The sequence below is a fragment of the Monodelphis domestica genome, chromosome 8 (assembly GCF_027887165.1).
Source record: "Monodelphis domestica isolate mMonDom1 chromosome 8, mMonDom1.pri, whole genome shotgun sequence".
Lineage (NCBI taxonomy): Eukaryota > Metazoa > Chordata > Mammalia > Didelphimorphia > Didelphidae > Monodelphis > Monodelphis domestica.
In genome coordinates, this window is record NC_077234.1 from 9,926,106 (window position 1) to 9,998,194 (window position 72,089).

Genomic DNA, 72,089 nt, shown 5'->3' on the forward strand with positions numbered 1-72,089 from the left:
CCAGTTGACGGTTTGGGCTTTTTTTTTTTAATTTGTGCCCAGAATTATTGGATCCAAGCCTAGAGCTGAAAAGAACGTCAGAGTCCAGCTCCCTCCTTTTACAGACCAGGAAACTGCAGTCCAAGGAAGTTAGATGACTAGTCTAGGGTCACACATATAGTGAGCAACAGAGGTGGTATATGAACCCAGCTCTTCTGGCTCCAAAGGCAGCATTCTTCCCATTACCATAGGCTGCAAGGACTTTCCCTCCTCAGCATTATGATCAAAATGGCAGGGGGCAGCTAGGTGACTCAGACTCAGCCAGAACAACAGATAGGAGGTCTTGGGTTCAAATCTGGCCTCAGATACTTCCTTGCTGTGTGACCCTGGGCAAGTCAGTTAACCCCCATTGCCTAGCCCTTACCTTGAAACAATATTTAATACTGTTTCTTAAAAAAAAAACAACAACTCTTACCTTCTATCTTAGAATCAATACAGTATTGTTGGTTCCAAGGCAGAAGAGCAGTAAGGTCTGAGCAATGGAGGTTAAGTGACTTGCCCAGGGTCACACAGCTGGGAAGAGTCTGAGGTGAGATTTAGACCCAGGACCTCTTCTCTCTAAGCCTAGCTATCTGTTCCATCTACCCACCACCACCCCTTAGTATGGATTCTAAGAGAGAAGGAAGAGGTTAAAAAAAAAGAAGGGGCTCATTAATGTGCTATTTTGGAATTTCTTGGTTTCTTCTTTGTAGTCAAAGACAACTTTGTCTGCTTCTCAGTGAACTTTTCAATACCACCAAGAGGTTGCAAGAGCAGTAAAATCTTTGTGGTCTGCATGTTGGGAAATTGAGGACGCCTAATTAATTCATAAAATGGTATCCAGTGTGGGTGGCCCTGGTGGGTCTCCTCGCTGCTTCTCTGGCAGGGCCTGAAGGGAAATTGCTTTTTTAAAGACCCAGGGGCTGTTATTTACTGCCATCCATGACAAGCCAGTTTCATTACTTGCAGTGCTGGGCTTCATTACGGAAAGTGTCATGTACAGACAGGGAGATGAGGCCCATCCCAGCCAGGCACGAGCTGAACAGAGAAGACTGACCAGACTGAAATGGGAACCTGGACCCGAGGTGTTGTTCAATGCCAGATTTCATTCTGGAGCATGCAGTCACCCTCTCCCAAGATTTTCTCTCATTTCTTCTCCAGTCTATTTGGAGGTTTCCTTCTCCAAAAAAGGAAGAGACATGGGAAATTGTTCACAATAATTCCTGGGCCAGAAGCTTTTAGTTTGTGAAATAAATTACGAGTATAAATAAGAATGGGAATAAAATAGGACCATCCACTAAGTTTACCCTGTTCTATGATCAGGGCATCTCCCACTGGAATAAGACATATTGCCCACCACTCCTGCAACAAGCCACCTGGCCTGGGGATGCAGACCTGGAAGGAGCGAGGTTCAACAATGAAGGCCCTCCATGTTGAGGAACTGACCCCAGTAATGACCACAGTGCTAGATTCCTCCCGCACACCTTCACAACCCCCCTCAGAACACATTGCCAGTGAAAGTCTGGAGAAGCTTCCTTTGACTGTGGTGCAATAAAAAAATGCCCAATTTGAGTCAGCAGGCATGAGTTCAAATCCTGGCTTTCTACTCGGTCCCACTGGGCAAATCACTTAAGTTCTCTGGCTTCAGTTTCCTCATCTGAAGAAGTTATTGGACTAGATGACCTCAAAGTCACCTCAACTCTAGTCTCACTTCTAGGATTCTAGATCTCTTTCTCTCATTTTTGTTGAATATTCTGGTACTCACTGAAACTGAGTCGTCTCCAAAAGACTGTAAAAGAGAGAATTTGCAATGCATGCAAAGGACATCATGTCCATCAAAAGGTAACATTCCATTTGGAATGTTCCCTGGAAAGACAGTTGGAGCCAAGCCAGCAGCTGAACTAGGCTGAAACTTCTGACCTAGGCTGAGAGACCTTTTTGGCTTCTGGAGCTGGGGGAGAGGCTTGTGAACTAAGTTTTATCTGTTTATGGCTGATAGTGAAGACCCTGAAGTTTTTGCTGACTCTCTGATATTGACCTGGCTGCTTTGAAAGAAGAAAGAAGACATTTTGTCCTCCTAAACTCACTGACTGACTCTGTGTCACAGTTGTGACAGAACTGTCATTTCCCCAATATCCTCAAAACCAAGGCTCCTTGTATAGACTGGGGAAAACCCCATCCCTCTTACCTTATCCTCTACCCTTGTCCTGTCTTCCCCAATAAACCTCCTTACCTGATAAATGAAGAGAACAGAGTGTTTCCTCTGAAATCTCATAGTTTACCCTGAGTGACTTGAAGAAGAAGGGGAGGGAGAGGAAGGAAACCAGGAGGTAAAGGGTGGAGGGTAGGTAAAATCTTGATCCATTAGTCATCAGATATTGATCAATAGACACCCTCAGAAGTATCTCTCTATTACAGAGTATCCTCTTTATTACAAGGCTTCATATCTCCTGGCCCTAAAGTTAGATGATGATGATGATGATGATGATGATAGCTACAATTTCTAGAGTGCCTGCTATGTGCCAAGCAGTGTGCTAAACACTTTGATTAGAGGGCAAAGGCCTAAACTCTATTTAAGGAGAAGGAGAAGTCACAAGACAGACCTCTCATTTCCCACCTGGTTGTACTCATTTTGAATATCTTTGAATTCTCCATCACATGCCCTGTACCAGGTACCAACCCCACACCCATTTCAGCTTTCTCTTAGGTGTTGTCTTCCCCCATTAGATTATAAGATCCTTGAGGGCAAGAACCATCTTTGATTTTGTTTAATATTTTTATCCCCAACTTAGCACAGTGCTGGGCATAGTCAGTGCTTAATAAATGTTTATTGAATATTGATTGAGTCCTTCCTGACTCCAGACCCAACACTATCCAATGACTCACCTAACTGTCTCTGTCTCTGTCTCATTCTATCTCTCTTTCTCCACCCTATCTCTCCTTTTCTCTCTCTCCCTCCCCATACCCCTTTCAATGTAGATAGACATATCTATTTATTGTATATTCATATACATATAGGCAGCATTTATACATACAAAATAAGTGCTGGGCATTATTATAGTCCCTTCAACTTCCCCCCTACACTCTTCTCAGTTCCCAGTTTCCCTGTTTCTGTCAAGGGCACCCACTATCCTTCCAGTCCCCCAGGTTCACTTCCTAGAAGTTAGATACAATCATTTATTCTCATTCCCCTCACTTAACTATCAAGGGTCAATCTTATAGGTGCAAAATATCTCTTGCCACTTGAGTCCAGGTCCTCTCATCTATGCCATTGAAATAACTTTCTAATTGGACCTCCTGCATCCAGAATCTCACATCTTCAATCTATTCTCCTAACAGCTACTAAATTCATATTTTCCTAAAGCATAAGTCTTTCTAGACTACCCAACCCTCTAGAAGATTCAATGGCTCCCTCTCTCCTTAAAAAAAAAAACTCTTCTCTTTGGGCCTTTAAAACCTTGTTGCAGCTTCATACTCCTAGGATGATGGCATGATACTATGTCATAATTCCCTTCACGCCCTCTATATTCCAAATTAATTGACCCATTTGTTCCTTTCCATATGTGACATTCCATATCTCACCTACGAGCCTTTGCTGAGTTTGTCTCCCAGACCTGGAAATTTCTTCTTCCTCCTCTCAACATCTTGGAATCACCAACTGCCTTGACCATCATTTCCTTCAGAAAACTCTTCCTGCCCTCCGCTCCTCCCCCATCAATTACTTTGTATTGTATATTCCATTTATTTATATTCCATCTATTTTATATTTGCTTCTCCATGAAGATATTGCACCCTCCCATAGAATGGAAGCACCTCCAGGGCAAGGACTGTTTCACTTGTTACAGTCTTTGTGCTTCTAGCATATATCACAGAGCAAGCACCTGACCCAGAGTCACTCCTTAATAATGCCTGTGGTTTTACTTGGGTTCATAAGCCCAGAGGACCATGGATTGGGGACCAAAAGCCCTTAGATGCTATTCAATGCTCCCTTCACTTTTCCTGTGAGGAAACTGAGGCCCCAAGTTTAAGGGATGCACTTTGCATCACTGACCAGAAGGCTAATGGCAGAGCCAGCATTCAGACTGAGGTGCCAGAAAGAAGAGTCTGTCCCCAAAAGAGCAGCCATTAGCCGCCTCTCCACTAGCATGATTCCTCCCCAGAGGGCTGCTTTTTCGTTTCCATATGGATTCAGAACAAGGGTATCTAATTGGTACTTCCGTGCCCTAATGAGAATTCTCAGAGCTCATCCTCTCCCCAAATCACCCACCCTGGTTCCCCGGTTGGCCAAGGACTCTGCCATCTCCTGTTGCCCATCAAAGATGCTCAGAGGGCCAGGTCGCTGGGGTCCCGACTATGGTGTCAGCTTTGGTATTCAATTGTACATGACAGTTAATTATAGCGTTCATTCAGAAAAAGCCTTGTTGCCATAGAGACCGCTGCCTCCCAGAACAGGTTCAGTATTTCTGAGTTAAGCCCCTTCTCAGCTCAGAGACCAATATCAATTTGTTCTGCATGTCCCAAGGATAATTGAGACAGTGCTTGAAGGAAAAGCCATTGTGCACACTGGAAGAATCTTCCGTGCAATCTCTGTGGCGAGCTCACCTTTACCTTGGATGTCACGACTTCAGTCACAAAATGGGACCCCTCAGTTTTTGCCTTCAGTGAGACCTCCCAAGACACAGGAGGATGCAAATAGATTGGGATTAGCTGGGATCATCCCCGGGTTGAGTCAGACTCTATTGAAGGATGCACTAAGCCCCATGTGTATTCATTCGATCATTACCTCCATGTACCTGACCCAAACACTTTGGGGAAGGGGGAAGGGAAGCCCCAGAAGGAGACATCCATTAATGTAAGAGCAATTTAAAATATTGCAACTGAAAGAGTCTTTGAGACCATCTGGGTGACCCTTTGGCTTGGCGGAAGAAGGCTGAAGAGGAAAGCAATTACTACTCGGGCTTTTTCAAAATGGTATTCGTTGATTTTGGTGTTCCATCACCTTCGTTTCTGAATACAGGACGTCCAAATTCTTCATGCAGGCTTCAGCTATTAAAATTATGGCCGTCTTCCCTCCCTTCAACTGTTAAGACTATGAATAGAAGAGTTGGTCGCAGGAATTCCTCACTGGGATATTTCAACCCCAAAGAAATTAAGAGTCCAGCAAAATCAGCCACCCCCGCCATAATAGCAACTATATTTCTGTCATGCTTTAAGGTACACTGAGGGCTTTTCTTACACTGTTTCAGCTAAGCTTCACAGCTGCCTTGGGAGATAAGAAGCACCAGGACTATTTTCCTCATTTTTCAGATGAGGGAATTGAGGCTCAGGGAGAGCATTGGGACACGCATGATCAGTTGGCAGATGAGAAGAAAAACCAGGACTACAGAGCTGGGCTTTCTCTTTCCTACTAGTGGGCCATCTTTCAATGGCAAGCCCATTTTCTGTGGATGGTGAACTGTTTGTTATGCCGGCAATGTTGCCTCTGCTAGGGTTAGCTGGTTACAAGAGTGTGCGGAAGATCATGCATTTACAAAGTTCTGTTAAGATTGACAGAGAAGGGCTCAGATGGATTCGGCTACTCCTGCCAATCCAGTGTCCAAAGCTGGCTGCCAAGCCAATGTGTTTCCACAGGCATGTTCCATTTTATGAAGGTATTTGGATCATTATCCAGACAGCACCCAATTTTTCCTTGTCCAAAACCAATTATTTTGTGCAACCAGCAATGGGATCGGGAGGAGACCATGGCTCCATTGGAGTATTTGCATATCCCTAGTAACTAATATAATGTCTTACACACAATGAAGGGCTAAATAAATGCTGATCAGTGGTACAGGACTAACCTTCCATGTACTGAGAGCTTCATAAATGATTGGTAGTATACCAGAGACTGACCAATGAAAGCTCAGACATCCTGAATGTGGGCAGTGTCCTTTGCCTTATGTAAGCAGCTGTTTGGGATGTCTGGTGAGTCTGCTTTCAGATGCATAGGACCTTCTTACTCACCTGGAGAGGCTGGGAAGCCAATGAGCTCTTGGCTTCCTAGGCAAGACTGGGTCTGGAATGGGGCCACTTCCTGTTGGTATTTTTTTATTTTTGGTATAGGGCCCTCTGAGAGCTCAACAGTTGGAAGAGGAAGGTTCTAAATGTGTAGAAAAAAGAATGATACTAGCATCTTCGGGCAGTCGAGCCCAGGGAAGCTCTAGAATAGACCAGTGCTGCTGCTGGGACTCTGTACTCTGCAAACAGGGGAGGAACTCACTCATCAATGATGTTTCATTTGGACATGAACTCGGGGCACGGGGGATGATGCTTTGTAATAGCCTCTAAGTCTGAGCCCGCTCTCCCAAGAGCCCAAGGTGGTTGATGAGAGAGAATGGCCCTGGTTCAGCGAGCTGTGTTTGCCATTCTCTTCTTGCTTTATCATCTCATAAACATTTTTTTTGTAACAGCTACTTGATCTTAATGGGCCAAATTGATACTGGCATCAGGCTGATTTGGTAAGAATGATATTGGGAACAAATCTTCTCAATGGACATTGGCAAATGACACTGGAAGAGGAGGCAAACCATGGCAATAGGAGCCTAACCTGAGTCAGTAGTAGTCAAGAAAACTATGTGTACTTCGGAGTTACACCTGAGGAAATTGAGACTAAAATGAGGACCCAGATCACCAATGGGACTAGAAATTGTGAGAGAACCCCTCGAGTCTATGGATCCACTGTATTAGATTCAATGAAACTAAAATAATCTTGTTAGTTTGGAGGGAATGTGACAGCTACCATGTATCGAAGAAGATAAATCAAAGTAGACTACAGCCAGTTTCAACAGTTATTTTGTAGGACCATAAGTTGTATCTAAGCATTTATTTAATTATTCTTTTACTTTAAACCGTGTCCCTCATTTATATTTCAGTTATCTGCTGGATAGTCTTGTACAACAGAATATTTGGCAGCTCTGATCTGTGTTGGGGATTATCCTATAGGATAACAAATCCGTAGAGTCCTTTATGGCCCCTGATGGAATAAAAACAAAATGTGCCAAAGAATAACAGTCTGGTCCAAGTCATACTGAAAGGCTTTGCCAAAGAGCTGGCTGCCCCAAGACAGGATCCCACTCAGGCCTTTGGCCCTCCCCCATGCTTGCCTTCCATTCTGAGTGGCCATAAATCTCTTTTGTTTGACCCTTCACACTCAGGTTGCTTGTTCAGCCAAACCACACTCTTATTCCCTGAAGTCAAGAGAGTTGAGTAAAGAGTGCCTGAAGGAGCTCTTAGCCAAAAGGGCCTACATTTAACTTGAAGATCTCTGGGAGAAGGGAAAATGTCTATAAGCCAAACACAATATTTCTGCTAATGAGTTCCCAGAGGAGAGCATGGTCTGCAAATGCTGGACATCCAGGGGCTCATCTTAGCCAGGGGACTGAACAACTGCGAATTCAAAGTCCATCCGAGACCCCCTAAAACAGGAGGAAATGTCCCTCCTGCCTTAAGTCGGTGAGGACTGGGTCTACTTAGCTCACACTTTAAGGAATGTCAAATGGTCCCCGTTTCAACATTTCAAGGATGTGATTCCACTGATGTGAGTGAGGCAGAGTAGAATCAAGAAATCCACAAGTGGATGCAACTGAAAGAGATAGGGAGGGTCTGGAGGCGGTAAGAGATGTAGTAAAGAGAATGTAGACAATAAGTAGAGTAAAAAATAATCATTTATGGACTGCGTTAAAGTTGACAGAAAAGATTTTACACATTTTGTTTCATTGGAGAACCTTTTCAAGTCCTTCACAACATAACTCGAATCTCCTACCTTTCCAGCTTTCTTACTCCTCTCTCCACCATGAACTTGATGATCCAGTGGCATTGGCCTCCTGACTGTTCCTCACACAAGACACTCCATCTCTCTCCCAGCTGTAAACATTTTCTCTGACTGTTCCTCATGCTTGGGATGTTTTTTCTCTTTGTTTCGATCTCCTGGTTTTCTTCAAGTCCAAACTAAAAGCCAACCTTCTGGAAGAAGCCTTTCCCAGAGAAAGCCTCTTTCATCAGAACATCTAGTGCTGCCCACACCTAAATCTCCACTTCCATATCCCAACCAAATGGCTATCGAAGTTCTTGTTTCTTCTGAGGCAGCCCATTCACAGTTGGGGCAGTCTAGTTGAGGGCATTTTTTTATATTGAACCAAAATAGCTTTCCATGGCCCATCCATTCAATTCTTCTAGTTCTGTTTTTTTAGGACTAAGCAAAAGATCTATTTCTCTTTGATACAGTAGCCAGTCAAGTCAGTAAGCATTGATTAAGTGCCTCCAAAGTTTTAGGCACTGGACAACCAAAGAAAGGGAAAGGACGGTCCCTGCCCTCAAGGTGTCCACAATCCAATGGGGATACAATGTGCAAACAACTATCTATTAAATTGAACCAAGATAAATTGTAAATAATCTCAGAGGGAAGTCAGGCCCTAAGATTAAGGACAGAGAAAGACTTCTTGCTGAACCTACGCTGTGACAACCACTCATATCACTCAAGTTCATCAGGAAATGACCAACTACAAGCTTTCCTTTGAGATACAGGACCACTGGACCTGCTCATCCATCTGCCTCTGAACCTCCAATGTGTGATCTCTTTCCCTATTAGAATGCGAGTTTCTTGAGTGTAGTATTATTTTTCAGTTTGCATTCTCAGAACTTAGCATATTATTTGGCATGTTATAAGAACTAAATAAATGTATTTCATTCATTCATTCATCCATCCAATTCATTCATTCATTAGAAATCCAGTCCATATCTATCACTTCTGACTCAGATCACCATGTCCCCCATTTCTGCCCAGGTTAGGCAAATATCCCTATTTCTTCAACTAATCATTTGACATGATTCTTCATCTCCTCCCCATTCAATCTCTCTCCAATCATTTGCTCCATCCTATGAAGGTCTTTCCTAAAATATGGAATCCAGATTTGAACACAGTTTTCTCTGACCAGACCCTTAGAAAGAGGGATATTCACATCCCTGTTTCTGAAAATCAAACAGGCATCTCTCCTGTAGCCCAAGTGACACTTTTGTGGTGGCCATGATGCACTACCAATTCTCTCTGAGCATAAAATGCTAAAATGCCCACATCTTCATGTGAACTGGGCTCTGTTTACATTCTCCCTATCTGGCACATTTCTCTCTCTCTCCCCATTCTATGTGTTTTCTAATCTTCCTCCCTCCATATCAACCTACTACGGTCTTTTTTGTTCCTGTTTGGCTTAGCCAATGTATCTCATCCCTCCCAACATCACAAGCTATGTATGCATTTGACAAGCTTTGGTCAAGGTCCAGTGACACTGCCAGGACAAGAATTCAGGCTTCCCTCCTCCCCATGCAGAATTTCTCCCTCAGTATCATGAAACATTGAGGCTGGATGACTTGTTCTAAACAAAACCAGCCTGTTCTGTGCCCTTAAGTTCTCCAACTAAGTCATACTCTATAAAGAAAATTTATTAAGTTCTAACTAATATCCCTAAAGGTATGCTTCTTTTCTAACTATTCTGGAGTGGAATGGTTCCAGGTAAGGTCAAGATCCTGCTCTTCCATCCATACCCAGGAGCAGAGAGCATTTGCTAGAAGCTCCATGCAGCTTCTTGCCCTCATATCTATAGTGAAGAGTTTGCATCGTGCATTAATTTTTATATACACAGACTGCAATTCCTCCCCCTTGATACACACACACACACACACACACACACACACACACACACTCATTTACACATCTTCCTGAAAGCACTTATCTCTGGTTACTAAGATACTAGCTTTCACACAATTTGCCTTGAGGATGTAGTCAGGGAAGATCTGAATGTGCGTTGGTGGGAGTGATGGAATTAAGAAAGAGGGCAAATCTGGAAGAGAAAGGAGACAGAAATTTCAAGGGCCTAATACCACCCATTCTGAAGGTAGTAGAGCCCACCTTGGACTGAGGAGTATTTCCCAGTCACCAAAAATAGGACGGAGGCATTAAAGCAAAAATGAAGGTCATGGTCATAACAGAAAACAGAATGGTTATCTCAAGTGATTACTACAAGGCTGTGTCCTCCAGTTAATTCTTGTGTGTTATTATCACTGATTTGAACAAAGTCACCCGGTGCTTGTTTATCACATTTGCCAATGCATTCATGAGCCAAATAAATCTACAGCACAGGTACAGGATAGAAGGGAGGCATGACTAGACAAAAAGTTCATTCAAAAAAAGAAAATAATTCCAAGGGTCTCAGCAGACTCCAAGCTCAGCAGGAGTCTGTAACAGTGTGAAATGATAGACTCAAATACGAATGTCAGCACTAAAAGAACATTGTTCAGGATAAAGGAAATTATAACTTCCTTCTATTTTCTGCCTTGGTCCTACATATTCTGCCTGAACTACACCTGAATTATTGTGTTCAGTTCCATTCAGTAACATTTTAGGATTGATAGTTACAAACCCAAGAGGAGAAAACCCATGTGCCCAAAGCCATACTGTACTCAAGTCAGTTCTTGGGTCAGATATTTAGAACTGGAAAGGGCCTCAAGAAGTCATCTGGTCACATCACTGAGCCTAAACCCTTAATTGTATGTATGAGGAAACTGAGGCACAGAGACAAAGCAACTTGCCCAAAGTCACACAGGCAGAATCTGGATTCTAACTCAGGTTCTTTATCTCAGATTTTTTTTTCATTAAGCAAAATGTAAACCTAACTTCATAAGGGAAAGGGATTGGTTCATTCTTGTCTTTGTCTCTCCAGAGCTTAACACAGTATCTGGAACATATTTGCTTAACAAATGCCTGTTTAATTGGAATTATGATTATTTGGAATTCTTTTGGTTTGAATGGGAAAAGGAGTTGGCTTCCTCTGCTTGGCCACAGAGGGCAGAAGAGGCCTGGCATATAGACAAAGAGGATGGCTTTAGAGTTCTTTTCCTACTCTGAGATTCTCTGAAAGACCAAGAGTTTTAGGAACCACTTATGCCCCTACCCAGTATGGGCCACTATCAACTAGTCAGGGAAAGGCTATCAGTGTCTCCATGAAGAACGAACTGCATTATTCTTTGAATCAACTTTTTTGCACAGATGAATTTCACCAGTAGCTTCCTCAGATATACAAAATGATGATCCCCATTCAATTAAGCCAAGAGCCAACAGTCTGAGATAATTGAACTCTTTGCCCAAAAGTTAGAGAAGCAGGACAAACCTCAGAATTGGCAGCCCCCTAAGAGGTTCAGATTCCAAGAGACTAGAAAGATTCCTCTTTCTGACATCCCTCTCCCATCAATGGGTCAGTATGGGAAGTTTTCTCCTTGGATGTCCATTTATAGAGTTGGCAGTGACTGAGAAGCTGTCTAGTTCAACCTTTGGTCCCATGGAGAGGTCCTTTGGGTGGCATTTCTGAGAAGTCATCACTTAACTTGTGTTTGTGTCTCCAGTGCCTCAATTCTCTTGCTAGTTTCTAAGAGATGGGTTAATGGTTCATGTACTGGGAACACAAAGATGAAAAGAAGGAAAAAAAAACTCCATCCTTGACTATGAGGGACAGTGTAGATAGGGACAATATGTATTCTGTAAAGTATAATAGACAGTAGAGAAGACACTAGGCAAAGAGGATAAGAAGTGAATCAGAAATCAGGTTCTAGGAGAGTTGGCCTTAGAGAAGAATCTTTTCAGTAAAGGGCACTTGAGCTGAGCCCTGAATGAGAACGACTCTCAAAGGTTCAGGTAATGAGGACTATGTCTCATCTGTGCCTCTCTCTGTCATCTTGAAACAAATGGCCATTGATAAAAGTTTGTAAATGAGCATGTCATTGCCTAATGTTAAATAGAGTTCAATGAGATTAAATTTGGGAAGGTCTTACCAAATTAGGAAGTCTCCAAATGCAAGCCCAGTGACAGATTGTAGGTCTCTTTTCTAAGGATTAGCATAGCTAAATTTAGAGATGGTTGTCCCCAGATTGGCCACAAGAGAGACTATTTTATTCACAGAAACTCTTGATGGTCCTCTTCTGAGTTGGAGATGGGTCACAATATGCACTGGGGGAGTGAGCAGCAGTACTGATATAACTACATATCTTTGAGTCAAGTAGAACTGACTTGAATTGCTCCCATCCAAATGGTACCCATATTTTTTTAACGGCCAAATTAGTAATGATGAGCTCAACTCTCTCCTGGGACTCTGGAAACTCAGTCCTGGTTCAAAAAGGAGAAGGAAAGGAAGATCTGGAGGGTGGTGGAAGAAAAAAAGGAAGAAATTTAAAAAGAATATAATAGCAACAACATAAGGATGAATGGAATCAAACATGCATTTGCAAACATCTACCTTTTCCTTTCTCCCTTCTTCTCTCTCTCTCCCTCTTCCTTCTTTCTTTTATCTCTCAACCCTTTCTACCTTCTATTTCTTTCTTTCCTCTATCTCTCCTTCCTTCCTATTCAATTAATGTCATTTCTATATTTCAAATATCTTCACATGTATATAGAACATACATGTGTAAATATCAAATTCTTCAAATCATCTCTACCATTTTTAACAATCTGTATTTCAATAGCAGACTATTTGAAAGTTAAACACAATGAATTAATTGTGGGTATCTTCATAATACTGTATCTGAAGAATGGAAAATCCCACGGCATTTGTGCTGTTGACAAGATAAATCTTACTCCCACTGCCAAACTGATTGATGTTCAGCTCAGGCAAGATAGACTCCAAGGTGATGTTTTGCATGTTTTATCTCAATAGTGACCTTGTGATAAGGTTTAAAAGACTGGGGGAGATTTCTTGTCTAGAGAGGAAATTCTTTGTTTTGAGCCAACTTTGTCTTTCTCAACTAGCCGGAAATTAATCAGCAGGCATTAATCCAGCTCTTAGAAATTGGTTTGATTGTAGCTAGGTGATATTTCCCCATGGGATTAAAAATGCTCACCTTTTGTAAACTTTTGCAATAAAGCCACACAGTAGCCACCATCATCACCACCACTCCCTTCCCCCATCCCATCCACTTTGTCCTTTCCATCTCTCTACCCAACAAAGGCTTGAAGTGAGTAAGACCCTGTAGTAGCACCAAATGATGGAGGCCAAAGGAATGGCCTGTACCAGGGATCTTCTAGTCTTAGAAACTATCCTTAGGAACCAATGTCAAAGCCCTCTGTCCTTGGTCCTAATTTTCATCTGAGGCTACTCCAGAGTTTAATATTAAATAAAAGACTCAGGTTTTAAAGATGTGTTAAATATTGCCTCCCCCCCCCCAATATTATTTTCTGTGTGGGTTTGCTCATTTGGTCTAGAGCTCAGTCTTAAGAAGGTCAATCACAAGGTTGAATCCCAGTCCAGCCAGTTGGTTTTCAATGAAAAAAAGTTCTATCTCCTGGTCAGCCCTTACCAAAGCCCCAGCAGTCACTAGAACATGGATCCTTGATCACAAAATCACCATCATGAGGTGAGAGAAGAGCCGAGATGAGAAACTAATGGATCAGAATAACCATCACTGCCTTGGTGGGGGGAAAAGTTTCAGATGGGCATGAGACAATACAAACTCTCCTGGGCATGAGACAATACAAATAATAATGGGTTACTTGTAGAGTGTTGATGGCTGGGAAGCTGCTTTACATACATACAAAAACAACCCCACTTTATACATAATTAACTCCATTTTACAAATGAGGAAACTGAAGCCTAGAGACTTGCCCAGGGTCACCAAGTTAGCAAGTCTTTGAGGCAGAATTCCAACACCTAATTACTCCCCACCCCAAGTCAAGCATCTCATTTCCTGTATCGCCTAGCTGCCACAGTTTCCCAATTTCATAGAAAGGTTTGGGCTTTGTTTTGATTTTGAGATGGACTTCCAGTTTTATTGATATATAGAAGAGGGGCAACTTCTGGTGATGTAGATCAGTTCCTGCTCTGAGACTTAAAGAGTTATCTGAGAAAATGAATAATATGGAAGTGGGTATCAAGTAATAACATTTCTATAATCCAGTGGAATTGCATGTCAGCTGGGGGGAGGGGGGAGAAAATGAATCATGGAAACATGGAAAATATTTTTAAAATAATTTAAAAAAAGAATTGCCTGAGGAACTGAGAGGTTGTTTTGCCCAAAGCCACACAGCCAGAATAGGTCAGGCTAGACCTGAATTCAACTCTTCCTCACTTCCTGTCTAGTTCTCTGTCTGCTGCTTCTCATACAAAGTAGAACATCCCTAACCATCCTTATGTCTTTTGAGGGAGTTTTTTAAAAAATATTCCATTCATTTTAGAGGAGAAAGTAAGTCAGCCCAGAGAAGAGCTCTTCATACATTCCTGGTTTCAGTGCTCTCACTCATTCTCTCTCAATGAGGACCTACAAAATCCTGATTTATGTAAGGGAAATGTCCCCACCACTCAGTAGATGCTCATCTTTGTGTTTTTGTTGTGGAGTTTGTATGCCCAGTGCCCTAGGGGCGCAATCACTTGCACATGTACACTACCCAAGTTTCTATCTTACTGTTTTGACTAGGGCTCTTGGACAGTACAACTCCAGCCATGGTGCCTGGATGTGGAGAATTGAGGAGGACAACCCTTGGACTAGAGTTAGAAGGAACCTTATTAATCATTTAGTTCAACCCCTTCATTTGACAGCGGAGGAAACAGAAGTCCCAAGAGTCTGTCCCTTGTCCATGATCACCCAGGAAGGAAGTGGCAGCCAGGATTTGAAACTCAGAGTTCTTCACCTGCCTTGGGCAAAGGAAGGATTTCTTCATGTGGGTGTTTTCTATTGAGATGGGGATGGAGGAAAAGGATCTATGTGATGGCTATGGTTTTCTATTTAGGCTCTAACAAGGATAATGAGACCATCATCAGAGTCCATCAGAAGATACAATGATGGGGTTCATTGTTGAAGACTGAGCATCTTTCTCATCTTAAAAGATTTCTTTGGTCCTCATTTAGGATAGATTGGTGAATTCTTGAGACTGAGAAAAGCAAGGTGCATACTTTAATGCCAGGAGAGTGTTACCTGAAGAGAGATGTGACAAACAGCTCAATATTATCTCCATTGGATTTTATTTCTGGGTCCTTAATAATCTGAAGATGGTCCTCCATTTCTCACCATGATTTCAAAGAAAGGATAGGGTTGATGGTTTTTTGTTGGGCTTTTTTTTTTGCTCTAATGATATCTTTTTTTCTTATTGAAGAGTAATATAAAGTTTCCAGTGGGGGATGGAGGTGGGAATCCTTTTTTGGAAGCCAATGACATTGAGTTCTAGCCTAGGCTACATTACTAACTAGGTAACATTGAGTAGGTCATTAGTTTTCCCTGTACCTTAATATCCCTGTTCATAAAATGGGAATGAGTATACCTTCCCCTCTTTGCCTCAGGGAGATGCCACGTTGGTCACAGTCACCACTTTTCTGCCCAAACAAACTGAAGTGAAAGGAGGTGTGGGACAGTGACAAGAGAGAGAGCTAGACTGAACATCAGGAGAAACAGAATGCCAGTACAGACCCTGGTACTCATTACCATGTGACATGGTAGTGTCAGGCAAGTCTCTGAACCTGTAAAATGTCAATAGTCATACTTGCAACACCTGCCTCCCCAGCAGTAAGCAGTAAGTTCCCAAGGTTCCAAACACCATACAAAGACCTGGGAATACAAGTAGTCCCTATCCTCAAGGAGCACACAGTACAGTGACCACCCCTCAGTGAAAGAAAACAAGCAGCACACTACAAGAGCATAATGGATCAGAGAAAGAGAACAGGAAGGGACCCCAGAGGTCACATCTAGTCTAATCTCCAGTTAACAGATGAGGAAATGGAGACCCAGTGAAAGACTTCTCCAAGATCATAACAGCCGAAAACATCAGAGGCAACTGATTTTTGCACCCAGGCCCTCTGACTCAAGAACCAGGGTTCTTTCCATCATCTCACATTGGTTCTTTACAACTTTTGAATACATTAGGATCATCTTATACAATTAATCAACTTCATCCTGACTTAGAAGATTATTGCATAAAGCAAACAGGAGGGCAAATTAAAAGTGATGAGTGAACACTGAAGACTGAATTGAAATCCAGCTTCTCAATGCCCTTCCTGAAAATCCATTATTTTTTACTGTGCCCTTGATCTCCATTCCAATATTTCATATACTTTAAGACCATTAAGGAATGAACCAGACACCTTTCAGCTTCCTGACTGCTTTCTCTGGGACTCTACTTCACCAAAGTTCTTCCTAAAATCTTCTAAGGTAGTCAGCCCTTCTCTCCATTTCCTTTGTAAAGAATGACAAAATAGTTCCTTCACAATAACTCTGGGAAATGAGATATACAAGAATTATTCTCTACTTTCCAAATGGGGAAACTGAGGCACAGAGCAGGATATTTACTTGCTCAGGCAGGGTCAGACAAGGAACCAGTGTCAATCAGGCCCTTCACTATGCTTTAGTTTCCTCCTTGATAAAATAAGGGGGCTGAGCTCAGACATTTACTTGGCTGTGCAACCCTGACCAAGTCTCTTGCCCTCTCAGCCTCAGTTTGTTCATCTTTGAAATGAGGGGTTTGGGTTCCATGGCCTCTTTGCCATTCCTAACTTTAAGTTAGAATGATGACAAGAGCATCGCCATGGACCCATTGAACTTTTCAGTTTCATCATTCTCAAGTTTCTCCCTGGTAACTTGGGCAGATGAAGAAGAAAGGAGCCAGTTATGAGTGGGGGAACATGGGGGATACATTGCTCTTGTTTTGTTGGGTTGTTGGGTTTTTTTCTTGAGCTGGTGCTGCATTGCCTTTGCCAGTATTGACAACAGCAACAAGAAAAGATAAAAATGCTTTTGTTTCATGTTCCATTTGCAAAGGAAATCTCATATTCATTTCTAATCTGGTTTGTTTGCAGCTGGGGTGAGTTAAATAGGGCTGTGGAGAGAAAAGATTCTTGGGAAAACCAGCTCTTTGGGGTTCAGCTCTTTGTCTCCCTTATCTCCCAAGGGTGTAGGGGGAGAGGGAGGAGTAGACAGCAGAGCCTCCAGCCCAGGTACCCTCACACCCTCAGCTCACCCACTAGAAAACTCAGTGCTTATCTTGATCCAGCAGTGTCCCCTTCCCTGGAATTTCTGCAAGTCGGGTGCTCCTTCCCAGATTCCTGAAAGAATTTGCAACCCTGACCAAGTCTCTTGCCCTCTCAGCCTTAGTTTGTTCATCTTTGAAATGAGGGGTTTGGGTTCCATGGCCTCTTTGCCATTCCTAACTTTGAGTTAGAATGATGACAAGAGCATCGCCATGGACCCATTGAACTTTTCAGTTTAATCATTCTCAAGTTTCTCCCTGGTAAATCCCCTATAGAGGGAAAATCTCTTCATAGAAGAATTCTCCTGCCATTAAACTTTCTTTCCCTGTGGCTGAAAACAGAGGAAAACCTTTCAGTTCTTTGGTTCCAGACCTCACTTTGTAAAGTTTTAAACCCTGAAGTATTAATCAGAGAGGGTAATCTGTCTGTGAAGGCTGAAACCATCTGGGTCTCTGTCCAGAACTTGACTCCTACCTAGATGTAAGCACCCCTGGAAGATGTCAGCTAGCAGAGAGAGGGGAAAGGTGGCAGTCAACAGAATGTTAGAAATGGACTGGACAGGCTCAGGCATCCCTTCCAACTCCAAACATTTAATAGGATTCTGGGAAACTCGACTTACCAATGAACCAGAAAAGAGCAGATCTCCTTTAGGATTCTTATTTCCTTCCTTAGTCTCAGCTGCCTTTAAGTACAAATGTTGTCTCTAATAGGACATTCTTCCTTTCACTATCCAACTCAGTCTCTCTCTCTCTCTCTCTCTCTCTCTCTCTCTCTCTCTCTCTCTCTCTCTCTCTCTCTCTCTCTCTCTCTCTCTATCTCTCTCTCTCTCTCTCTCTCTTTCTTTATCTCCTCTTAATCTTTCTTCCTCTCTCCTTTCCTCCCTCCCCTCCTTTCTCTCTCTGTTTCTCTGTTTTTTCTACCTCTTTCTCTGTGTATGTCCCTTTATCTGTCAGTCTCTCTCTGTGTATCTTCCCATTTCTATATTTCTGTCCCTTTTTATTATTATAATGCAGTATCTGTTTCTATATATCTATTTTCCTGTTTCTCTATTCTCTCCATCTTTCTATTGTGTTCTTTATTCCTCTCTATTTCTTTCCATCTCTTTCTCTCTCTGACACTTTATTTCAGTTTTTATAGCCTTCCTTTCTCTTTATCTCCTTTTCTGTTTCTACATTTATCTATCTGTCTCTCTTTTCATTTAGATGTGTTTTCCTCCATCTCTTGGTCTCTATCCTTTCGTCCTTCTATCTCTCTGGCTCTCAGTCTCCTGGAAATTTTTGTCTGTCTCTGACTCTTTCTATCTCTCTGTGTCACACACACTCATAAAGGCATGCTTGAATAGCTGCAGCAAATACAAACATGTGAGGACCTCAATTTGAAGGGAATTCAATTTGGTACCTAATGCACAGCAGGCATGAAGAGCCCATCTCGTGGGTGACAGGCAACAAGGGACTTTGCAAAATCATATGCGATGAGATCTTGCCAATGGGAGGTTTTGCTATCCAAAGCAATCTAATGAGGCTTAAAGAAAATTGATAATCCATTAACATTCCTACAAGCCCCTTTCTCTGCTGCACAGTAATTACTGAGCAGCTACAGTGCCACTCAGAGAGAGAGTGACAAGACAGACTCCACCATCCATCAAACTGCAAGAGCTGTAATCATCTAATGATTGCTAGATGAATCAAACAGTGGAAAATAATAATAATATCTTCTCTTCCTTTGGCTGGCTCCTTTCCTCATGAAGGCTTCCAAAGTCCTCTGTGCATGATTTCTGAAGGAGTCAGCCACCTCTGGGGTGAAAGGAAACTCCACTGATTCTTAGTAGTTCCATAGCCACATTGGTCCACAGGTTCCTAGGCAGAAAGTAAGACCCATGTTTTTCAAGCCTAGATAGAGTGGCTTATTGGATTCTTCAGTCCCAAAAGGAGAGGCTCATGATGGCAAACTTATGGCACATGTACCAGAAAAGGGATATAGAGATCTCTCTGTGGGCACACGTCTATCACCCACCAGAACTGATTACTAGAAAGGCAGAGGGACTTGGGTCAGGCTGCTTCCTTTCCCCCTTTTCCACTAACCTGAGGACATTTTTTTCACTTGACCCATTCCTCTGCCCAACAGCCCAATGGGGCCACTTACTCCATCCCCTGTCTGGGATAAGGTAAGCAGGTCATAGGCAGCAGAGCTGGAGGGGAGTGGAACACTTGGGGCACTTTGCTCCCTAACACTAACTCTAAATTTGTTTCTAACCCCAAATTTCTTTCTAACCCTAACCCTAACCATAATTTCATTTCTAACCCTAACCCTAACCCCGAGGACATTTTTTCACTTCACCCACCCCTTTGTCCAGCAGCCCAATGGGAATACTTTCTCCCTCCCCTCTCTGGGGTAAGGAGCAGGGGCTGGGGTCTCTAAAAGATTCATCATCACTGTCTAGACCTTCTCAGCTTGGAGTTGTTCCAAAATGCCAGGGGGCTCAGGCTCAGTTCAAAGCCTTGCTGAAGATTTATGGAATCTGGATGGCTCTAAGTCAGACCGGCCTTTGGGGGATGAGTGTATGAAATGAGAGTTGCCCATTCACAGGGTCTCCCCAGCTCCTTCCATTCATCTCTGAGGTGTTAAATAGGTTCAAACTCCTTTTTCTTTTCTCAATATAACCAGGTACAATGCCAGGAAACATCATGGTTGGCTCTTATAATATATATATATATATATATATAATAAACACATATCATACTTTATATAATAATATATGTAATATATAATAATGGAAATACTTGTTTACTTGACTTGTCACAAATCTTCAAGAATGTAGCTAAATGCTAGCTACCCGTATCCTTCTCATTACAATCATTCTTATTCTTATCAGCCTGCTTAGTTGTTGCTGTTCAGGCATTTCTGTCATGTCCGACTCTTCATGACCCCATTTGGGATCTTCTGAGCAGATACTGGAGTCCTTTGCCATTTCCTTCTCCAGATGAGGACACTAAAGCAAAGAGGGGTAAGGGACTTGACCAGGGTCACACAGCAAAGACAAGTCTGAGGCCAGATTTGAACTCAAGAAGATGAGTCTTTCTCACTCCAGATCCACTGTACCACTTAGTTGCCTGCTTGATCAACTCAGTCCAACATTAACTCAGCTTTTAAGTTTAGAGGCTTCAAGTTCATTAGTGGCCAAGCAAGTGAAGATCTCCCTCCAAGGAATGGGAGAATGAGAACACTTCATTTCGATAGCCATAAAGGCAGCTGAAGAAAGTGCTGTACAGTACTTCAAGTGTGGTCAGACATCAAAGATGCCAAGGTCAAAGCAGGCATCCTGAGTCATTCGTCACCAGTCATTGACTTCTTTCTTGCCACTGGAGAGAGGGAGGATGACAGCTTTGTACCACTCTGCCTCACCTACATTCACCCACTAGTCGAGTGACACCATTGGTCCTCTTCAACAACAAAGAATCAACACAACAACTTGCCTTGTGCTGGTATTTTTAATTGTGCCATATAATAGTAACTAGCACTTATATAGTACTTACTATGTGCCAGGCACTGTGTTAAATACTTTACTAGTATAAGCTCATTGGATCCTCACAATAACATGGGAGGTTTTACAGATGGATAAACTGAGGCAAAATTGAATTAACTGCCTAGGGTCACACAGTAATGTCTGAGGTTGGATTTGAACTCAGATCTTCCTGACTCCAAGCCTACCATTCTATCATAGCAGCTTTCTTTCTCAATTAGAATATAAACCTCTTGAGGACAGAATCTGCATTCTGTACTTCTTGTACCCCTCAAATTACCTAGCACTGGCTGGGCACTTTGCAGGTGGTTAATATTTACCTCCCAGGAATGGGGAGGGAGGGAGGGAGGGGGGGAGGGAGGGAGGGAGGGAGGAAGGAAGGAAGGAAGGAAGGAAGGAAGGAAGGAAGGAAGGAAGGAAGGAAGGAAGGAAGGAAGGAAGGAAGGAAGGAAGGAAGGAAGGAAGGAAGGAAGGAAGGAAGGAAGGAAGGAAGGAAGGAAGCAAAGAAGGAAGGAAGCAAGGAAGCAAGGAAGCAAGGAAGCAAGGAAGCAAGGAAGCAAGGAAGCAAAGAAGGAAGCAAGGAAAGAAGCAAAGAAGGAAGCAAAGAAGGAAGGAAGGAAGGAAGGAAGGAAGGAAGGAAGGAAGGAAGGAAGGAAGCAAGCAAGGAAGCAAGGAAGCAAGGAAACAAGGAAGCAAGCAAAGAAGGAAGCAAGGCAAGAGTCAGTTATTCTAAGGACCCAGAGGTGTTTATGTGGATGAAATGAAGATTTGGAGGGAGTTCACAATAGTTGTTTCTGTCTATTAGTCAATAAGCTGAGGAAACAAAGATCTGGAAAACCATCACATGGAAGGGTCATTAGATTGTTTCTGCTTTCCTTTGGCAACTCAGACTAGGACCAATGAGCAAATATTTGATAGAAGTAAATATTGACTCATTGGAAGGAAAAACTCTGTAATAATGAAAGACATCCAAAAATAAAATGGTCTGCCTTAGGAGTGGTGCCAAGGGTGCCCCTCCTGGAGTGATCCATCAATGGCTGGTGACTGTTTTGCCATACAATTTTTTATATAGGAATCCTTTTTTTATGCCCTTCCCTTTCATCTTAGAATCAATACTGTGTATTGGTTCCAAGGCAGAAGAGTAGTAAGGGCTAGGCAATGGGACTTAAGTGACTTGCCCAAGGTCAAACAGCTAGGAAGACCAGATTTGGACCTAGGACCTTCCATCTCTAGTCCTGGCTCTCAATCCACTAAGCTACTCAGCTGCCCCCAAATAGGAAATTCTTAGTCATGGGTGAGCTAAAATAACAAACTCCTAAAGTTCCTTCATTTCCAGATGTGGTAATACATACACCAAAATCTCTCTATGTCTTCTTCACAATCCTTGGGTCAGGTGCTCTTCTATGAGCACATATTCCCAGTGTGTTCCTCCACTGTTTGCCAGAAAAGAAGAGTTCCATTTTAGCCAACTCACAAATATTGTCTCATTGGATCATCATAAGAACCCTGTGATGCAGGTGCTAAGGTAGACAAAGGTGAACTGACTTGTCCAGGGCCACATGCTCAGTAAATATCTGAAGTGAGATTTGAACTCAAACCTTCCTGACTCCTGGCCCAGAACTTAGTGTACTATGGTACCCTCTAACTGCCTTTGGATTGTGCCCCAGTTTGGGTCATGAAGCCAATAAAAAAGACTCTTCTCCGCATAGGTGAGTCTAGAATCAACTACAGAATGTTGGTGTGTGCTCCCATTCGGGGAGCAGGGAACTTCGGTCATACAGCATTATGCTTTTCCAGTCGATGGTGGGGACTCGGTCTCTTTCACGTGGGGAAGAGGCTGAGGTACCTACTTGCATATTGTATCAGAGCCCCACTTCCAGACCCCTTAAACAAGAAACAAATGGGCTGAGTAGAGGCTGCTTCTTCCTGACCAAGAAGGCGGGCACTGAACCCACCTCATGCCATGTTGGCCTTGATTTCTTCCCTAGGGGAGTGCAGAGGCTTGGGACTCAGTGGGAAACGTCCTTTTGGATGGATGGACCAAGGAGTTTGGGCCACAGCTCACAGAGCATCAATAAATCACCAAGTCGTTCTAATTAGATTCATTCAAGTGATTGGAACAAGTGTGCTTTCTAGCATGCCTCTGAGAAGGAAGAGGCTGGGACTAGGGAGGTAGGGGTGGAGGAAAGACAACCTCACCTTTGGCCAAGTTTCCTCCCTCTGCCCATTCCCTTTGGCCAGAACAGGATGCTGAGACCTTTGAATCCAGTGGAGGATGCTGGATTTTCATCTTCCCCTCCATCTACATCCTAGCCATGTCCTCAGATCAGCTGACAGGAACACATGCAATGGAAGCAAGGACAGATGGGAGAAAAGACTTCTAGTAGCCAGAAGGTATGAGTTACCTGTTTGTGCTGCCACTGGTGCCCTCTAAGCATGAGCCCTCTTTCCCCTACACTCAAGAATGTATTGATCAGGAACTGAGTCACAAGCTTAGAGGAAGGGCAATATTTGGTACCCACTGAGCTCACTCTACCACGTAAGTACATATGCCATTCTAAAAATTCCTTAAGGCTAGATGACGAAATGATTCCCATCTCATCATCTTGGAGGTGGAGATGGAGCTCTCCAACAGCGTTAGGGTATTAGTTCCAATTCCTTAGGAGGATGGCTAGACCCCTGAGAGGGAGATCTAGCCACGCTCTGGAGTTCCAAGTGAGGAACAGAAGTGGGAATTTGGATAAGGCCCCTCAGAGCCCACAAATGCAGGGAGAAAAGTGATTGTCAAGATGGCCGTGAATAGGAAACCTTCATGCCCTGGCATCAAGGGCATTAGATGAGTTCCAGCAACCCATGCCTTGAATTTGGCTGTCTGTCATGATAAATCAAGGCAAGCATCCACAGACTGCAGTGGGTATGTCCTAGTGACTCATCTCTCCCCATTGGGGTAGCAGGAAAAGACAAGGAAGACAGACAAAGGCAGCCCTGCTCTCCTTCCCACCTCCCTCACCTCCCCTTCCTTATCAGACAGGGGAATGTGGGGGAGGACAGAATTGCAAGGAGCCCAGCCAGTGGCATATCTATAATACTCAGACTCCTAAGCACACAATGGGTTCATGATGGTGGAATATAAATCTGGAAATCAAGAGGGATGAATGTTAATAAGCACAAAAAAATAAGAAAGCTTCATTTTTTATTAACAAGTCAGCTCTCCTCTTCTGCTCCCTACTCCATGAAAAGCATGGGGTGGATGGGCCCCTAGAGAGCAATAGGAGTACCCTGTGCTGTCCTACCAATAATACTCCTCCCCTACTCATATGTCAACCATGAATAATGATATCGATGACAATGTCGATACTCCAATACTTGAGTGAATCTATAACCTCATGTATCTGTCATTCTGATCTGAGCTGATTCATCCTTCCTTTAGCAGCTTGGGGGGCCTCTGTTCCATATGGGATCAGATCACCATATAAGTGCCAGACTTAGTGGACTTTAGTCCCCCTGAAGCTCAGAGCTCCACCAGCCTCACTTAGCCTCCCCAGCAGCAAGGAGGAGAGGCATGTACCATGATGTTCAGCCTACAATTTATTCTTTTTAAAATTTATTTTCTTGTTTATTTGTGGCACTAAAATAACTCCCTTCTCTCTCCCCACGAGAGAAGGCATCATTTGACAAAAAGATATGGGTATATGTGTATACAAACTATATCTTGATGATTTCTGTTTATCAGTTCCTTCTCTGGAGGAAGACATACCCAAGTCATTCTTCAAACTATTTCTGTTGCTCTATAGGATGTTCTCCTGGTTCTCAGGTTTTCCCATGGGTTTTTTCCCCCAAGTTAATCTGTTCATCATTTCTTAGAGGACAGGAGTATTCCATCGCAATCATATGCCACCACTTGTTTAGCCATTCCCTGACTGATGGGCATCCCGTCAATTTCCAGTTCTTTGCCACCCCCAAAAGAACTGCTGGAAATATTTTAGAACAGAGAGACCCTTTTCATTTTTCCCTGATCCCCTAAGAAAATAAACCTAATCGTGGTATTGCTGGGTCAAAAGTTTTACAACTCTTTGGACATAATTCCAGATTGCTTTCCAAAATGGTGGAATCAGATGACAGTTCCACCAACAGTGTATTAGTATACCCATTTTTCCATTATTTAAAAGTCTTGAATAAAAGCACCACCCACCCTTTCTGATATAATTGACCCCCCCCCAGACACACTTTTGACTTAGTTCTAGTTTCTTTCTGCTTGTGCTTCCCCACAGATTTGGGTCAGAGAATATGAAGTATGGAAGAGCCACCTAAACCAGACCAACTACCTTTGCTCAGCAGATAGGTCTCTACAAAGTTGCCCTATAAACCACTAGCTGCCTAAGGACTCTTACAAATGGGCTCAATAAGAGTTTCTTATTTTAGAATCCTAAGAATTTTGTGGAGAAGTTTAGTTTCTGGGAGCAGAGTACTGGATTCAAATACTCCCCTTTTTTTAGTTCTTTTATTTATGTAGCTTTTTAAGTCTTCTGAAATAGGAGCTCATTTGAGCTTCACAATAACCTTGAGAGGTACCTGCTATTATTATCCCCATCTTACAGATGAGAAAAATCAGGCAGATAGAGGTGAAGAGTCACAGAGCTAGTAAGTGTCTGAAGTTAGATTTTAACTTAAATCTTAAAATTGGCTCTATATGAAACATCAACCTTTCCTCCATCCCCTGTGTCACTTGTGCCAGGCCCTTTGTCTCATTTATCCCAAGATGAGTGTAGGCAAAATGATCTCTAAGGTCCCTTCCATCTCAAGGTCCTCTGATCTCTTTTGTCAAATGAACCATTGAGCCTTAGTTTTCTCCCTTGGGTAAAGACAAATGATATCCACACTGGCCTTGCTTAAAGTCCAAATCCATCTTTTCGTCTGCGTATTTTGGAGTGTTTGCCTCTGCATGTCTGTCCTCGATGGGTCCTGTCAACCTGAATACCCAAACCAATCAGGCATTCAGCTCGGGAGCAAAGATGCTTCTTTCCTTTGAGAGAACACAGGTGGGGGAAGGGGTGGAGAACCCCAAGGCCCCCTGAAGAGACTGGAGGAGGGTCCAGGTGTCTGTAGGTTTCAAGAGGGCAGGGGTCTATGCCTGGACCAGGTGGGAGACCTTCCACCCAGCACAAAAGATAGACTGTCAATCCTTTGGAATATGCCAGGATGCAACTGGGATCAGAGAGAGGAAAGCCTGACCTTTCTGTTCCAGAATATTGCAGAGTCCCTCAAGGCATACATCACAGTTCCATAATCTTAATGTTCCAGAACAATTATAAACACCACCAAAAAAGGGGGGGAGCAAATCCCTCAGTTTTTCTTTTTAGAATGAGGAGCTTTGCTGACGTCGAAGGTCCCTTCCAGCCCTGAAGTCCTCTGACTAGTTTATAATAACCAGGACCTGGAAACAAAAAGCAGACATTTCAGGGCTCGGGCATCTGGCATCCACAAGACAAAGGAAGAGAACCCAAGCCAGCAACCTCACCCAGCCCCAAGATGCCACAGAGTTACCTTGAGGGAAAGCAAAACAATGTAATCTCTAGGTTCCGATTGCAGACTTAAATGAAGCAGAGAGCTGGGTGGTAAATCTGTGCTCTCCTTCTAATAGGATTAGGAAGATTACTGGAAGCTTTTGTGTTCAACCACCCTAGTGTGTGGACAGATAATTCAGAGCCCCAGATGGAAATTCTGTTTGGCTTTTCAAGGGCCACTGACATTTTCCGCTCACCTGGGATGAGACAAAGGCTTCCTGCCAACCCATCAGGTGGCACCTGGCTCCCCATCCCCTGGGCCCACAGAAAGATGCCTGGGTTACAAGGTGCTCTGTGGGTCAGGGTCCACACAAAACTGGAGCTTAGGGGCCCCCACTGAGGCTCTGACCAAAAGAAAGGAAGACAGGCAATTAGACAGCAGAGAAAGATCATGAGCACCTTGAGAGCAGAGGCTGCCTTTTGCTGGCTCTGGGGCTTGGGCAGGGGGAGGGAGGCTAATGATGGCTCAGTGTCCTCCCTGAGTAGGATTCCTCACTTTCCAACTGGGTCTGAGTAATATTTCCAGCTTCCATCTCCTTTTCTCCTGAAAATAAGATATTCTCTGCACCACACAGTGCCCAGACAGTGCCCGCTGGCAGAAGAAGAACACACAGAGTTCTAGAACTTTCTTCTGAGAGACAGCATGGTGTAGTGCGTAGAACCCTGACCCCTGGATCAGGACCCTCTGGGATTGAAATCACACCCTCCATTCCCTTGCCATTTGACCATAAGCAAGTCATTTTATTTCTCCATCATTCCGTTTTGTCAGCTCTACAATGGAGCTCTCTATCTATGGAGCAGCTGCTTCTGACCTCTGCCATCAGGCTCCTCTGGGACGATCAAAAGCCTTAGGAATGTCCAGTGTCTTCCTAAGCCTCAGTCAGACTCCTCACTTGCAGCTTCCCATTAAAGTCTCCTTCCTCCAACGTAAGGCAAGTCAATGAATGGATCTTTCTAAATGAAAGGGCTAGATAGTGAAGAAATCCATGAAAGTCGGAGAGGGAGAGCTCAAAGAATCCTAAGCCTTCAACCATGACAAGGGAAGAGGGAGAGAGTACCTTTCTTCAGAGCAGGTGCAACATCCCCCACTGAACTTCTTTGGGCCTAAATTAACCTGTTTTGAAATGGGGATAGTAACACTATTCCTGCCTCCCTCAAAGGATCTTGGGGAGGATCAATAAATTCAACTATATGAAAGGACTTGGAAAATGTGATGTTCTCTATTGCTATAAGTTATTCTTAATTATCCATCTGTTGTTCTCACCTCCATCTTTGCCTTCCATTATATATGACCCCATTAGTGCTGTGCGTGTGTGTGCTGAACCCTGATACTGAAAAGTCTCCTTTACTACCTGTCTGATGACCCAAGAGTGGCACAGCCAAAAATGATAAATAAGCACACCGTAGCAAGCATGGAATGAACAGGAGCTCTGGCAATAGGACCCGACATCCTAACTTTCGGTCCTTAGCAGACTGATTTAAGATGATTAAGATAATGAGTCCCAAATTGGCAGGATTCGTCATGCCTGATGCCAGCACGTTTTTAACCAATTAAAAAAAATTGCTTCCGCATCAGCAAGATGGTCAATTTACATGTGCTTAGGTAATGAGGAAGAAAAGATGCCGACTTTGGAACGTGAGAAGGAAAATAAGTGAGAAACAGAAATGAGGCAAGAAAAAGGGAAACAAGAAAGAATAGATGAGGGGAGGGCAAGGAGGAACATTCTATTAGAAGCAGGAGGAAGAGATACAAAGAATAACAACTGAACAGGATAATAAGGGGGGGGGGGGGAAGAGGAGGAGAGAGGAGAGAAAGAGGTACACACAGAGAAATAGCAATAGAGGCAGAGAGGTGTCTGATGGTATGGGCATTACTATGCCCAATACCTACTCACAAGCAGAGGGATAGGAAATGTTTCCAGAACAAATGGGACAAGGCATTGAGGGCATGCAGACTGCCATTTTCCTTCCGTGATAGCATAGACTCATAAAACAAACCAATGGGACAAACATCTATAAACGCCTGGGGGGGCGAGACTAGATTTTGGAACACTTGTGGGACAAGCCCAGATGACTCTGTCAAGAAGGCAAGACAAATGTCATGACATGAGGTCATGGGGCAGAGTGTCCAGAAAACTTGGCCATTGCCATGGAATGTAGAGTGTCTAGAACCAAATTGGCAAAACTATGGCACATGTGCCAGAGTGTGCTGGAGGAAGCTACTCCCCTCCCCTTCTCCACATACATCTGAGGACATTTCTCACTTCACCTACTCTTCTGCCCAGCAGCCCAATAGGAGGTCTTCTTCCCTCCCCTATCTGGGGTAAGGAGTGGGGCTTACACTGAGTTTGGGCACTCAGTCTCTAAAAGGTTCACCATCACTGGTCTGGAATTTGGAAGGAAAAGATGTGGGTTTAAATCCTTGTTCCTCTCTAGACTTTAGATAATATATAGTCAATAAGTCAAAATGAGGGCACTGGACCAGATGGCCTCTGAAATTCTTTCCAGAGCTGAGTCCTATGAATACCTTCTCCAACTAAGATGACCAAGTACCAGTGTGCAGGTTAGTCACTGGTCAGATGGGGCCTCTGTGTTTGCCAGTTCCACTATGGCTTCCACTCAGAATCCTCATCATAACTTTCTTCCCCTATTTACCCTCTCTGCCACTGGCTCTGCTGGGCTAAAGAATAGAGCACTGGCCTTGGAGTGAGGAAACCTTGGCTTCATATTGTGCTTCTGACACTCATCCTCTCTGTGATCTTGAATGGGTCATTTGATTTTTCTGAGCCTCCATTTCTCCAATGAAAATAATCATCTCCCATCAGAGAGCCATCAGGGATTGTACTGGGAGTACAAAAAAGACAAATTTTCTTGGTGCCTGGACTCAGGAAGCTTATGTTCTATCAGGAGACACAACAGGTCTATGGGTGGATAGAAGCTACACACAGAATGGATGAAAGCCAACCTCAGAGGGGAAGTCCTTAGCTGATGGGGACCTGGAAAGGTCTCCTAAAGAAAGTGGGAACAGTAGAAATTTCATCTTCAGTGGATGAGATAATGAATCTTAAGTTGTCATTGGGACCACTTAATGATGACAGACTTTTTTTCTCATATATACATATAATCATATATAAAAATATCTAAAATCTGGTCCTCACAACAACCCTCTGAAGTAGGGAGTGCTGTCATTTTTTTAAAAACCCTTATCTTCCATTTTGGAATCAATGAATTGGTTCCAAGGCAGAAGATTGGTAAGGGCTAGGCAATGGGGGTCAAGTGACTTGCCCAGGGTCACATAGCTAGGAAGTGTCTGAATCTAGAGTTGAACCCAGGACCTCCCATCTCTAGGCCCTGCTCTCAGTCCACCAAGTCACTGAGCTGCCCCCATGAGAAGCATTTTTGTTGTTGTTCATTGGTTCTGTTGTGTCCTACTGTTTGTGACCTCGGGGGCCATAGCTATCCATGAGTGGTTCACCATTTCCTTCTGCAGTGGAGCCTTTTGTCAGGCAGTCAGAGGTTGTGTCTTGCTTCTGGGTCACATAGCTGGGAAATGTATCAGGCTAAATTTGAACCCAGGACCTCCTCTGGTCTCTAAGTCTGGCTCTCCATCCACTGAGCTACCCAGCTGCCCCCAAGGCTGTCATTTTTAATGTTGTGCCTATTTTCCAGATGAGGAAACTAAGTTAGAGAGGCTGCACAATTTGCTGGTCAGGGGTGAAGTGACTTGCAAGGTTTGGTCATTCATTTGTCATTCTTGAAGGGTTTTTAATCAGCAAGTGAAGACAGCAGCTCAGGTGCAGAGAAACTTGGGGAAAAGGCAGAAAGAGGCACTGAGCCTTCCCTGTGGAACGTGCCCTGTTCTTCTGTCCCCAAACAGAGCAGACAGAGCCATGAGAGGGAGGGGTACCTCGGGGGTCCTTCTGATGCTCCCAAGCAGCAAGGAAGGAAGGAAATCAGAATTCCAATTCAGATTTCCTGGCATTGGCACTCTTGTCATTACAGTTGGATGTTAACCGCCTGTACCACACACTGGGCTGGCACCCATAGAAAATACAGTTGGTGATGGGTGTCAGCTAAAGCTCTTAAAGTCATAATAATGCTAGGTGGCTCCGTGGATAGGTCCTGGGTTCAAATCTAGCTTCAGATCTTTGTAGTTGTGTGACCCTAGGCAAGTCCCTTAATCCCAATTGCTTTACTGACCCTTTTTCTGCCTTGGAACTGCCATTTAGGATTGATACTAAGACAGAAGGTAGGGATTTTTTTAAAGTAATAATAATGCTAATGTCATTTTATGGCCCTTTAAGGTTTCCTACATGTGTTATCTGGTAGGATCTTCCCAACAACCCCGAGAAGTAGATGCTGTCCTCATCCACGTATTTTTACAGTGGACAAGGGAGCTGCTCGAGGCCACACTCATAAGCATAAGCCGCTGAGTCAGAATCTGAACTCAGGTCTTCTGCTTCTCTCTCTAGCACCCCATCTGTGGTTCCACGTTTTAATCCCTATTGTTCCGTTTATTCCACTTAGGCCTCTGATCCATATTACTAGGCCAGAGAACTGCCTTAGCCCAGGGCTCGGGCTTCTTTTTGAAGTGGAACCTCGGCGTCCCGTTGGGCATCGTAGGGGAGCTGGAGCTGGCCGACTCTCCTTCTCGACTCGTGCCGGGTTTTGCTTCCTTGGTTGCTGCACGGACTAATGAGAAAATCTGGGCAGCGTGCATGGGGCCGAGAGGGAGCGGAGCCGAAATGGCTCCGCACGGAGCTCGGGCAGCAGCCCCCAGTCCCATAGGTGAAGGCCGGAGGGATCACCGCCTGCGGATCTATCCGCTGCTGGCTCCACGCCCATTCCTGGGGGCGGATGAATAAGGAAACAAACAAACGCCGGGAAAGCTGCAGAGGCAGGTACCGAGTTTGCACACAAATAACGCGCTAATCCCAGGCTCGGCACTCACTGAAATGCTCTCAGTGGGCACTTCTCGGGCCTCCCCCTTTGCTATGAGCTCCATCTCCTGGAGCTAATTAAATCCATTGAAGTCCACACCCAGCTTTTGGGGGCCGCATGCCAGGCTCTGGCTTCGGCGGGGCCACCTGGCTCTCCCTCCCGGGGTCTGTCTCCTTCTCCAGCATCCGGGCTGAAGCCCGAGGCCCTCGGAGCCTCCCGCTGTCCTGGCACCGGCACACACAGCTCGCCTCGGATGGAGGACTGAAAGGGAGGGCACAAAGGCCAGACAACGTGTCTGGACCTTCACCAGGCGGCTTCTACAACGCAACTGGCTTCCATTGGACCACGTCCTTTCTCGGGGCTCCCCAGAGAGGGAGGCGTCCATTCTCCCAAGATGGCCGGAGCACCCTGTTTAGTAGAGAAAACAAAGGAGTTGGGGAGGCCTCCGGGTGACTGGAAGGTCCTTTGTAGTCCCTGAACTCCGTCCCCTCCTAACCCGGCAATGTACAAAATGGCATCCTGAGCGTGTCATGGCAGCCCCCACCCAAGGCAGAGTCCTTCTCCCCATCCCCTGGCAGTGGCTGGCACTGAGAACAGAAGAGGGAGATCAGCAGAGGGAGGAGGATTGGGAAAGGCCTGGGTTCAAATCCTGCATCAGACACATGCTACCCACCACTACCACACCACTCTGTTTCCTTATCTTCAAGATGAGCTTCTTCCAGCTTTAAACCTGTGACCCAGGGCCAGCGGGGAGCAAGAGCAGGAGGCCTGAGGGGGAGGAGGGGAGACCTGCCAACGGTGTAGAGTACCAGGAGGGAAGCGCCCATGGAATGGCTTTATCCTTCCATGGCAAGTTCCGTGCAAAGAACCACAGGACGTCCTCCTGGAGTGTCCCTAAAAAGCCGGCATTTCCTAACGCCTGAGAAAGGACAGCCCCAGCGCCAGACGGGCCTCGGGGCCCTCTGGCCACTTCCTTCACTTGACAGCCAGCCAGGAGGCCGGATGGGCCCGAAGTCACTCCATGCCTGCCTCTCCCCCAGGGAGCCACCTCGCTGCTCCCTAGTCGTTTTCTGTTATTCTAAGTTCTCGTGTCTCTCCTCCTGTCCCCGTCACAAGCAAGCTGACATCACACACACACACACACACACACGCACGCGCACACACACACGCACACGCATGCACACACACACGCACACACACATGCACACACACACGCACACGCACACACACACACACGCACACACACACACACACACCCCGGTATGGTGCTCGGGAAGAAGACGTCCCCAGACAAAGCTACGAGGAAACTAACGTGGAGAACGAAGCATCGCGATTAAAAACGTGAATCGTGTCGATGGAGACTCCTGATGAGCTTCTCACGGAGGCAAGCTGACTGACGGACCAGAGCAGGGCCTCCGTGGGCCATGGCTGGCCACGGCAAGCTCCCTCCATGGCAAAGCTAGTCCCAGCACCAGAGTTACCGGAGGGCGTCAGCCTGGGGCCAGGAGCATCTTCCCTTTCCTCTAGTCATAAGCAGGCACGACCGACTTCCTCCTCATGGGGGTCTCCTTGGTTTTCACAGGACTAATGGAGGCCCAGAAAATCATATGGAAAAGAATTCATCCATCAATAAACGGGTTTTAAACCCTTACTCCCAAGTTCCAGTTCCAAGGCCCAAGAGCCATAAGAGTTAGGCAATTAGGGCCAAGGGCCACACCGCTGGGAAGTTCCTGAGGCTACATTGGAACCCAGGATCTCTCCTCTCCAGGACTGATTCTCTATCCCTTGAGCCATCTAACTTCCCCTCAAGAAACATTTATTTTATTTTATTTTTTATATTAAAACCCTCACCTTCTGTCTTGGAGTCAATCCTGTGTATTGGCTCTCAAGGCAGAAGAGTGGTCAGGGCTACGCAATGGGGGTCAAGTGACTTGCCCAGGATCACACAGCTGGGAAGTGGCTGAGGCCAGATTTGAACCCAGGACCTCCCATCTCCAGGCCTGGCTCTCAATCCACTGAGCTACCCAGTTGCCCCCCTCAAGAAGCATTTATTAAGTTGTTACAAAGCAACATTTGTTAAGCAGCCTCAGAAGCTAGTCCTGAGAAAAGAGACAAAAGGCCCTGATGGCTGTGTGTCCCCTGAAGGTGAGGCGGTAAAGAGGAGGAGAAAGGTATGGAGCACCTGTGGGACAATTTCTTTCAAGAATAGCACAGGCTCTGGCACGAAGTAGGCCCTTAAATACTTCTTGTGTTGAATTAGAAAGAAATGGACTGAAATTGCTTGGCCTGGATTGACTGGATGGGGTTGTAGTCCACTGGACCGGATTCTACTCTTTGGGACTTAACTGGATTGCACTGCACTGGATTGGACTAGATTGAACTGGACTGAAGCTTCTTTGAAGGCCCATCTGAAAGCCCACCTCCTCCAGGAAGCCTTAGAGAAGCCCCCTTCATTCTAGTGCCTCCCCTCTGATGATTATTGCCAATTTACCCTGTTATAGCTTGCCTCCTCCATTAGATTGGGAGTGCCTTGTTGGCAGAGATAGGGTTTGGCTTTAGCAGAGTAGTACAGAAGAGCCACAGCATCCATGTTTAAGCAGCAAGGTGGCCCGGTGGATGGAGTGACCGGTCTGGAGTCAGGGACACTCGGCTTCCTGAGTTCAAATCTGGCCTTGGACCCTAACCAGCTGAGTGTCCTTGGGCAAGTCTCTTGACCCTGATGGCCTCAGTTTCCTCATATATAAAATGAGCTGGAGAAGGAAATGCAAATTTGCCAAGAAAACCTAAATGGGGTCACAAAGAATAGACAGAACTGAACAGAAGTCTGAGTTAGACCGGGATAGAAGGGGAGGGACAGAGGTCAGAAACGGAGTGCTCGGTCTGCCTAGCTTTGTGTAGAGCACTGCTGAATAAAAGTAGAGCTCCAGGGACCTTGCCCTCGGGCACTTTACAGTCTTCCCACACACATAAAAGAAGGGCAGTAGGGCAGCACAGAGCCCTGCTGTGGAACTGTATCACAGACAAGGGCTCCTTGTTATTGTTGAGTCCTCTCCCTTGTATCTGACTCTTCCTGACCCCATGGGGGTTTGGGGCAAAGACAATGGAGTGCTTTTCCCTTTCCTTCCCCAGCTCATTTTATATATGAGGAAACTAAGGCCAATAAGGTTAAGTGACTTGCCCAGGGTCACACTGTCGGTAAGTGTCTGAGGGTGGGTCTTCCTGATTCCCGATCCCACCTAGCTGCCTTTACAGGTGATCATAATGTCACAAAATGTCCAAGGGGGAAAGGACCTCTTTAGTCATCCCTTCCTTGGTCCTTGACCCAAGAAGCCTCTCCCTAACATCCAGAAACAGGCTTTATCTGCCTCCACCTGAGCCAGCCCAGTGACACAAGTCAGTGTATTTCACTTTTGGATAGCTTCTCCAGGACCACTGGGTAATACTGAGTAAGGGCTTAATCTCGGGGCACCTCAGTTTCCTTAGCTGTAAAATGTGGCTGTTCGATGAGATAACCTGTGAGGCTTCTTCCAGCTCTCTGATCTCATGTTCCTCACCTGGATCCTCATTTCATCTGCTGACACCGCAGATCCTTGGAGCAGCCTTTTCCATGTCAGGCCAAACATCTCCAGGTTCTTCATTTGGTCCTTTGGTGTCTCACAATCATGGTCAGAGAATGGGGCAGGAAATCCATTATCCAATAAGGAGGAGAGTCAGGACCCGAGTTCTAATCCCTCCAGATGGCACAGGCTGACATCATTCCTCTTTGCTATACTACAGGCTCTCCTCCTCCATCCCCCACCCGATCCCAGCTTTCTGCTCATTGATGAATTTTACTGACAGTTGTAGTCTCCTCATCAGAATGAGCAGCTGCTCGCTTCTTCCACAAATTAAGCCTTATCAATGGCAGCAAAGAAGGAAGCCGTCATTAAGCCACATGTGCCGCCACCGATACATTCAGAGGCAGCTCGCACTCCACGCCAAAGCCTGACAATTTGTGGAGTATTGATGGGTTTCCTTTCTCCACAATCGCACCACATCTGAGAGCAACTCGGGAGCAATTGCCACGAGTCTACGATTCCCACACGCACAGGCACGATGTGTCAGCTCCCAAGAGGCATTCAGTGAAGCGTGTAATGGGCAGATGGAAATGGGGGCTGCCGGGAGGTTTGGGGGAGCCTCCCTGCATCACTATGGAGGTGCTTCAGAGCAGTGCGGAGGGGTCCTGCCACCCCCACCCTGCGATCACAAGGCCCTCAGGATGGCTAGCCTGCGTGGAAGCCGTGAAATAAGGCGCCCCACAGATGGCTTCTTCTCATTCCTGCTGGTAGAGGCGGAGGGGTTCCCGCCCAGAGCTTTGGCCTCTCCAATGGCCATGCTCTTTGGGGCAGGTGAAGGGCAGAGAACACCTGCACAACTCACTTCCTGTCATAGAATCAGAGCACCTGGACAGCATCTAGTCCCAGGTAGAGCTTAGTCCCCAAACCATAGCTTTGAGAGATGGGAGAGATTTTGGAGGCCATCAAAGACCAACCCTTTCATTTTAAAGAGGAGAAAGCTGAGCCCCAAAGAGGGCAAATGATTGGTCTATGGGCAGCCAGGTGGTGCCATAGTACACAGAGCACCCAGCATGGAGTCAGGAAGACTCATCTTCCTGAGTTCAGATCTGGCTTCAGAAACTAGCTGAGTGGTCTTAGGCAAGTCACCTAACCCTGATTGCCTCAGTTTCCTTATCTGTAAAATGAGTTGAAGAAGGAAATGGCAAATCACTCCAGTATCTTTGCCAAGAAAACCCCAAATGGAGTCACGAGGAATCAGACATGACTGAAATGATTGAATAATAATAACTTTTCAAACTGCTAATAAGTGGAAGAGGCAGGCTCAGACACTGGGCCTACAAAGCCAAGTTCAGTCCATCCACAAGTGTCTATGAAGTGCTCTCTCTTTGTCAGGCTGGGGAAACAGTCACTGCTCTGGAGCAGCTTCTGTTCTAATAGGAGACACCCAGTAAATGAATGGCTGCATCTATGCAGAGCAAGAGGGAGGCTTCACAAGACCAAGAAAATGACAAATGCCTCCAGTCCAAAAGGATGCCAGCAGTCTTAAGAGACAGCTACCTGGCACAGTGAGTGGGCGGAGGGCCAGACCTGGAATCCAGAGGACATGGGTTCAAATCTCATTTCAGATACTTTCCAGCTGTGTGACTGGGCAAGTTACTTGACCTCAATTACACTCTCCCTTTCCTTTCTGCCTTAGAGTGGATACTAAGACAGAAATAAGGGTTGATTTATTGAAAACTAAGAAAGAAGCAGCAGGGAAGAGGGGGAACGCTTCCGGGACGAAGGTCTGTTCCTCTGACACTGCTGATGAGCTCTGAGTGGCCATGACCTTGTTTTACGCCCCCATCCAGGGTTCAAGAAACTCAAGGGCCAGAGAGCCTTTACTTTAGAGAGAGGCCTCCATGGCACAAAGCACCCGATCACAAACTTGGCTCTAGAGGGGACCTCTAAGGCCAGCTATTGCCACTTTCTTATTTTGCAGAGGAAGGACAGGAGGCCTGGAGAACGGAAGTGGCTTTCCCATGAGCCCAGATCTTCCCATCATACCTTCATTGCTTAGAGCAGAGCCAAGTTCATTACAGAAGGAAGGCTTCCAGTGAATGCAATGGAATCCCGAGCTCTTACCAAGAGTCAATGACAAAGCTGATAGAGCACCACGTCTGTAGACAAGAGGTCCTAGATTCAAATGTGACCTTAAACGTTTCCCAGCTGTGTGACCCTGGGCAAGTCCCTTAACCCCTCTGCCTAGCCGTAGGGCTCTTCTGCCTTGGAACCAGTACCTGGTATAGATTCTAAGACTTCGGGAAGGTAAGAGTTTTTTAAATGGAGATGATGAGGCTCGAGAGGCCCGGAGGGAAGGGAGCATTCTGGGGCTGCTGAAAGGATGAGATTCCTCAAGGGGGGCTGGAGGGAACCGAGGGGAGGGCAGCATGGGGGCTTCAGGCAGCGAAGAGGCTCCCGTCCCAGGCCAAGAGCCTTGGAGAGGAAGGCCGCCCCGACAGCTCCGTGCGCACATCCGGGATGGAGCCACGACTAATTCCAGGCAAGCTGCTTTCAGCAAACGCGGCGAGCCTCCAACTCCCAAGCAGGTGAAAAGCAGCCGGGCCGCGGCTCCTCCCCCTCCCCCCGCCCGCAATCTGGGTGAACTGTGCTCGCACAAAGGACTCATCTCGGCAAAGACCCGGAGCACAATGGACCAATCAGCCCGGCCCCCGCCTCGGCGAGCGCCACACCTGGGCCTGTTATCTGGGTAGGAAGGAGCGGCGGAGCGCGCCGTGTGCGAGCTCGAGCTCGGGGCCCAGGGTTAATTGGCCCATCCCTCGGACGCCGGGAAGGGGCCGGAGGAGCCGGGCCGGACTTCTCCCTCCCCGCGTCCGCCCCCGCTGCCAGCCTCCTCGGGTTGCGGCGGCAGCCATTGTCTGGGCCCTGGGCTGGAACGAGAACGGTGGGGAGCCTCCAGCCCGCTCCCCGGCCCCCCCACTCGTGGGGATAATGCACGGGCTCGTTTGTCAGGTGCGGAAGGAGGCTGAATGCTTTTTTGATTGCTGTAATTGCCACAAATTGGCCGCTTGAGAAGGGCTCTTTAATGAGCAGAATCTTCAGGAAGGAGCCCCTCTGCACATCCCTAGCCTTTGTGCCGTGCGGATGAGCTCATTCCCCTCCCGTCACGACTGCGAATGAGGCATTCATGGCGCTTGTGAAGCTCCACAAAGCCTCTCGGCTGGGTAGAGCCGGAAGTGGCCCGACGGGCTCGTCCTCTTCAGCATTGATGAGCCCAAGAGCGCTGAGCAGGACAGAATGGAGATGATTCACTTCAACAGGCGTTTAACAAGCGCTCCTTACTGCAGAGACGGCCCTGGGATTCCAAAGGGAGGAGGGCCTTGAATGCCAGGCTAACGGGAGACTGGGGGGGAGGGGGGCAAAGCAGCTACTTCCTTGGGCAAACAGTCCCCAGGAGCCCGCCGCCACACCGGTTGTGCTTCCCCAAAAGAAAGTTACACCAGGAATAGAGGCCAACTCCAGCTGAGTGAGTCTGGGAAGAGACTCATCCAGCCCAAACCCATCTCCGGCTCTTAGAGAGACACAGAGCTCCAGAAGTTACCGGAACCCAGTTCTATTCTTTGTCTTTCCTCCGTGGAATATAAGCTTTTAGCAATTAGAGATTATTTCATTGGTTTGTATTTGTACCCCATAGCTGGTCCTTCATAAAGCACCTTTTTGTCAGCTTAGGTGCCCGATGGAATCCAAGCTCTGGAACTGAGGAGTTGGCCTCTTTCTACTAGCTGCTTAGAGCGCAGCCTCAGCCCCGGAAAAGATCCCAGAGCCACCCAGCCCCATCCTTGGGATCGCCGGGCCTTTTTCTCTTCTCTAGGAGAGGACTGACAGAGGAGGGACGCTATTCCTTCCCTTGCTCAGGAGAGATGCCTCAAGTCCCAGAGAAGGGCAGCAGGGCAGTTAATCCACCTGGGAACTAGAGAGAGAAAGGGAAGCCCCAGAAATGTTATGGGGGGGGGGAGCAGGCGGGGATTAAAAAAAATACTATGAAGGAAGAGACAGAAGGAGCAAAGCCACTGGAGAGCACTGCACAGATACTGAAGCGCACCCCCCCCCCCATTCCCAGAGCCGGAACTTGAGCCCCCTCACCTTTTTCTACTCTCTGGAAGGGATTCATGCACATTTCTGTGCCTTCTAAATTCAGCTAGCCTGAGACAAAGGTCCAGGCGCCCCAACCTGGTTCCAGCTTTGCTTTTTTTAAGCACAAAGGACTGATGGAAGGTTGTGAGCAGGGGAGTGAAATCAAAGTATTCTCTCGGGCTGCTTGCTTTCTTAGGCTGAAACCCAGAGGAGGAGAGAAGGGAGCAGGAGCAGAGAGAGACCATTCAAGACAATCTAAGGCAAGCGATATTTATGAAGCCTGTTTTATGAGAAGAAACCTGTCCTGGGCCTTGAAGAGACAAGACAACTACAGACAGGCATGCCATATAGATGGATGTATAGACAGAGCCTTTATTAAGTGTATGCTGTGGGCCAGAGCCCATTCTAAGGGACAAGGATACAAGTAGAAGGACATAGGAAAGAACCTGTAGGACATAAAGGGAGAATATGAAGGGACCCAGGGAGGAGCACCCTCAGGACTGCTGGGGAGAAGGGGAAGTCTGGAGAGTGAATTAAGTTGGGAGTAAAGTGAGTGTGGCCAGGGCTCCTCCCTTAAAGGAGACTAGGAGGTGGCTTCCTTCGGAGAGCCTGCAGGTGAGGAAGGAGAGAGGATACAAACAGGTACAGCTGTGGCTCAATGGTATCTGCTAAATAAACTGGAGTGAGAGGAGAAGAGCTGAGGGGTAATAGGGGCAGAGTAAAGACTAGGGGCAGAGGAAGGCCTCCCACAGGGGGCGTTCTGAGGGCGGATACTATTACTTTCTTAATTCTAAAGCAGGAGACCAGATACAAGAATCAGAAGAGGTATATCTCTTCAGCCACTTTTTCAAGAGACAGATGAGTTTTGAATCAGAGGTCCAACCCAGATAACCCAGAAAGCAGCTGCTGTGGTGACCCACTCCCATGATTCATGGCCAGCCACTTTTCTAGTCCTCAGGGTTCTTGTTGTTGGAGCAAATTGGGTTAATATGCTTCTACTCCACTCTAAATCTATTGAATCCAACAAACATTTCTTAAGCACCCTATGTATGCTGGGCGCTGTTCAGGGTACTGAAAAGACAGAGGCAGAAAAACAAAATATTCCCTAACCTCTAAGGGCTCACTTTCTATTGGCTAAGCCCAGAGGCTCCAGGAAACAGGATCTTACAGCTGAGAAGAAAGCCTTGGAGCAATTATGAGACCTGCTTAAGGTACCAGTTAGGAACCCCAGAGATAAGCAGGAGTTGAGTGTTGGATCCCAATCCACAGAAGATGAAAGAGAGTGTATAGAGGAAAGGGGTGGGACCCTGGTTGCTCAGAGAGGATGGGTTCCAGGACCCTGGAAGAGGGATTGGTCTTGGCAAGAAGGGTCATCTCTGGGGGGGCGGAGTCAAGATGGCAGCTTAGCAAGCAGCAAAAGTTCAGACCTTGTGGAAGACCCTTCCTTACTGATACAGACTGAATGCTCCTAGGGCACCGAAATTCAATCTGAACAAGACAGAAGCGGGGAACCCTCCTTCTGGACTCAAATCAAAAGGTATGCCCCCCAAAAGCCGGAATCCGAGAATACTCAGGGCTAAGGGGAAGGCAGAGCGAAGGTCCCAGCACCCCTCCCCCACAACCCAGAGGGCTGAGCCCCCAGCAGCAGCGGGAACCTCTAAGCGGGCAAAGGTGCTGGTTTGCAGGGTCTACCTTGTGAGCAGCAGGGTGCCGGGCTCGGAGCATCCAGCTTGGACAGCAGGGAGGAAGCCAGGGAGAAACGGGCAGTGGCTGGATCCCTCCATTGGCTCCAGTCTCACCCTTGCCTTGGGCACATCCAGACCAATCCAGTTGAACTAATGCCACCAGAACTCCTCACAGTTTAGGGAGGTGGGCAAAGGCACTTGCGGACAGCAGAGAAGCAGCTGGAGAGAACTGGAGAGAGCCTGGGAGGCCCAGCCTTCCAGGAGTCTTCAGAGCCTCAGTGCTTCATACCACATACAGCCCAACCCACTTGAACTCAATCCAATCAAAAGCCTCCAGAGGACAGGGAAGCTAACATTCCTCCCCTAGAGACTGTACCAAGAGATCTGACAAAGCTCCAAGAGGGGAGACTGACAGCCCCAAAACCAAAACAAAATGAGAGGAGCAAGAGCACAGCCAAATACGGGGAGCAAAGAAGGGATAAACTCAAGCAAACAACAGAAAAAGAAGAAAGAAATTACAATAGACAGCCTCTGCACAGGTAATGAGCAAAGAGCAAATGAAACAGAGGGGGAGGACCCAGCAAAGGAAAAATAAGAAATCCCAGCGAATTGGATACAGGCTTTGGAAGAACTCAAAATGCAATTCAAAACACAATTAAGAGGTGCTGAAGACAATTGGGAAAAGAACTTAAAAACTAAGATAATTCATCTGGAAACAGAAAAGAGTGTCTTGAAAGCCAAAATCAACCAGCTGGAAAATGAGGCAAAGGAGACAAAAGATGAGGCAAAGCAGATGAAAGATGAGGTGAAGAAGATGAAAGATGACCTCCAAAGAAAATCCGACCAAAAGGAAAAGGACGACCAAAAAACTAAGGATGAAATCCAGTCTTTAAGAACCAGAATACAACAACTTGAATCGAGCGACCTCACAAGGCAGCAAGACACTATAAAGCAAAACCAAAAGAATGAAAAAATTGAGGAAAATATGAAGCATCTCATTCACAAAACAGAGGATTTAGAAAATCATTCAAGGAGAGACAATTTAAGAAGTATTGGCCTACCAGAAGACCATGACAAAAGAAAAAGGCTGGACATTATATTACAGGAAATTATTAAAGAAAACTGCCCTGAAATCCTTGAACAAGAGGGAAAAGTGGAGATTGATAGAATCCACAGATCACCTCCTGTACTTAATCCCCAACTGACAACACCCAGGAATATTATAGCCAAATTCAAGAACTATCAGGCCAAAGAAAAGATATTACAAGCTGCCAAGAAGAAGTCATTCAGATACCAAGGAACCACAGTGAGGATAACTCAGGATCTGGCTGCATCCACACTGAAAAAAAGAAAGGCATGGAATACAATATTCTGGAAAGCAAGGGAACTAGGTCTACAAACAAGAATCAACTACCCAGCAAAACTGACTATATTCTTACAGGGGAAAGTATGGTCATTCAACAAAATAGAGAATTTCAAGAATTCGTAAAGAAAAGACCAGACCTGAACAGAAAATTTGATGTCCAAGCACAAAACTCAAGAGAATCATCAAAAGGTAATTAAAAAAGAGGGGAAAAAAGAAAAACAAAAAAAATTTTTAAGAGACTCAATAAGTTAAAATGATATGTATCCCTATAAGAAAAGAGGTCATTGGTAACTCTTAAAAAGTGTTGTTATTAGCTGGGCAGCAAAAAGAAGTATACTTAGAGGGAACAGCAACAAACTGTATAGGATGAAAGGACAAGACATAAATAGGTATATAGATATATGCATGCAAAAATACATACGCATGAGTATGCATATATATATAAAGAGCTTAAAATAGGTTAATATTAAAAGAAATGGGAAAAGAAGCAAATGGGGTAAATTTATATGTCATAAAGAAGCTCATGGTGGGAGTGGGGAGAACATCAATACACTGGAAGGGTAAAGAGGTCAGAGACAGGAAATACTCAACTTTTACATGCTTTGAAAGTGACTCAAAGAGGGGAAAACAATCCAAATCATTGGGGGCAGAGAATAGATTTGCACCCTATAGGGGAGTAGAAGGGTAACAAATGGTCTGGTGGGAAGGGAAGCAGTACAAGAGAGGGAGGGAGAGGGGGGTTAATTTTAGAAAGACTACAGGGAAAATAAAGGGGGGATAAATAGGGAGGGGGGTAGAAAGGGAAGGAAAATAAGGGTGGGAACAAGGGGGACTGTTCAAAAGCAAACATTGGTGTAGAAAGAAATAGTGAAAGAAGAAAAGGCAGGTAAAGGAGCAGAAATCAAAATGCTGGGAAATACACAGCTAGTAATCATAACTCTGAATATGAATGGAATGAACTCACCCATAAAATGCAAGCGAATAGCAGAGTGGATTAGAGTCCAAAACCCTACCATATGCTGTCTACAAGAAACACATATGAGAAAGGTAGATACACATAGGGTGAAAGTAAGAGGGTGGAGCCAAATCTATTGGGCATCAACTGACAAAAAGAAGGCAGGAGCCGCAATCATGATATCCGACGAAGCCAAAGTAAAAATAAATCTAGTTAAAAGAGATAGAGAAGGTAATTACATCCTGATAAAAGGCAGTATAGACAGTGAGGCAATATCAGTACTCAACATGAATGCACCAAATGGCATAGCATCCAAATTTCTAAAGGAGAAACTAGAGGAACTCAAGGACGAAATAAATAGAAAAACTATACTAATGGGAGATCTGAACCTTCCTCTATCTGAACTAGATAAATCAAACCAAAAAATAAATAAGAAAGAGGTAAGAGAAGTGAATGAAATCTTAGAAAAATTAGAGTTAATAGATATGTGGAGAAAAATAAATAGGGACAAAAAGGAATATACCTTCTTTTCAGCAGCACATGGTACATTTACAAAAATTGAGCATGTATTAGGGCATAAAAACATTGCAAACAAGTGCAAAAGAGCAGAAATAATAAATGCAACTTTCTCAGATCACAATGCAATGAAGATAATAATTAGTAAGGGAACATGGAGAGGTAAATCGAAAATTAATTGGAAATTAAACAATATGATTCTCCAAAACCAGTTAGTTAAAGAACAAATCATAGAAACAATAACTTCATTGAAGAAAATGACAATGATGAGACATCCTTTCAAAACCTATAGGATGCAGCCAAAGCAGTACTCAGGGGGAAATTTATATCCTTGAGTTCATATATTAACAAATTAAGAAGGGCAGAGGTCAATGAATTGGGCATGCAAATTAAAAAATTAGAAAGTGAACAAATTAAAAATCCTCAGATGAAGACTAAATTAGAGATCCTAAAACTCAAAGGAGAAATTAATAAAATTGAAAGTCAAAGAACTATTGATTTAATAAATAAGACTAGAAGCTGGTACTTTGAAAAAACAAATAAAATAGACAAAGTACTAGTCAGTCTAATTAAAAAAAGGAAAGAAATAAACCAAATTGACAGTATCCAAGATGAAAAAGGAGACCTCACCTCTAATAAAGAGGAAATTAAGGCAATCATTAAAAACTACCTTGCCCAATTATATGGCAACAAATATGGCAATCTAGGTGATATGGATGAATACTTACAAAAATATAAATTGTCTAGACTAAAAGAGGAAGAAATAAATTACCTTAGCAACCCCATTTCAGAAAAAGAAATTGAACAAGCCATCAAAGAACTCCCTAAGAAAAAATCCCCAGGTCCAGATGGATTCACAAATGAATTCTATCAAACATTCAAAGAACAACTAATCCCAATATTAAAAAAAACTATTTGACAGAATAGGCCAAGAAGGAGTTCTACCAAATTCATTCTACAACACAAACATGGTACTGATCCCAAAGCCAGGCAGGTCAAAAACAGAGAAAGAAAACTATAGACCAATCTCCCTAATGAATATAGACACAAAAATCCTAAATAGTATACTAGCAAAAAGATTCCAGCAAGTCATCACAAGGGTCATCCACTATGACCAAGCAGGATTCATACCAGGAATGCAAGGATGGTTCAATATTAGGAAAACCATCCACATAATTGACCATATTAACAAGCAAACCAACAAAAATCACATGATTTTCTCAATAGATGCAGAAAAAGCCTTTGATAAAATACAACACCCATTCCTATTGAAAACACTAGAAAGTATAGGAATAGAAGGGCCTTTCCTAAAAATAATAAATAGTATATATCTAAAACCATCAGCAAACATCATCTGCAATGGGGATAAACTAGAAGCCTTTCCAAAAAGATCAGGAGTAAAACAAGGATGCCCATTAACACCTCTATTATTTAACATTGTACTAGAAACACTAGCAGTAGCAATTAGAGAAGAAAAAGAAATTGAAGGTATTAAAATTGGCAATGAGGAGACCAAGCTATCACTCTTTGCAGATGATATGATGGTTTACTTAAGGAATCCTAGAGAATCAACCAAAAAGTTACTCGAAATAATCAACAACTTTAGCAAAGTTGCAGGATACAAAATAAACCCGCATAAGTCATCAGCATTTCTATATATCTCTAACCCATTTCAGCCGCAAGAATTAGAAAGCGAAATACCATTCAAAATCACCCTAGACAATATAAAATACTTAGGAATCTATCTGCCGAGACAAACACAGGAACTATATGAACACAACTACAAAACACTTTCCACACAGCTAAAACTAGATCTAAACAATTGGAAAAACATTGATTGCTCATGGGTGGGACGAGCTAACATAATAACAATGACAATCCTACCCAAATTAATTTACTTATTTAGTGTCATACCCATTGAACTACCAAAAAACTTCTTTACTGAATTAGAAAAAACCATAACTAAGTTCATTTGGAAGAACAAAAGATCAAAGATATCCAGGGAAATCATGAAAAAAATGCAAGGGAAGGAGGACTTGCAGTCCCAGATCTCAAACTATACTATAAATCAGTGGTTATCAAAACAATTTGGTACTGGCTAAGAGACAGAAAGGAGGATCAATGGAATAGACTTGGTGTAAATGATCTCAGCAAGACAGTTTATGACAAACCCAAAGACCCCAGCTTTTGGGACAAAAATCCATTATTTGATAAAAACTGCTGGGAAAATTGGAAGACAGTGTGGGAGAGATTAGGTTTGGATCAACACCTCACACCCTACACCAAGATAAATTCAGAATGGGTGAATGACTTGAACATAAAGAAGGAAACTGTAAGTAAATTAGGTGAACATAGAATAGTATACCTGTTAGACTTTTGGGAAGGGAAAGATTTTAAAACCAAGCAAGACTTAGAAAGAGTCATAAAATCTAAAATAAATAATTTTGACTACATCAAATTAAAAAGTTTTTGTACAAACAAAACTAATGCATTCAAAATTAGAAGGGTAGCAACAAATTGGGAAACAATCTTCATAAAAACCTCTGACAAAGGTTTAATTACTCAAATTTACAAAGAGCTAAATCAATTGTAGAAAAAATCAAGCCATTCTCCAGTTGATAAATGGGCAAGGGACATGAACAGGCAGTTCTCAGCCAAAGAAATCAAAACTATTAATAAGCACATGAAGTGTTCTACATCTCTTATAATCAGAGAGATGCAAATCAAAACGACTCTGAGGTTTCACCTCACACCTAGCAGATTGGCTAACATGACAGCTATGCAAAGTAATGAATGCTGGAGGGGATGTGGCAAAGTGGGGACATTAATGCATTGCTGGTGGAGTTGTGAATTAATCCACCCATTCTGGAGGGCAATTTGGAACTATGCCCAAAGGGCGCTAAAAGACTGTCTACCCTTTGATCCAGCCATAGCACTGCTGGGTTTGTACCCCAAAGAGATAATAAGGAAAACGACTTGTACAAGAATATTCATAGCTGCACTCTTTGTGGTGGCCAAAAATTGGAAAATGAGGGGATGCCCTTCAATTGGGGAATGGCTGAACAAATTGTGGTATATGTTGGTGATGGAATACTCTTGTGCTCAAAGGAATAATAAAGTGGAGGAATTCCATGGAGACTGGAACGACCTCCAGGAAGTGATGCAGAGCAAGAGGAGCAGAACCAGGAGAACATTGTACACAGAGACTGATACACTGTGGTACAATCGAATGTAATGGACTTCTCCATTAGGGTCAATGCAATGTCCCTGAACAATCTGCAGGGATCTAAAAAACACTATCCACAAGCAGAGGATAAACTGTGGGAGTTAAAACACCGATGAAAAGCAACTGCTTGACTACAGGGGTGAAGGGGACATGACTGAGGAGAGACTCTAAATGAACACTATAATGCAAATACCAAAAACATGGAAATGGGTTTGAATCAAGAACACATGTGATACCCAGTGGAATTGCGCGTGGGCTATGGGAAAAGTGGTGGGAGGGAGGGGAGGGAAGAAAAGAAAATGATCTTTGTTTCCAATGAATAATGTTTGGAAATGACCAAATAAAAATTTAAAAAAAAAAAAGAAGAAGAAGGGGGCAGCTGGGTAGCTCAGTGGATTGAGAGTTAGCCCTAGAGATGGGAGGTCCTAGGTCCAAATCTGGCCTCAGACATGTCCCAGCTGTGTGACCCTGGGCAGGTCACTAGACCCCCATTGCCTAGCCCTTGCCACTCTTCTGCCTTGGAGCCAATACACAGTATTGACTCCAAGACGGAAGGTAAGGGTTTAAAAAAAAAAAAAAGAAGGGCCATCTCTGGAGAGTCTCTTGTCCCTGTCTGGTCAGGCACTTCCCCACCTCCAGTTGCTGGGCCCAACAATCTAGTCGGAGGCCCTCCTCGGCTCCCAATTACTGCCTCCTTCAGGTTTATCGCAGACCAATTGACTTGGGGATTTGACCCACGGAAAGCGTGGGCTGCTACTGGCAATTTTATTGGAATCCATTTGTGACTAATGAAATGGTGACTCATAAAAAGGAGACTCTGGGTCTTTGATGGACCTTGGGGGCAGCATGTCCTACAGAGCTAATTCCACAGCATGAGTCTAAGCCTACGTGATGACTAAATGCCCAATATTGGCTAACAGTCTCAGAGACAGAAGAAACAACAATTAAGGTCTGGACTGTGCTTTTCTCTAATTCACTATTCTCCCCCCCAAAATGCTGTCAGAAGAGGGTTCAAGCCTAGGCAAGTATTCATCTGGCAAATGAACCAGGTGAATTCTGTGACTGGAATGGAATGCTGTCAGAAGACCTTCTCTTAGGGTCTTAAAGCCCTTCACAACCTGGGCCCTTCCTACCTTATTCCTTCCTCTTCCCTCACATATTCCATCATGCAGGGACTCTGGCTTCCTTGTTTCTCACATACGCAACACTCCATTTCCCCCAAGTGTCCCTTGTGCTAGAATGGGCTCATTTTCTCTGCTTCTTGGCTTTAAGACAGCTCAAACTCCTTTTTTTTTTTTCAGAAAATGTTTCTTGGTTCCCTTCCATCTCCACCAGTGCCCTCATCTCCATGATTATCTCTCCATCCTGTAATACCTAATCTAACCCTTTTAAGATTTGCAAAATATTCTACAACAATTTTCAGTTTATCCACACAACAAGAAGTTGCTATAATCATTCCCATTTTGTAGATTAGGGAACTGAGACAAATAGGTTAAAAAGCCAAGATTACACAGCTAGGAAACACCCAGGGACAGATTTGAACTCCAATCTTCCAGGTTCCAGATCCAGCAGTCTATCTATTGTACCACCCAGCTATCCTCTATATTCATGCTCTCTCCCTATTAGAATGTAAGCCCCTTGAAGGAAGGACTACTCAGTTTTAATACTAGCACAGTGCCTGGCAAATGGCAAACATTTAATAAATGATTGTGTTTTTGAAATATTTATCTTTTGTCTTAGAATTGATATTGGGTATCAGTTCCAAAGCAAAAGAGCATTAAGTGCTAAGCAATGGGGGTTAAGTGGCTTGCTCAGGGTCACATAGCTAGGAAGTATCTCAGGCCAGATTGGAACTCAAGACCTTCAATTTATAGGCCTGGCTCTCAATTCATTGAATCATCTAACTGCCCCTAAATGATTGCATATTGGCAGATAGAATAAGAAGAAATCAGAGAAACAAAGGGAGCTTTGTTTGAATTGATGCTAAATTAAGTAACCAGAGCTAGCAGAGCAGAAAGACTGATGACTCCATGGACTTCTTAAAAGGAGACATGGTTTCCAGCTGGTGGGTTCTTCGATGGAGCCCTCCAGGTGACAAGATGTGACTCTTAGGGAGTGGGGAGGGAACAGGGGCTTTCTCTGTCTCCATGTTATGGTGACATGTGCCAATAAGTGCCAGAGAAATTAACTGGGTACACTTGTGCTGGGGCCACAGGGTACTGAGTTCCCAGAACACAGGAGCCTATCCCTGCCAGGATTAGAGCCTGCAATCAGCTGGAAATAGCAGCCAAATTGTTCTGGAGAACCATTCTGCCATAATTTTCTTAAGCCATAGAGCCAACCAAAGAGAAACATAGACAAAATCTCTCTGTGTGTCCCAGGAAAATGTCTCCAGGGATCCCTGAACAGAAAGATGGAGCCATTGGGAGCCCGCACCAAAATTTTCTCTCGATCCCTATTACAGAAGATCTGAAATTTCCCCAAATGCAAAAGGACTTCCAAAGTTACTCGACAAACAGAAAAGTCATTCTAGGGATTTGTCCAGTATATGAACTGATCTGATCTGTGAAATCAAGTACCGCGACTACCAACTCAGTGCTCTGACTTTAGCATCCCCGTGTACCATACTGTACCTTCTTTTACTAAGGCACAGAGACATAAGGCTTTACCTAGGAATGCCTGAAAGAGCTTTTGTCCCACCTCACTGGCATTCCAGGGTGCAAGTCAACTCCCTGGGAGGCAATTCTTGATCCTCGTGGTGACTGTCACCCCGTCCCTTTTCTTGTGGTCCTCACTCATCTAGACTGCCACTCCAGGACCAACTGAAGTACAATTAAGCCAGGAGAGGACTTGTTGAAACCTTCTTCCTCATAGAGGCTGAAGGGGAAGGTACATGCCTGGAGATGCCCTATCACCATATCACATACTCCTGCCAGCACCTGCCTCTTCCATCACACAAGCCTATGGAGTGGGGAAATAGAACCACGTCTTTCCTGACTTGGTGATGCTCATAGTTGAATTGATCTCTGCCTTTTTGCCCATGTTTGCTACCCATGCCTCACTTTGTTTCCATCTTTTTCTTTTTTTAGCTCCTATTTTCTTTTATATTCAGTGTACAAACATTTATTTTCTCTCCATCCCACATAATCCATAATTGTTTTTACCCCAAGTGAAAAAGAAAAGATATCTTAGTCATAGTGCTAGAACTAGAAACTGTTTTGGCAAGACACCTATGTAAGTACTACAATAGATCCATTTTTACCACTTCAGTTCAAGAAAAAGATGATTATTTCTTTGTGTGTAGCAGGATGTTTGGTGCTAGGGAAACGGGGGAAATGAAACCATTTCTGCTCTAGAGGGCCTTCTAATTCTCCAGGTTGGCTACAATATGTACAAAAAGACTTTCAAAACAGGGTAGGCTGTGACCAGGGGAAAGTAGGATGGAGAATCTATTGTTGGCAAATCATTCTAGGAAAATAGGAAGAGGGAGAAACTCAAGACACTCTTTTACTGGGGGTGAGAGGTAGAGGGAAGGCTTCTTGGGGCAGATGATACCCAAGCTGAATCTGGGAGGAAGGGAAGTATTCAGAGAAGCCTGTAAAGATCTTGGGAAATAGCCTGTGAAACAACTGAGCACCACTCTGAACAGTTACTAGTATGGTCTAGCTGTGTTCCTAAATAGCTCATGGAGGGTAATGTGAAATAAGCCTTGTCACAGTAGCTAGCAGCCAGATGGTGAAGGGCTTTAATTGCCAAAAAGAAAAGTTGCACTTTATCCTGCAGCTCCTGAAGGTCTTTTTGTTTAATTTTGTTTTGTTTTTGTTCGTTTGTTTTCAAAAGGAGAACTCTCACTGTCATCTCTGTGTATTAGGGTTCTTTGTCATCCTGGAAGCTGAAAAGGTGGATTGATCGGCAAGAGAGAGGAGAAAATTTAGAGGGAGACAATTTAGAAGGTTATTATAGGGATGCAGGCAAAGGAGGGTGAACAATGTAGTGGCAAAGCGAGTGGAAGAGAAGAATAGATTAGAATATGAATTCCTAGAGGGCAGAGACTGTTCACTTTCTTCTTTGGGTCCCCAGTGCCTGCATGGTTCTTAGTAGTCATTTAATCAATGCCTGCTTATTAATGGGTGGAGGAAATATTATGAAGGCAGAATCGGCAGGAATTGATGATTGATCTGACGAGAAGGGAAAATTGGAGATGACTGGTTTTGCCCAGCTTGTTCAAAGATTTCAGTGCTTTTAATGGAAATGAGATGCAGGAGGGAGGGAGACAGGGCAGAGGGGTGAGGGATAGAAGGAAGAATGGTAAGTATAGTTTAGTATATATTGTATCCCTGTGCTTACTAAAGTACCTGGCACATGCCTAGCACTACAGTACTAAGTGTCTAGACACTTTAGTCTAGACACTTTTATTAGACACTAAGTGTCTCATAATGCTGAATAAATTCTTAAAGTGTTTCTAAAAACTCTGTCTCCCAACTCTGGGCATTTCCACTGACTGTCCCTCATCCCTCAAGTGCCCTCGCTCTTCATATCTTCTTCCTGGTTTCCTTAGTTTCCCTCAAGTTCCAGCTAAAATGTCACCTTCTAGTCACCTTATACATTACCCAGTTGACAAATGGTCAAAGGATTTGAATAGTCAGTTTTCATATGAAGAAATCAAAACTATCATTTGCTTTTCTCTAATTGGTAGTGATCTAGAGTACTTTTTCATATGACTAGAAATAGTTTTGATTTTTTCTTCCAAAAACAATCTGTTCATACCTTTTGGTCATTTATCCTTTAGAGAATGGCTCTTATTTTTATAAAATTGACTCCGCTCTCTACATGTTTTAGAAATGAGGGTTAAATCAGAGAAAATTGCTATAATTTTTTATATTACTTTATTAGTTTATACCTTTTAGCAAAGTATAGTTTCCCTGTTTACCACTTTTAATTAGGTCTATTTTTGTTTTTACTTTATCTGAGATCACAATTGCTACTTCTGCCTTTTTTACTTCAACTGAAGCATAATAGATTCTGTTCCAGCCTTTATTTTAACTCTATAAATTTAACTTTATATTTAACTCTGTCTTTCAGTTTCAAGTGTGTCTCTTGTACACAATATACTGTTGGATTCTGGTTTCTAATCCATTCAGCTATCCACTTGCATTTTATAGGTTAACTGATCCCATTCACATTCATTAGTTATGGTAACTAACTCTATATTTCCCACCATCTTATCTTCTTCTACTTATTTTCTGTCTCTTTTTATCCTGTCCCTCCTCAAAAGTCTGTTTTGCTTCTGACTTCTCCCTCACTTAATGTACTTTCCTTTTTATCACCCATCCCCCATATCTCTTATTGCCTTCCTTTCCTATTTCTCTATTGGGAAAGATAGGTTTCTGTACCCAAATGAGTGTGTGTATATATATATATATATGTATATATATATATATATATATATATATCCTTTCCTCTTTGAACTAATTCTGATGAGAATATGGTTTAAGTATCACCTGCCACCTCCCATATTTCCCTTCTCGGTAAAAGCTCTTCCTTGTATTCTTCTTTTTCCCCATTCTACCTTTCCCTTACCTCTTCTCCCAAGACATCCCTCTTTCTTGCCCACACTTTTTTTGGAAAATCATACCAACAGAATTTAATCATATGCATGCCCTCTGTCTACCTAGACTCCTTCTAACTACCTTAATAATGATAAATTTCTTAGGAATTACATGCATCATCTTCCCATATAGAAATATAAAGTTTAACTTTATTGTGTCCCTTATGATTACCTTTTTAATTTTCATTTTTTACCTTAACTTGAGTTCTGTGTTTGAATGTCAAATTTTCTATTCAGTGCTGGTCTTTTCATCAGGAATGCTTCAAAATCCTCTATCTCCTTAAATATCCATTTCCCCCTGAAAGATTACAATTGCTTTTGCTGGACAGATGACTAATGGTTATAATCTTAGTCCCTTTACCTTTTGGAATATCATACTCCAAACTCTCCACTCCTTTAATGTGGAAGCCATTAAATCTTGTGTTATCATGACTATAGTTCCATAATATTTGAATTGTTTCTTTCTTGTTGTTTTCAATATTTTCTCTGTGACCTTAGAGCTCTGGAATTTGGCTATTATATTCTTTGGAGTTTTATTTTGGCTATTTTTCAGGAGATGACTGGTGGATTTTTTTTTAATTTCTATTTTATCCTCTGCATCTAAGCTATTGGGGCAGTTTTCCTTTTTAATTTCTTGAAATATGTTGGCCAAGCTCTTTTTTTTATCATGGCTTTCAGGTAGGACAATAATTCTTATCTCTCTTGAATCTATTTTCTATATCAGTTGTTTTTACAGTGAGATATTTCATATTTTCCTCATTTTTTTATTCTTTTGAATTTGTTTTATTATTCTTAAAGTTTCATGAAATCAGTTTCCATTTGCCCAATTCTACTTTTTAAGAAATTACTTTCTTCATTGAGCTTTTTGTACTTCTCTTCCCTTTTCACCTATTTTGCTTTTTAAGTTCTTTTCTCTGGTGAATTTTAAGCCTCTTTTACCATTAGTCTGACTCTTTTTCTTCTTTTTTTTTACTGTGTTTTTTCTACAGTATTTTTTTAACCTCTTTTACTAGGCTGCTAATTTTTTTTCATAATTTTCTTGCATTACTCATTTCTTTTCCCATTTTTTCCTCTAACATTCCTATCTCTTTATTTCTTCTAGAAATTCTTGCTGAGATTGGTTCTAATTAGCATTTTTCTTTATGGCTGTTTTCACTTTGTTATCTTCTTCTAAGTTTATGTCTTGGTCTTCTCTGCCATTTTAGCAACTTTTTAAGGGTCAAGTTATTTCTGTTGTTGTTTGCTCATTTCTCCAGTCTATTTCTTCACTATGAACTTTATGTTAAAGTTGGGTTCTGCTCACCAAGCATTTGGGAGACACTGTACCAAGCTTTACACTTTTTTGTATTACTGTTTTCAGATCTAGTTCTAGGTATCTGCACATTTTCAATGCTTCTAAGGTGGTGTGAACCAGGGACATATGTGGTCATTGCTCTCTTGGTCTATACTCTTGGCTTTACTTGGGAAGATTCCTTACTTTCCTGCAGCCACAAGTGCTAGAGCTCCTCTTGACCCTGGAACTGTGACCAAAGCCCCTGATCCCTTATAACCAATCATAAGTGCTCCTCTCCACCCTGAAACTATGACCCAAAACTATATATGAGCAATAGAGTTTCCAATCAGGGCCAGATGCACCCAGTACTGGGACAAGGTCCCCTATAATCTCTTTCTGACAAGTTGTCTGACCCCTTTACCATCTCTTAGAGCTCCTGAAGCTGCTGTAGCTATAGCAACCTCCAAGTCCCACCATTGGTGCTCTTGCTGTGTTTTGGCCCAGAACCCATGTCCATGTCACAGACCTCTCCTGCAGACTTCCTAAGTTGTCTCAGGCTAAAAATGGCACCTTCTATACTTTTGTTGACTCTGCTACTCCAAAATTTGATTTGAGGCATTATTTTAAAGTTGCTTAGAAGTGGCTTGATGGCTCCCAGAATTTCTCAATCCCTACGACCTGCTCTTCTCTACCTCATTACACAAGACACATTATTTTCCTCTCTGGGTTTTCATGACCTTGTTCTCTTTGAGTTCTCCTCCTATCTGACTAGTCTTACTCAGGCTCCTTTGCTGTTTTTAGAGCCATGATATGTGAAAAGCAGTATTTAAATTCAGGTCTTCCTATGTAGTTCTTTATCCATTATACCCAGCAGCCTCTCATACAAAGTAGATAATGTGTTTTTACCTCCATTTTGCAGACATGGAAACTGAGGGCAAATGATGTGAGGTGATTTGATAGGCATCTGAGACATTTTTGAACCCAGATATTTTCTGCATCTCAGTCAAGTGTTCTTTCCCTTACTGCCTCAGTACATTGTTGTGCTTTGCCCAGGACCTTGAGGATGCTAGTTCTGATAGGAAGAGAAACAAGGCTAGGAATTCACCAAGCGATAGGACCAAGGCCTCTCAGGAAGCAATGGCAGTGTTTGCCTGGGGTCCTTGCAGAAGGGCAGTGGACTAGACTTCTCATTGCCTCTCAGGTCTAAATTGAAGTCACCAAGACTCAAGGAGAGCAGGATTAGTGACTTGTCCATCCCAGTGATCTATCTCAGGCAGCTAATTCAAAATAGTAGTTCACATTATTGTTTGCAGAGTTCCTCATTTGTATTAGTCCATTTGAACATGATAGCAACCTTGGAGAGAGGCACTATATTGAGCCCCATATTACAGATGAAGAAACTGAAATCAGAGACACTCATACTTGCCCAGGGTCACACAGCTAAGAAGTATCTGAAGTAATATTTGAACTCAGGTATTATTCATCACGCCATCTGTCTCATAATGAAATATTTCCCTAGTTTTGTCCCTGCTTCCATGATTAAATGTTGTTTATTTGCTCTGTTTAGCTCCTTTGCAGAAAATAAGCTACCCTGGTGAGCCTGAGAAAGTCAGTGTGGATGTCCTTGGGTGTTAAGAGCTCCCTCAGAAGCCCTAATGGCTGCCCAAATGGGGAACAGAAGAAAAGCAAGATTACAGAAAATACAGGCACAATGAAATGTCTCCCAGACAGCCAGACAGGAGTCATTAACTAGGGCACAGCTCTAATAATGAGCTTGTGGTCAGCAGTCCAAAAAGTCTCTTACCTGGGGATGGGAATAAAAGCTACCGGGGGAAAATAAAGCAAACTTTCCACTTGATGGTCATCTCTGAGTGTGTGTGTGGCTACAGATGTCATTCTCCAAGTGCTAGGCTGGTCTTAAACATTGGCTAAATAATTTTAGGCATCTTAAGAAAGATAATTGCTCCCTACCCTCAACCCAGTATCCCCTTTCCCTGCTCCCTGATGCCCCAATTCCACCATTTGAGTTTTACTCCATTAGAGCTCAGGCTTTATTATTGTTTAGTCATTTTCAGTTGTGCCTGACTCTCTGTTACCCCATCTGGGGTTGCCTTGTCCAAGATATTAGCTAGAGTGGTTTGCCATTTCCTTCTACAGATCTTTTTACATAAGTGGAAACTGAGTTAAACAAGGTTAAGTGACTTGCCCAGGGTCACACAAGTAAGATACTATAGTCATTTTCCATCTTCTTCTCCACCTTATTTTACAGATGAGGAAACTGAGGTATGCAGGGTTAGTTGACTTGCTCAGGGTTACATAAATGGTAAGTGTCTGAAGCAGGATTTGAACTCAAGTTGATGACTCTCTCTTTGACTCTAGGCCCCCACACTCTATCTACTGTGCACCTAGCAGCCCCAATGAAGATTTTGATTCCAGTTAAAATGCAAATCTCCTCTAGAAAATACATAAACTCTTTCACCTTTAGTGTGAACCATAGGAGAATAAGATCTGGTACATTAAAGATCATTGATGACCAAAGTCCTAGGACTGGAGTGGACCTTAGAGGTCACCTGAGTCCAATCTCCTCATTTTACAGATGAGGAAACTAAGGCCCAGGCTGGGGATATAACTCACCCAGTATCATCAGCCAGCATGGATCAGAGGCAAGACTTAAAAGCTAGGCTTCCTAACTCCTAATCTGGCCCTTCCTCCAGACACATGGCCATAGTTTTCCTTCAGCTATTTCATATGAAAATTATATAAATGTGTATTTACCTGTATCTCTCTAATCTTTCTTTCCATATTCCTATTTTTATGTCTATCCATCCATCTGAGGGACAGTGTCTCATAGTGGATAAAGACTTAACGTGAAAGACCTGGGTTCTAGTCTTGCCTCAGCAACCCCCTGGTTGTGTGACATGGGGTGACTCACTCAACTTCTCTATGCTCTGGGCAGCTCTCTAAGGCTCCTGTTTGGAGAAGAGGTGATGACCTGCATCGGGGAAGACAATTTCCTTCCCCTGGTAATTCCCTCTACCAAGCAAACCAAGGGTCCAGCTCCTAATGCTATGTATATAAATGTGTGAATGTCTGTCGCCACAGAAACACATTTTTGAAGGGAAAAAAGGAAACCTAGCAGAAGCATTTCCATGAAATATAATGTCATTCTGAGAATCTTACAACTATTAGGATGAATATATGTGTAAATACAAACATATATTTATATTTTTGAAGGGAAAAAGGAAACTGAATGGAAACATTTCCAGGAAATATAAAGCCCTGTATGGTATGAGAAACTTATAGCTAAATATCAGAAGGAAGATATATGTGTATACATAAATCTATGCACATCGTTTATTACAATGAGTGGAAAGATGGATGGATGGATGGATGGATGGATGGATGGATGGATGGATGGATGGATGGTTGGTTGGAAAGATAAATGGCTAGATGAATGAAAAAGGATTCATTAAGCATCTTCTCAGCAATTCCACATGGAGTACCATCTAAGTAGTAACCAGGTGAATTTGTCTTGTGTTCTTTTCTCCCAGTTCTCCCACCACCCACTCCAGGTGCCCTGATCACGACCTCTGCCATCCAGGCATTGTGGCTGCCTCTGCTCACTGCTTCTCCCACGGATCTTGTCTGCCTTGCTGCTCATCTCATCAGCCTATTTGTGCTTCTCAAGAGCTCAGGTCTCCCCTAGGACTCTCATAACAATAGTAATAGCTCTCACTTATAGAGCACTCTACATAGATCATCTCACTGGAGAACATTTGCAACCAACGCTCCTTTCTTCTACTTAGTCAGTGTAGCTTCCATTCAGAAAGGTCATAATACATGGCTGTTATGCTTGGAAAGGGAAGACAAGAAGGCTATATCTCAACATAAATAGCCCTTCCTGGGGAAACTGTGCCAGTGGACATCCCCTAATGTTTTGTCCGGGGCCATCTTCTTTTCATTTCATTGGCTCCCATAAATGTCATTACCTTTTTCTATGCAGATGATTCCCAGATCTATATATATATATATATATATATATATATATATATATATATATATATATATATATATATATTCCCAGAACTTGTATCATCCATTATTCCTTCATAACTGGTTATCACCCAGGAATATCAGACTCAACATGTCCAAAATGGAAGTCATTTTCTTTCTCTTGAAATCTCTTCCTCTTCCAAACTTCCGTCTTTCTGTCAAGGACTCCACCCTATTTCAGTCACTAAGGTTCCCATCTGCAGTCTTCCTCCCTCTTCCCCCCATAACTAATCAGTGGAAAAATCTTATATAAATATACCTTACTTCACCCCCCAAATCCTTGGAATTCTCCAATCCAGTGACACTGGCTTCTTTACTGTTCCATAAACAGGACACTATTTCTCAATTCTGGGCATTTTCTCTGGCTGTCCACCATGCCTATAACATTCTCTTCATCTCCAGATCATGGCTTCCCTGGCTTACTTTAAGTCTCAACTAAAGTCCAGTCTTCCACAGGAAGCCTTTTCTTAGCCCTCTTAATTCTAGTGCTTTCTTCTCTTGGCTTATTTTTTATTTAACCTGTAAATAGACTGTTGCCTTGTTATCTAGTCTCCCCCCATTCGATTGTAAGCTCCTTGCAGACAAGGACTGTTTTTTTACCTTTCTTTGCATTTCTAGTGCTTCATAAAGAGCCTAGGACACAATATATCCTTAATATGGGTTTATTGACTGACATATTATTGTTGTTACTCTCAGAACAGCACTGGAACCCTTTCTAAATTAGTAGAACAGAACAGACCTTGCACCCCACTGGTATAATCTTCAGGAATCCAGGATCAGCCTCACATCACTATAAGACATTGTAGTGCTTTAGGGAGATGGACAGCCCATACAATGATAGACCAGCCTTTGTTCCTGATGCAAGGGAACAACAACACAGGGAAACTGTAGGATAATGGACATGGAGGCCCAAGCTGCTGGGAACCCCTAGAGCCTTCAACCCTGAAGCATAGGTAGACTCATGGGTGTCCAGATCTGAAGCCCAAAGAGGAGGCTGTTGTGTTCCTAGAAGGTTGTCTTTAAAGGCACCTGAAATTCTGCTCCTTGAGAGACTCGGGCCAGAAAGGGGTGATGACGGCAAGGCTCTAGCTTTAGAGAATCAGTGAGCCAACCCCCAAAAACCTCAAATAGAGGGGAAGGTGACTGATGAGTGAGTCTAGAGATAAGGAAGCTCATCATCCTCCAGGTAGCCATGTCCCTCCCTCATACTCTAGGCCCATTTCCCAAACTCAACCAGAATGAAGCCAATGGTTTTGTATGTTTGCTATTCATTATTTTATAGTGAAATCTTTTACCTGCCTTTGTGAACCCCAAAGACTTTTCTACCCAGGCACAATGAATATTTCCCCCCAGCAACTTTTCTTAACCTTCTCTATTCATTCTATCCTGGATATTGAATTTGTTTTCTTCCACAGAAGCATTTGTTTGTAAAGAACAAGAAAATCTTCCCTCCTGTACGTAGATGGGGAGAGGTGAGTTTACATAACTGGAAAAGAACCAGCTCCCTTTAAAAACCTTCTCAGCCAACTTGTTCCAACCAGGGTTAGAACAATTGTCCATCATTGAACGATATTAGCCATCTTTGAGGGAGAGGGCTTTGGAGAGATGAAAGAGCAGGAAGTCTCTTCATCCAGTGTCTCATTGTTACTGAAGATTTATCTGAAGAGAGAGAGGAGTCCTACTTGAGGAAAGAGAAGATGTAGCAGCTCTCAGTGAGACTACAGATTCATCCTCAAGAGTTCCAGATCTGAAGCAACAGCTTGAGACAGATACCAGAGTTCCGGTCTGCCCAGGACCATTGGAAGACTCCTTTTCTGATTCAAAACACTGTACAACCCCTTGTTTATGGTGTCCCAGCTCACATATTCCTATAAACTGAAATTTCTTCCCAGATCCATCAGATCATTCTGGCTTGCTAACATCCCCAGACAATGTGCACAGCAATGAGGGAAGTCCACTGAGCTGAAATGAAGTGGGGCAACCTCTTGGAGTATGTCAGGTGCCATACCTGAATAGGGAGGTGATATTTAGGTACTTAGAGGAAAAACAGCCTGGTTACTCTTTAAATAATTTTTTTCCATATTACACATTGATAATTTTTAATATTTGTTTTCAGACATTTTGCAATCCATGGTTTTCCCTCATTCCCACCCTTATCCCCTCCCCAAGAAGGCAGATAATATAACATGGGTTGTACATACATACATATATATATATACACACACACATATATATATTTCCATTTTCATCATGTTGTAAAACAAGACATATTGCTTATGCTAGAGAAAAATTCATGGAAGAAATAAATTGAAGAATGGTATGTTTCCATCTGTAATCAGACTCCATCTGCTTCTTCCGTGGTGGTGGATATCCCTTTCCATCATGAATTCCTTGGAGTTGTCCTGAATCCCTGCCTCGTTGATAGCAGTTGAGTACTTCACAGTTGATCATCAAAAATTTATTGTTGTTTGTGTATACAGTGTTCTCCTAGTTCTGCTCACTTGACTTTGCATCACTTCATTTAAGACATTTCAGATTCTTTCATGACCATTTTGTTTGTCATTTCTTATGGCACAAGAATATTCCATTACCACAACTTGTTCTGCCATTCCTCAGATGATAGACATCCCTTCAGTTTCCAGTTCTTTTCTACCACAAAAAAGAACTGTTATAAATATTTGAGAAACATATAATTTATTTTCCTTTTTTCTTGATCACCTTAGGAAATAAACTTAATAGTAATATTGCTAAATCAAAGTAACTCTTTGAGTATAATTCCAGATTGCTTTCCAAAATGGTTGAAAGAGTTCACAGTTCCACCAACAATGTATTAGTGTCCTGATTTTTCCATATCCCCTCCAACACTTTTCATCTAGCCCTTTTATCATTTTTGCTAATCTGATAGGTGTGAGATATCTGAGTTGTTTTGACTTGCATTTCTCTAATCAATAATGATTTCAAACACTTTTTCATAAAATGATATAGCCTTGATTTCTTCATCCAAAAACTGTTCATATCTTTTAAACATTTATCAATTGGGAAACAGCTCATATTTTTATATATTTCATAAAGTTCTCTGTGTATTTTAATTTTTAATTTTAGTTTTATTTTTCAAAAATATTTTTACATATTTACATGATTCATTTTTATTTCCCTCCCTTTTTCTCACCCCCTCCCAAAGCCAATAAGCAATTCTATCGGGTTGTACAAATTCTATATATTTTAGATGAGACCTCTATTCAAGAAACTATCTATAAAAATGTGGGGTTTTCCTTAATGGACTTCCCTGACCAGCAGGGTCCCACAAGGGAAAGGGACTCACCTTTGTGATGGGACCCGAGGAGAGGTAGGAACCGAGAACCAGGGTGGAAATGAAAGACACGGACAAATCAGTGATTGGATAGGGCAGGCAACCCCTATGATTTTCCTTAAGGCGGAAAATGAGGATAATGGAATACAAGGTGGTTGAGGAGATTAAGATAGAGAATGCAGGCCGAGATGGTTACAGCCTCGGGGAAGGAGAAGGTCAAGAAGAGAGAGAGATAGTCATTGAGGAGCCCAGTGGAGCTCCATGGAAGGGAGAAAGGCCAAGAGGAAGTTCATGGGATTGCCTCTGAATTTATTCCTGTCCTGCTTGGGCGGTACTTCCAAGGAAGTAGTAACCACATCACAAAGTATAGACAATTAAGATTGGGTGGCAAGGTAGAGGGAACACCTTTGGGCGTGTACATTGCAAATAGCGCTTTCCCGGGGAATTGACTCCGAGCATGCTAATGAGTTTGTCTTAGCCAAGGGCCACATGGCCAGTTCAAGGTTACATTCACAAGCCTCATTGGTATAACCTTATGCTTGGAGACACAGTAATCATACAGTCATCTATATTTCATAGATGTGAATATGCTTGGGATGCTACAAAAAATTTTCCCCAACTTATTACTTTCCTTATAATCTTGGCTACATTAATTTTATTTGTACAAAACTTTTCAATTTAATGTGTTCAAAATTATCCATTTTACATCTCAAAGGCTTTTTTCTCTTGTTTATTCATAAATTCATCTCCCACCTATAAATCTGATATCTAATATGCCCCCTGTTCTTCTAATTTTATTTTATTTAAAATCTTCCTTTATATCTAGGACATGTATCCATTTTGACCTTATCTTGCTAAATGGTGTAAGATATTGGTCTACATTTAGTTTCTGCCAAAATACTTTCCAGTTTTCCCAACAATTTTTACCAAATAGTGAATTCTTATGCCCCAAACTCAGATTTTTAACTGCCAAATATAAGGTTACTATAACACCTTACAACTGTTTGTTGTATGTCTGTTCTGTTCCACTGATCTAGTTTTATATTTCTTAGCCAGTAGTTTTGATCATTACTGCTTTATAATATAATTTGAAATCCAGTACTAATAGACCTCTGTTCTTAACATTTTTCATTATTTCCTTTGATATTCTTGACCTTTTGCTTTTCCAAATAAATTTTATTATTTTTTCTACCTCATTAAAATATTTTTTGGCAATTTAATTGAGATGGCATTGAATAAGTAGATTAGTTTGGGTAGGACTGTCATTTTAATTATATTGACTTGTAAAAATTAAAATTAAATCTCAATGATAAAAATATTTTTAAGAGATTTATTAAAGATTATTAGAAATAAAGGAATAAATGGGATACAAAATAAAACCACGTGCCCATGACTAATCAGCCTGTTAAAACCGCTATACTTACCATCCTTGCCAGGAAGCCCCATGAGACTGAGCAGGACTGCCCACTGAATTTATCCCCTGTCTACAGGAAGTTTGTAATGACAGGAAGTCAGTGGAATCCCAAGGATGTAGCTCTTTTTTAGGGTAACAGATTTTCAATTATGTATTCACCCCTGATGATCATTAGAAGACTCCTCTACCCAGTTGATAATTTAACATAATCAACTTTTAAATTATGATAATTTGGGAATAAAAAGGGAAAGAACAAACCCATGATTGCTAGATGCATTGACAAAAAGCCAGTTAGGGGGCAGTCCCCTTTGGCATAAGAGTATACATACAAAACAAATGCATTCAACCCCACACAGTTCAAATCATCACCTCCCAAAGTTCACTCTGGATCTTCTGGTGCAGCTTGTGTTCTGTGGAGGCATCTCCATGGCACCTTCTCCAAACAATTCACTTTCTGAATTTGAAGAGGTGGCATGTTTCTTATCCTAAAATTACTCTCAAAAAGAATTCAAACTTTCCATTGTAGAATAGTTATACATTCTGCCCTGAAGAGGATGTTGAAAAACACAGGGATCACTTAGGGATGCATGGCTGAGTTATGTAAAAATTAAATCTCTAATAATAGAAATATTATATTTTAAGGAAGTTTATTAAAGATCATTAGAAATCAAGGAATAAAGAAGATACAAAATAAAGACCACATGCCCATTGACTGATCAGCCAGTTCAAACACCCTCCTTACTACCACCAAGCTTGGGACCAGAAGTAAAGAGGTGGGACCCTTCACTTCCATGCCTAATATCCCCTGTCTCCAGGAAGTATGTAAGGACAGGAAGTCAGTGGGCTCCTGGGAAATGTAGTTCTTTTTTTAGAGTAACAGATTTTCAATTATACATTCTCCCCTCCCCCCCCCAGATCCATGGAAGACTAGTATCTCCAATGGATCTTGTAAACATAATCAACTTTGAAATTACAATAATTTGAGGATAAGAGGAAAAGGAAACAAAACCAATGATTGCTAGGTGCATTGATCAAAAGCCAGTTAGGGGGCAGTCCCCTTTGGCATAAGAGTATACATGCAAAACAAATGCATCCAACCCCACACAGTTCAAATCACCACATCCCAAAGTTCATTCTGGATCTTCTGGTGTAGCTTGTGGTCTGTGGAGGCATCTTCATGGTGCCTTCTCCAAACAATCCACTTTCTGGATTTGGAGAGGTGGCATATTTCTTAACCTAAAATTACTCTCAAAAAAATGTTTTTTTAACTTTGCAATTTTAGGATACTTATACATTCCTTCCTGAAGAGGGTGTTGAAAAACACAGAGATCACTTAGGAATGCATGGCTGAGTTATGAGTTATCTGAATCAATTGGCAGAGAAATCAAAAAATCAAAAACAATCCAAATAAAAGAGAAAATAATTTGTGGATGAAATATAGACTATCAAAGGCTTATGTGTAAACAATTCTAAGTAAAGGAAAATAAACCTATAATAGGTTCTTGAATCAGGGCCCAATTAAAGTGATTTAAGCAATTATGCATTTACCCAGTCGGTAGCCAGGACTATAGAAAGTTTGCCATACCATGAAACACAGAAAAGGGACTAGATCATAGGAGCCAGGTAGGAACCAAATTTGAGATACTTGGTAGAATGTGGTTCAAGGAAGACCTGCCTTTAACACATGTTAAACAGTCACAACCTCGAACCCCAAACAAGTTCAAGTCCTCTTGTCTTGTCTCAAAATTTTCATCAATCCCATCAGGATTGGTTGGTCTCTTTGACCTTGTGCTCAATTGGCACTGGGCAATTTAGCTTTGTGCTCCTTTGGCACTGTGCAATGGCTCTTTTTGTATTCTTTTGTCCTAGAATCAGACAGAATCATTAAGCAAAGTCCCATAATTTTTTAAAATAATGAATGGCATTATTTTTATAGTCTAAAGCTTTTTGGGTATGCATTGACATTGTAGCAAATGTATTTTAAACTTATGTTACTGCAAAATAAAAAAAATTAAAGAAAATCTTCTCAGTACTGGTGACATGTGCTTCAAATACAAAAAGGAGAGAAAAAATAAAACTGAAATTGTATATTGAACATGCAGACAAAAGCAATAATAAAAGAGTTTAAAAATTCAAAAATATATAACTTACAATCATTGACACACTGTGTCAGCTAAGAAATATATAGTACAAAGGTTTCTCACACAAAAAATGAGATCCATTTCCTTTTTAACTTAACCACTGTATGAGTACAAACAATTTTCAGAATAAAACAGCAATACAGTAGATAATGCACATTCAAATAAGTACCAAAGTCCCCAGAATTCACATAGCCCAGTTAATTGCAATAGCAAACAAACCCACTATCATATTTCATATAAGTTGCTGTATGACCAAAAAAAACCCTATGAACTGATGGGTATTTGTCACAATTTTTACAGATCTTGGCAAATGGATTTCTAAACAAAGCAAAACTTATTTGGATCTAGAACATCATCAATAAATCTAGATTGTTCTGGTGGAAGTAAATTACCTTGAGTTTTTCAGGAGCTCCTTTTTTGGCTTCCCGATTCATAGAAACACCTTGGTAGGAGCATTTCTTTGTTTCTCTACCTTTAATACAGCATTCTTTAAAATATATACATAAATATTTTTAAATCATCCATTCAGAAACTACTAGTTACTAAAATTGTTTCTAAATACCCCTTAGAATTACCATTTAAATTCTTAGCTCATTAAATTCTCCAAAGGCTGCACACAGTTTAACCAGTTTTTTTGAAATCCATCCATCATCATCTATGTGACAATTTACAAAGTCAAAATATAAAAAAAAAAAGACTGTTTTTCATATGGGCTTATTCAACAATATTTGTTTAGTATAGTTACAGGGGAAAGGTAACAGAATATAACAGTGGTTAAAACCCAGTACATTTAACTGATTCAGTGTAACAAAATAGTGTTGAATACATGAATATATGAACTTAAAACAACAAAACTAAATCTTAAAACAATCAGCAAAATACAATAAGATACAGAGACTTTCATTTAAAAAATGGAGTCTGAAAAGTCTTAAAATTTCACCTCCAGACCCTTTAAAGTTCCTTTTTCTAAAATTCACATCCCTATTGTCGCACTGTGGTATCTCCCATAGCGAGGAGAACATGGATTTTAGGAATATCAAACTGAGCAGGTCAAAATGGCAAAGAGTTGCAGGGAGATGAATTTCTCTCCTGAATCTCAGGTATGATAAGTAAAAGGATCAATGCACTCATGAATGGTAGAAGCTATTTGAAATAGGCAATACACTGCTCTTTCATAGAATATACCATGCTTGTAATCAACTTCCTGTTTGGAAGAGTCTCTTCCTTCTCCTCATCCCCACCCCCACCCCCAAGGTACCCTGACACGTGGAGACTACTTGTTGCCTAAGGAAAGAACACCCCAGTTTTTTACCATCTGCCCTGACTCCAGACTTCTTGGTAGCAGCAATCAGCAACAGTAGTAGGGGTCAAGGTCCAGTCAGAAGCTGATTTTAGGAGCAGAGTCACTGGGGGCCTGGGTCTGGGGGTCAGATGAGCAATTAGGATCAGGGACTGGAGGAAGCAGTATCAGCAATGCCAGAGTCAGCAGCAAGGAATGAGGAAAGAAGGAGGAATGAGGAACAAAGGACTCAGGTAGTTGGGTGAGAGAAGCAGTTTATCTCTTCTTCGCCAAGAGTCCCCCAGCTAAAAATAGCCCCACCAGTAGGGAGAGGAAGCAATTGGGGGAAAGCAGAAAAAGAAAAACGCAGCAGCTTCAAAGAGAGTTGGAGTTTGTGAGGGTGGGTGGAGTTGGCAAAAAGCCTTGGCAGGAGAAACATGGCTTTAAAAAATTATCTAGGCTATCTTGAAAAAAAATTGAGAGTTTATCATCCATTTTGGTCACTAACTGTAATATTTAAATCTCTAGTAATAGAAATATTATATTTTAGGAAGGTTTATTAAATATCATTAGAAATAAAGGAATAAAGAAGTTACAAAATAAAGACCACATGCCCATGACTGATCAGCCAGTTCAAACACCCTTCTTACCACCACCATGCTAGGGACTGAAGGTAAAGAGGTGGGATCCTTCACATCCTTGCCTAATATCCCCTGTCTCCAGGAAGTATGTAAGGACAGGAAGTCAGTGGGTTCCTGGGAAATGTAGTTCTTTTTTTAGGGTAACAGATTTTCAATTATAAAGTTATAAGGTATATGAATCAATTAGTAAGAGAAATCAAAAGCATCAAAAGAAAAGAAAAAAGAAAAAATAACTTCTGGATGAAATAGAGAATATCAAAGTCTTAGGTGTAAAAATTCTAAGTAAAGAAAAAATAAACCTATAACAGGTCTTTGAATCAGGGCGCAATTAAAGTGATTTAAGCAATTATGCATTTACCCAATCAGTAGCGAGGACTACAGAAAGTTTGCCGCACTATGAAAGACAGAAAAGGGACTAGATTTATAGCAGGAAATGGGAGCCAGGATGGAGCCAGAATAATCAATGTTATGTATTTGATATAGAGTGTGTGGTACAAGGAAGACCTGCATTTAACACATATTAAACAACCGCAACCTCAAGTCTCACACATGATCAAATCCTTGCACTCTTTGTACAGAATGTCATCAATCCATGTAGGATCGGTTTCTTCTCTTTGACCTTGTGCTCAATTGGCACTATGCAAGTAGTTTTGTGCTTCTTTGGTAGTGGGTAATGGCTCTTTTTGTATTCCCTTCTCCAGAAATCAGACAAAATCATGAAGTCCCATAATTTTTTTAACACAATCAATGGCACCATTTTTATAGTCTAAAGTTTTTTGGATATGCATTAATATTATAGCCAATGTATTTTAAACTTATATTACTGCAAAATGAAAAAAAGTTAAGGAAAATCTTCTCAATACTGGTGATGTTCTTCAAATACAAAAAGGAGAGGAAAAATGAAACTGAAATAGTATATTGCACATGCAAACAAAAACAATAATAAGAAAGTTTTAAAAAACAAAAATACACAGCTTACAATCATTAAAACACTGTCAGTTAAGGAAAGGTAGAATACAAAGGTTTCTCACCAAAAATGAGATCCATTTCCTTTTCAAACTTGGCCATGATCCACTGTGTGAGTGCAATTTATTTTCACAAAGTAATGTTTTTTTTTATAAAGAACAATAGTACAACAGGTAATGCACATTCAAATTCCCAAAATTCTAATAATTTCCCAAAGTTCTAATAGCTCATTTAATGGCAATAACAAACAAACCTACTATCATTAGGATTCACATGAATCTGCTGTATGACATTAGAAACTAATGGATACTTGTCACAAGTGTTTTTTCAAATGTAGCAATCTTTCAACCGTGGCTGAGATATTTTTTAAATTTTATTACTGCCATCATTACAAAAATGTGGCAGAGGAGTCTAGAAAAAAAAAATCTCTGTACTGTTGATGTTGGGTCTAAAATATCACCAGGAATCTAGATCATTCTGGTCTAAGGGTAGAGTAAGCTGAAGAGTTACAAATGAGAGATGCTCCCTCTTGGGAGCCATTCAGAGGTACCATGCCCTAGGAACAACTTCCCAGCTCCTCTGGTATGAGATTGTTATGCCTAACTCATTCAAATTTTTACAAATGTGGAGGTGGGGATATAATTGCACTTCACTTCAGCTACTAAAATGGACCCTTTACCTCTTGTTACAAATACCTCAGAGACAGGCAAAATGATCAGAGCTATTGAAGAAAAATAAAAAATAAAAATCATGTCTGAAGACCCCTTAAATCAATTTGAGATATTTAGCTCATTAAATTTTTCAAAGATCATTAGCCAGGCTGAGTCCATCCATCATCTATGTGACACTTAACAAAGCACAAATGGAAGAAAAGGCTGTTTATGGGCTTTTACAATATTTTACAATATTTTGTTCAGTAGTCATAGGGGAAAGGTAACAGAATATATCTAATAGTTAAAACACAGTAGATTAAAACATTTCAGTATAACAGAATAGTATTGATCAAATTAATATATGAACTTAAATCCAACCAAATTAAATCTTAAACAAAACAATCATCAAAATACAAAAAAAAAATACAGAGACCTTCATAAAACAATGGAGTTTGAAAAGGCTTAAAAATTTCACCTCCAGACTCTTTAAAGTTCCTTTCTCTATCCTTTCATGTTCCTTTTGTCAAAGCTCTGGGATCTCCCATAGTGAAGGAGAATTTCTCACTGAATATGGTTTTGAGTAATCCCAAACTGGATGACTGGGCAGACCCAAATCACAAAGGGTTGTAGGGAGATAAATTCCTCTCCTGAATCTCAGGTAAGATAATTGAAAGGACCAGTGCACCCATGAATGGTAGAAAGAAAAAACATCCTAAAACTGGAAGCTGTTTGAAATAGGCAAGGTACTGCTCTTTCATAGAGTGAGCCACGATTATAATTTTACTTCCTGTTTCAAAGAATAACCTTCTTTCCCCTCCACCCCCCCCCCAGGGTAAAATGCCAGGGAGCAGTTTGTTTCCCCTGCCATGTGGAAAGGGAGTTAGGAGGCTAATGACTGCCTAAGAAAAAGACACCCTGGTTTTTAACACCTGCCCAGAGAGCAGCTCTGAGGACTCCTAGCTTCACAGTGGCAGCAACCAGTAGCACCAAAAGGATCAGCAACAGTGGTCAGGACCAAGCCAGGGCTGGGGCCAGAGGATCAGGAGATCAGGAGGAGGAACAGGAGCAAGAGGAGCAGGAGAAGCAGGAGGAAACTGGATCAACAGCAGCAATGTCAGATGCTGCAGCAAGGAATGCTGGCTCAAGCAGATGGGAGAGAGAAGCGGTTTGTCCCTTCTCCACCAAGTCCCTGGCTAAGTCCTTCAAACTAAAGAAGCAGGGCCATTAGGGTGGTCAACCAGCAAAAACTAGGGGAAAAAAACAGCAGGAGCAGGAGCAGCAGCTCTGAAGAGAGTTCAGAGTTCTCTCAGAGTTTTGGGGGGGATGGGGAAAGAGGGGAAAAGTCTTGGCAGGAGAAACGTGACTTTAAAAAAAATTTACCTAGGCTATCTTAAAAAATTGAGAAGTCCTTCTTCAACTTCTGGTCACCAAATTGTAAAAATTAAAATTAACTTCAAATAATAAAAATATTATATTTTAAGAGATTTATTAATGATCATTAGAAATAAAGGACTACAAAAATAAAAAACCACATGCCCATGGTTAATCAGTCTGTTCAAAACTCCCCACCCCACCCCACTCATCTCCACCCATGCGCTTACCACCACCAAGGTTGCTGACAAGAAGCCTGAAGAGTCAAGCAGGACTGCCCACTGAATTTATCCCCTGTCTATAGGTAGTATGTAATGACAGAAAGTCAGTGGGCTCCCAGGAAATGTAGTTCTTTTTTAGGGTAACAGATTTTTAATTATATACTCTGCCTACCCATGCACAATGAATATTTCTCCAATTATTTAAGTCTGACTTCATTTGCATAAAATGTTTTATAATTGTGTTTATATGGTTTTGTTTTGGATTATGGATTTGTTTTGGAAGATGTTCTACTAGGTATTTTTCCAAAGCCCAAGTCTGAACATGTTATTCTCCTGCTCTACAACCTTCATTCATTCCCTACTACCATTTGGATAAAACCAGAAACACCTTAGCCACCATTGAAAACACATCAGATTTGATCTTCAGTTTACCTCCATGGGTTTATATTGTCCCCCAGTCCCTTCATTAGAGCACTTTGCATTCCATTCCACCAGCCCACTCTCTGTTCATCAAACAGTGCTCAATCTCCTGTCTTCATGCTTTTGAAAAGCTGTCCTCCACCGAAGAATTGTACATCGTTCTTAACTCTCTCTGTGGATCATTGACTTCTTTCAAGGCTCAGCTCATGTACCACCTCCTCTAGGGCAGATTCTTTTTCACATTCTGGTTGTACCAGACAGGTGCCAAGGTACCTCTCAAGTCTGGTTTCATAGGAAACATTTCCTGATCCTACTAGTGGATAGAACTGTAGCCTCCTTCAAATAGTCATGTGTATACTTTTCTTTTTCCATACTATGCACTTCAAGTAAGGTAGAAGCTTATCAAAGAGGCAGTGTTTGTTACTTTTAGGATCCCTAGCACACAGAGAGAGTTTTGGATCTCATCTTCCTTCCTAAGTTCAAATCTGACCTCAGACACTTACTTACTGGGTTACCTTGGCCAAGTCACTTTACTCAGTTTGTCTCAGTTTCTGCATCTGGAAAATGAACTGAAGAAGGAAATGGCCAACTACTTCAGTATCTTTGCCAAGAAAATCTCAGATGAGAGGCAGGCTGACTGAAAAAGCTGAATGACAACAAAGCATCCAGAAGAATGGCTTGTACACAAAAGGAGTTTAATAAGGGTTTGTTGAATTCAAGCAGGCATTATTTATCTCCTCCCACGCAGCAGGACAAGGATGTCCAGGGAAAGTCTAGGGGTCCCGTTGGGATAGTTCTCTATCGCACTGCTGCCCTTACACACTCCGGCCGTGCTTGGTACTCATCTCATTGCCCCAAGCTTGCTCCCCTCGAGTCCTGGTGGTGCCGATTGGAGTCCTACAGCGCAGGGCCGTTGTGGGACAGCTGAAGGCGGCCCGCTCGCTCTGCACCTGGGCCGAGGGCTGGTTCTGCTTCCCTTATTATAATATATCTCTGAACCTGCATGTTGCCTGAACGCAAATGTCACCTTGGCAGCAAACCCAGCAGAATTCTCTCTGCTTCCTCCGCCGGGCTCGTTAGAGTTGCCAAAATGCCTGCCATGCTGAAAATGGGGTTTTGCTTCCTTAATGAGGAAGGCAGAGCACCCGCTGGTGGCCCCTTTTGTCGCTGCATTGAAAAAGGGAGCCCGGACTTTCAGGGCGAGCCGAAGCTGACTGCTTGGAGCTGGGCTGAGAACGCGCCCTTGACCCCTCCACCACCACCGGGCTGGGAAGAGGTGGGAGGGAGGGAGGGAGAGAAGCAGCAATCTCACGCGTTCGCACAAGGACCGGAACTTCGTCTGAAAGACCAGCGACCCATGAACCCCCGCGGCAAACCCATCTTGGCAAATCGGGGTCTCCTTCGGACGCCTTGTTCACACCAGTTTCTTTTTCTCGCCTGACGCTGCCTCCTTCCCTTACTTCAGACTTTCACGGTTGGTTGGTTGTTTTTAACGTCCTTCTGGTCAGTAGCTTTAAAAGTATCTCCTGGAATCCTCGCTATCTGAGAAGAGAAGGGGAAGAGTTGAAAAATCAGGGGGGAAGGGGGGGCCTAGGCTCCAGCCAAAGGCAAGCATGGATTGCTGGTGGACCCGGAAGCTGCCCTGAGCACGATCTCCAGAGCCAAGGTCAGATTTCTGGCGTAAAGGCTGGGAGTCCAAAGAGGAGAAAAGATTTCTTCCAATCAAAAAAAGCCACATTGCCCGGAGAGCAGCCCTAGAATCCCAGCTCTGGAAGGGCGGGACCTCAGAGGCAATCGATTTCAGCCTCTTCGTTACAAAGGCGAGGAGCCTGAGCCCCAGAGAGGGCGAGCGCTTTGGCCAAGGTTGCCTGGTTGAAAGGTGTGAGAGTGAGTGAGGTCAGCTTCTTCCTTCCGTAGGGCAGTGGGCAGGGGCACAGCATGCATTTCACTTTGAAAACTCTGAAAGAAGAGAACCCAACAGTCGGGAGATGCTTCCTTCTTTTCGCTAAGTGACCAACTTTCCGGGTTAGAAGGGTCCTCCGAGCCCACCTGATCCTACCCCTCCGGGCACTGCAGTCTTCTCTACTGAACTGCCAACCGTTCTCCTGCATGGTTCTCAAGCATGCATCTACCTCCGCCTGACTCCCTCCCAGGCATTGCTCTTAATTCTGCCCTTGAGGGAAAATCAGAATACCAGGGATGTCGTGGCTTCCACCCGACAGCTATCCTA

General features: G+C 42.9%; 1 long non-coding RNA gene across 1 annotated transcript; it reads right to left on the reverse strand.

The window, feature by feature from the left end:
• Positions 1-31,013: 31,013 nt before the first annotated feature.
• On the reverse strand, positions 31,014-32,191 carry LOC130455814 (uncharacterized). The gene is made up of 2 exons (XR_008913969.1): positions 31,744-32,191; positions 31,014-31,478 (listed from the first exon to the last, which is right to left on the reverse strand). It is a non-coding gene; the product is annotated as an uncharacterized LOC130455814 (long non-coding RNA).
• Positions 32,192-72,089: the final 39,898 nt, after the last annotated feature.